The following is a 72089-nucleotide window of genomic DNA, read 5'->3' as shown; positions in this document are numbered from 1 at the left end:
TTTTCTCCTTGTGCTCTGGGACACTGTCTTTCCTCTTTTCCTTTTTCTTTGCCCGTCTGCTCTCCCATTTGTCTAAGCACCTCCACACTTGTGCACTCTGCAGCAATTCTCTAAGGTGCGTTTTCATGCCTGCTGACCTCATGTGTTCAAAGTCTGTGGTCCCGAAATCCAATCTATAGCTCCTGCTCAAGTGTTTTGTCTTGTCCATCTCAACCCCGTTTTTGTCAGCTATTTCTTGCAACCTTCTATGTACCTTGTTCACTTCTCTCGTAATCCTGGGACATAGATACCTCAGCTCTTCTTCCGAGTAGGACTCTAACCTATTCAAACCCATAGTCCCTTCCACCAATTCTTCTGCTTCCATGTTCAACCTGACCTTATTCAGATAGTCTTCTCCCTTCCCACTGGCTGAGCTTTGTGTGGAATTCAGACTGTTGAACCACTGTGTCAGCTGTTGCGCATTCAACCCCATCAGTGTAGCATTCACATCGACTGCCATTGATGGTTGCGGCAACTTTTCAGTGTTCGATGATAGCGGTATCATCAGTGGGGGACTCGACCTCACCACTGTTGACTGAGCACATATGGGACTAAACTCCATCAAGGACCCAGATCCAGTTGGCAGAGCCGCTATCGGAGTTGTCTCTGGAGTGTTTTCTATGCACCTCCTTTCCGTCCCACTCTGCACCATTGATCCTTGACCGCTCATACCTGAGTTAGGCTGAATGTACAAAGGTACCGGTGAACCTACAGTAATGGGTAGGGATATCGCATCTGGGTTCTGTCCATTCCCCAGGTTCTGAGGCATGTTCATTCCCACACTATGGGTCATCATTGCCGGCATGCCCGTCTGACTCCCCGTCATCTGAGCATGTGCGGTTCCCCCCTGCATCTGCTTTTGAGGCATCAAAAACTGGGTTGATTCAGCTTGTGCCAATGTTGGGTTGCGACCATTCTGTACTCCCATTACGGTTGGATCTAGAATCATTCCCGTACTGTTGTCACTGCTGTAGTACCTTGGGACCTGCGGCTGATAATTTTCTGCTGTTTTCAATATAGGCACATCTGGATATATTCTCCTAACCTGCGGTATCTGCGGGGTGAACAGTAAACTCGGGTCCTTAGATCCCGATGGCGTTTCTGAATTCGGAGTTTCATTATTCTGTACCAGTGCCGGAGGGGCAGAACTGGTACTTGGACCTTGTTCACTCTCTGCATAAGGTGGTGGACGGTCGTTCAGCAATTGCATGATGAACTCCTCATCCTCTGACTCGTCTTCTCTATCTTTGGAACACCTCCTGTTTGTCTTACAGGTAGCTTTCTTGCCTGTCGCCTCTTTTTCCTTAGCAATTGCGGGAAACAATTTTATCCCCTGCAATATATCTGACCTCCACACCTTCTGTGCATTATCCCACCTAGCGTCCGCTAGTGTCTTTTCTACCTTTCTTATCCTGTTCTCGAACTTCTTTTGCTGTTGCTGTCTAGTCATTAGTTCCCAAATCGCTAGAGCCTCAAACTGTGCTGGCCTTGGAGGTACCTTCATGTCGTACATCGCGAATCTCAAATTCTCTAGGATCCTTATATTGAATGTCCCATGGATCGGGAACGCTACGCTCCCATGTCTCTCTGTCAGCTTGTGCCATTGCTTTAGCCAAAGGCATGGAGCTACCCCCCTTTCCTCCATTACAATGTAAGCTGGTGTACCTTCGGGTGGCGTCTCCTCTCCTACGCTCGCTTTAATGTAAGACTCCCCCTTCATCGCACTCTTTAATGCTTTCAAAAATGTCATTTTCTCGTCTTTTATTTCACAAAGTTTGTAATCAATAAGTGACTTTAATTCCCGGAATACTCTTCGCTTGCCTTTCCCCTTCCAATCGAGCCCCACGGACTGCGTCCAATCCGTGCGTGACCCTTCTCTGCAACCAACCTATCCCAGCGCGGCTCCTAGCGACGTCACACTCACACACACTGCGGCTGACAAAGCCTCGCGGCTTGTCCTCCTTCACTCAGCTCCTCTCGTAACAACTTCTGGCATGTATCGCGAGCAACCAAATAATAATAAAACAGATCTGTCGGTTTACTACAGGAAGGGTAACACAATCGCTTCAGGACCTTAGGGATTTTTCACTAGCCTCTGCAGTTATTCCATCTTTCTCGGTCCCCACTTTCGCAAGCAAATCTGACCCGCAGACTCTGCTCTCAACTTGTCAATGATCTATTCTAGTGCACTTAGAATTTGTCAAAGCCCGAAGTCGAAGTTTTCTTTCACTCCCTTAACACACGTACCGACTCGTTGACCACGCCCGGTCAACCTATTAAACCGACCAGACCACAACATAAAACAAGTGTCTCATACACTTTTCAACATACTCCGGAGTCTCTTGACCTCGCAGGGCCCGTCTCAACAACAACAACCACGTGGACCTTTTTCTGCACAAAGCGCCACATGCACATGAAGTTCGACGACTTCCCTACTCTCACACTCGGAGTCGCACCTCCGCTATTCTCTAAAATCCTCGCAACCTTTTCAAACAATCTGCGGCAATAAGCTGTGCAAGCGCAAAACCCTGACTTCACTTATACCGTCACTAGTACCGCCAACGCCGATTTCACACCTCCATTCTCTCCATTCGCAAGCTCCGAGATCCCGGGAAAGTCGCGGGGGACTTAGGGCATCATCATTCTCTCAATCTGTTTTACCCAAGAAAAATCTAATTCAACACCATATACTTCTCGAGTGGGGTCTCAAAGGGCGAAACCGTTACCTCTCGAGCGGGGTCCCAAAGGGCGAAACCGTTACCTCTCGAGTGAGGTCCCAAAGGGCGAAACCGTTACCTCTCGAGTGGGGTCCCAAAGGGCGAAACCGTTACCTCTCGAGTGGGGTCCCAAAGGGCGAAACCGTCCTCTGCTACCATCTACTGATAGAGCGTTCCGTCCTAATAAATTACCTGTATCTGGACGCTCTTGGGTCGATGAATCTTTTGACCAAGTGGGGCTCTCTTCACCCGAGATTAGTCAATTTAATCAAATCAATAACGAACATAAGCAATGCCCTGATCAACATAACACTTCACAATTAATCCAGAAAACATTTCGGCAAACCATGACTTTTCGGCCATGAATAACCACACCAGTTTATTCAAAGTTAATGAATTTATTTCCCTATATTAACAAAGCTAGCACGATATAAATGTGTCTCAACACCAAATGATATATGTAAATGAACATTAATAGCTGTCCATAACGGCGAAAAAGATGCAATCTATGCAGCATTTGAATAACAATGCATTCGATAATAGCAATGCAAACCACTAAAACTATAATCTGTAAATGGCTAATTGCATACATTAGTCAGCATAACAAGGTCTCAAATTGCATCGTGCAACAAATGAATCCTCATCTAACCTCGAATTAGCATCTGCATGTGGGATTTCATGCAAAAACAATTTAGCAACATTGATTTGGAAAACTCCTAACTAGGGCTCTTATCAAAAATCAGCAGTTGGTTACCTAAAAAGAAACACAATGCAATTGTACATTTTCCTTTCATATTTACCAAATTCAATCAGCATTCAAGGAAGTCTTCGTCTCACAGGTACCGGTTTCGATCAGCATGGGACGGGGGCAAAGGGGCAGGGTGGACGGGGCAATTGCCTCACAGCGGCAAGATAAAAGGACAAAACTACTACTTCATGCAAAGGGGCAAATCAAAGTTAAAGTCTCTAGGGCGAGAATTACTTAAAGTCTCTTTCTCTCGATTAGAGAAAGCATCAATGTCTCATTCAAAATGGCGTCGAACATCAATTGGCATCGTAGAAGATGGCAAAATGACGAGGTCGGCAAGATGGGCCATATAAGTCTGCAATGTCTGCAAATGGCTAATGTCCTCAATGGGTGCAATGGGTAATGGCTAATGTCCGATGGGTAATGTCCGCTTTCTTCTTGTGCACCAGGTTTAAATAAACAACAGTTCAAATCCAGTAGGGTCTTCCATTGGAGGGTTCATAGGTTGGCTTCAAATTGTCCAATCAAAAACAACAATTCACAAGCTTCTACCTAGGCATACATTATCCTTGGAGTCGGGAACGTAAGTTGCAACATATTTGACCAATTAACTCACTTTCAGAGCTTCCATTGTCTGCACCTGCAGATTGACCTTGGAGCAAAGAAGAAGATGCCAGGCTGGCACGAAACCTTAAAGATAAGCATGTGAACTGATCTCACTGGAAAAGTACAGCTTCAAGCAAGAATACACGTTTTATTAGCACATCAGAAAAACACGAGCATCTAAACCGTGAGACAAGGCAGCTAGGCCGAAGCCTCCACTAAAGTTATGCTAAGTTAAAACATCTCAAACAAGCAAATCATGGCACACGTTTACGGTTATGTCAGATTAGTACAATTCTAATACATCACGTTATATAAAGCACGCTTATAGATGTTGGCGAACTACTCTGAGGGCACATTTGTCCCCGTACAATCTTTATTAGTTCGGTTAAAGTCACACTTGATTATTGCGGCACTACGTTTATGCGCTAATAAATGTAAAACCTTCGTTTCTGCGTCATCACTTCTTAAGATTCCAGCTTCCTCTCATGGACCTGCAAGTAGTTCATCTCCACTGCACTAGTCTTTGGTCGTCTGGATTTTCCTCCTCTGTTTCTATTACTAAAATCGACATTTATGAACTTCTTGTAAAGATGTGTTTGCATTTTCAGTAGCCATTTCCATTGTTTTAACTCTTTTTAATGTTTATTTCTGATCTCTGGCACAAGAAAAGAGGACTGTTCACAGCCAAGTTAGGTATTATACATATGCTCGACATGTTATTGGTCAATACTATTGTTATGTTTTTTTCTCCCCATTGGCTACTTTCTGCAAAAAATAGCTTTCACCTTAGAAGTCTCTGCAGAGTGGTGGGGAGAAAAACATGCTTCTCGACACCGGGCAGTTAGCTGGCTACCATATTCCACATCTGACTTGTGTTTTATTGACGTCCACACGTCAGACACCTTTCAAAGAGTCTTTCAAAGAAAGATTAACTGGTGCTTTACCTAAGAATCCATTGTAACACTCACTCCCATGTCTGTCCTCCATAAAGCTTTACAAATTACATAGAAAACCGTTGATGCATTGTTTAGAAAACTTACACACACAGCCTTATTCAATAGCCCTAAAAGCAGGTGACACAGAGCACACATGTATTTTACTTTTGGGTTACCAAGCTGCGTTTGAAGAACTAGGCCATGAAATCCTATTCTACTTCTCCTCACCATAAGAAAGCATCTCAAATTGTGCATGGTTTGCATCGTTTCTGTCAATCACCGCAACCAGTTCTCCTTTCGTACACCAAGGACACCCAACTGTACACCTGCATCATGAGCAAGATAAATCAGTATCAGACCCCGACAACCTATATGATTGCTTTTAACTTTGGATGCCTTAAGGTTTTGTGAAGGCAATATTCAGCCTCAGTTTCTCAGTACTAATCGCACCATAAAATCAAACTAGGCTTGTCCACAGATCCAAGTAAAAAGTAGGTCTGGTTGAAATTTTAATTACGCTGGCATAATTTCGCGTGATTTCTGCTATTTTGCATTATGCTTGTAGTAAGAATTCCCTGAAATTCTGCCGTTGTGTCACGTCCCATAATTTTAACACCTATTGCTGGAGCCTGAGAATAACTGCACGAGCAGAATGTGTGTAACTATTGTTCATTGTTTGTGCCACTTGTGTTTTTTGTGTGTTTTTTAGTGCAAAATGCGTCCTTAAGTCTACGCGAGGATGCATTGTGTAATGTTTGTTATTACGGTTTCCCATTGTATTATGCTGCCATTGTCAATTTAATATTTGTAACTTTCTTGAAGATGGTTCCAGATTCTGCCAATTTTTGTAGGAGTCCGCAGTGGTCACCAGGGAATGCCATGTGCTGGCCATTTGATGTTCCTGGAGTGAATCTTCACTCCTTATCAATATCGTTTGACTGGATTATTTACTGGATTTATTATAACTTGGGGAGTGTACATTTTTGAGGTAGCCTGTCACTCATTCAATCATTGATTTTCTAATGACTTTATTTTGGAAGGAAGGAATTCCCAAAGTCTTAGGACCTGATTTAGATTTCTGTGGATGGGTTACTCTCTCACAATGGTGAAGGATATCCCGTTCGCTGAAATGTAAATCCTATAGGAAACAATGGGATTTATATTTCGGCAGATGGGATATTTGTCACCGTTATGATGGAGTAACCCGTCTGCTGAGTTCTAAATCAGGCCCTTAGTCACAGACAACGGAGTACAATTTAAATCGAAGGTAATGGAGATGTTTACATTTGTTTGGTATCAAACAATTAACTGCAGCATTGTATAGGCCCCAAAGTAATGAAATGGCAGAGAAGGTGAACACAGTGCTAAGGAAACTATTGAGGTGGCTGTATCTACTGCTGCTGTTGGTATAAAGGCAGTCCAAGACAGATTGCGGAGTCATTGCAGCACTCCCAGCTCGTCTACGGGACTGCCTCATTTTGTGTTGTTGAGGGGAAGGTATTCCTCCTGCAAATTAACTCCTAGATGGGCTTTGGATAAAACGTGCTTGTGACAAAAAGACTCATTTACAAGATCTGTGTCGCAATATAAATGATGTTCAGAATCAAAGCAAGGAGACGGATCAGCATTTGAACAAGGTGAAGGATGTGCAATTCCAGGTAGGGGATTTGGTAAAAATGAAAACACCTTCTGGTTTTAGGAATGGGAATTCTAAGGCCCATATTTATACTTTTCTAGCGCCGTGTTTGCGTCATTTTGTGACACAAAAGCCTCGCTAAAAAGTATGAATATGGGCCTAAGTTTTTCCCAAAACAGGTGTGGTGAAAGCATTTAAACATGCTATCTTGGTGGAGAATAGGAAGTGATGATCCCAGAGGAGTGGTTTCATTGTAGTGAAAGAGAAGGTGGGTGGGTTAAATGGTGCAACTGCGAGTTGGATCAAGGGAAAATTGGGTGGCGATGGTGGTGCTACAGTGGCTGCAGTTGGAAGTATGAGTAAACTGGGTGGTGATGAGGGTGCAACAGGGTTGTATATTGGTGATTTGTGGATGAAAGTGGTTTCGGATGTCCCATTTTAAAGGAAGCTCAAGATTCTGTTATATCAAGCTCTGGGAAAGGAGATGGTGTGGGTTATCAGGGTGTTGATTGTGGGGTTTGGGGAGGTATGCACGTGTTCCCAGATACTTGCAGAATTATGTTTTGTTCTAGTTTGTTTGTTATTTTGGTTGTTTATCTACTTAACTCGATACTGAATATTTTATGTTTTGTATTTGAAATTTTATGTCATTCATATTTTTTCAACATACGTTTAACTGGTTTATAGTTGGGCAAAACTGAAATATGTTTTCTCTTATTAGGTATGTTGTTGTGAGGGTGAAGATGTGCTATGTTTGTTATTAGTCTTTTACATTGTTTTATTTTGCCATTGCCACTTTAGCATTTGGATTTTTTGCGCGGGCTTTAATTGATGAAGGTTCCAGATTCTGTCAGTTGCTCTTGGAGTTTGGAGCAGTCACCAGGTACTGTTGTGTGCAGTCCGTTTGATGTTCCTGGAATAAATCATCACTCCGTATTAAGATCGTTTCGCTGGATTCCTTTGGGGCACAACAATATAACTTAAAACAACAGAGTTAAATGACAGATTTCTATTTTAATATGTAAATTGTGCACATTCCTAGTAAAAGCCCCCAATTCATCTTTGACTTCACAGTGAATTTGTGATTTTAATAGCTTACAAAAAAAACTACACTTTCACAGCCACGTTTTCATTTTCATCTCCCTTAAGGACCAATGTGTAGTAGTGAAAGCTGCAATCAATTCAAGACTCAAGTAAGCTAAATCATTCTACTGTATTGTTACGCATTCAAAGACTTTGCATGGTACAATGCTATAATTTCTCATCTTCTGCACAGCAGTGACTCATTTAGTGTGGAGGCTCCAGGATTGTGAGGAATAACTTCAGTCTTTCTATTAACCGCCCAATCAAACCTTTTTTTTATCCTCTGTGTCTTTCACCATATTACCTTCGCCTTAATCTCCTCATCTCATCATTATGATCTAGTCCTAGTAAAACAATTCTGAGCTCCTGGCTGATGTGAAATTGGAATAAGCCATTAAGCAGCAGAAATATTTAGCCTCCTCCCACACACTATAAGGAGTGAATTCTACTGCTGACATTTTGGACAGCTCTTATATGATAGAGACAGAGGTGTGACAGCTGTGGCCCCTTTGTTAAAACAGGCACTTAACACTATGCTTGTTACAAATAATTCTTAATTACTGGAACAGCACTCCTGTTATAACCTTAAAAAAGTTTAGAGCATTGAAGAAATGCAAAATTGATATTTCTCAATGCTAATTTGGAAAGAAAGTATCCTTGTTGGCAGAAGGAAGGTACAATAGAAAGAAAACCACAACTAAACACGGACACTAGGCCCAGATTTACAAACATTTTGTGTCAGGTGGCATTACTTTTATTGTGATTTGTGCTGGGTTGTAACAAAAAGTAATGCAAAGCTGAGTAATGTGCTGCTTTGCATAACTTTGGTCAAGAGGGCTGAAAGTTGAAAACTTTTATTATTAGCAAAGTTTGAAATCCAGGCCCGTATTTATACTCCGTTTGTGCCGAATTTGCGTCGTTTTTTTCGACGCAAATTCGACGCTAAACTAACGCCAACTAACGCCATATTTATACTATGGCGTTAGACGCTTCGGGCGCCAAAGTGCCCGGAGAGTGCGTCATTTTTTAGCGTGAACCCCTTCCTTGCGTTAATGATATGCAAGGGAGGCGTTCCCGTCTTAAAAAATGACTCCCAGGCCTTTACGTGGTATTTATACTCCCGGGCAAAAATGACGCCCGGGAGTGGGCGTGGCCAAAAACGGCGCTTTTGCGCCGCTTTTTAACGCCTGGGTCAGGCATGGCGTTAATGGACAAGTGGGCTCAAAATGAGCCCAGAGTGCCCTCCCCTGCCCCCAGGGACCCCCCTGCCACCCTTGCCCACCCCAGGAGGACACCCAAGGACGGAGGGACCCATCCCATGGACATTAAGGTAAGTTCAGGTAAGTATTTTTTTTTTTTTTTTTGTGGCATAGGGGGGCCTGATTTGTGCCCCCCTACATGCCACTATGCCCAATGACCATGCCCAGGGGACAGAAGTCCCCTGGGCATGGCCATTGGGCAAGGGGGCATGACTCCTATCTTTACAATGATAGGAGTCATGTTGATGGGGGATGGGCGTCGAAAAAACATGGCGCAAGTCGGGTTACGACGATTTTTTCGACGTAACCTGACTTGCCCCATTTTAAGACGCCCATACGCCATTTTCCCCCTACGCCGGCGCTGCCTGGTCTACGTGGTTTTTTTCCATAAATATGGCGCCCGCATGGCGCTTCAGAATGGCGTTAGACGGCGCAAAATCTTTTGACGCTAAACTGCGTTAGCGCAGTTTAGCGTCAAAAAGTATAAATATGGGCCCCAATCTCCTATATTCTGACAATGCCGAGCACACACAAAAAACATGTACTAGTGTCTGTTGTCTGTACCCACAAAGTCGGCAAGAATGTGTCTGTGCTTGCTGTCTCCATGAACGGACCCTGGGCCAGATGTAGCAACTTCCCAAATTGCGTCTTGCAATTTGCGAGTCCCAGCGACTCGCAAATTGCAAGTCGCAATTTGGGATGCAGAAAGGTGTCTCAGACACCTTCTGCGAGTCGCTATGGGGTCGCAAAGACCCACCTCATTAATGTTAATGAGGTGGGTCGCAATTTGCGACCCCATAGCGATTCAGGGCACTCACGGGGATGGAGGCCTGCTGGGAACCGAGCTGCACTTTGAAAAATAAACCGAAACCTTTTGTTTCGGTATTTTTCAGGGCAGGTAGTGGTCCATTGGACCACTGCCTGCTCTGAAAATTTATTTTTTGGTCCAGTCACAAAGGGGATGGGGTCCCATGGGGACCCCTTCTCGTTTGCGACTGGGTTACCATCCACTTCAAGTGGATAGTAACTGCAAGTCATCGCAAATGGAAGTGCATACCATAGCGACTCGCAAATAGGAGGGGAACCGCCCTTCCTATTTGCGACTCAGAAATGCATTTTGCGAGTCGGTTCCGACTCGCAAAATGCATTTCTACATACCAGATGGGCTTTAACGACTCCCAAACGGCGTTTTTCGCCGTTTGCGAGTCACTAAAGCTTTGCTACATCTGGCCCCATATCTTTAGTTTCCACCATACCAAATCACAAAAGCATAAATTGATGTTTCAATGACTGGGTGAAGGGTGCTGCTAGGTAATCCTGAGCCCGTAGGGATTTGTATGATGTTTATATGGTCCAGGCATGTCATCTTCTTGTGAGCGTATGTTTGTCAAAAGTTAAGGACCTCAACCCAGTAACAATGTTTGCCTTCAATTAAATCTCTGCTTTACCCACGTTCGTATCCCAGGCTTCTTGCAAGCCTAGTTCTTTAACAGAGTTGTGTAAATGATGACCCCATATGCCTTTATCATTATGACGCTGTTGCTCCTCAATTTCAGTCCAGCATAGGTTGTTGATGGTACCAGTCTCTGCTGCTCACATTCTCCAGCAAAATTTGATATAGGCACATTTACTCTGATGTTCGTACTTTTTCAAGCCAAAATGTAAGCGAACCTGAACAGGGGATACTGAACGTGGGATCCAAAATACCTTTGTTTGAACTTGATTATAAAAAGCTGCTTCCTTCTCCAACATTATTTCGGCCCCATAAGCAACAGTGGGCATTAGCTGTGCTGCCATAACAGAAAGCAGATGATTGTATGACGGGCAACTCAGTTTTTGTTTTAATACTTTGAAACCATAGGTCAAGGAGTGGGCTTTTGCTTGAGCAACGGCAAGCTGTGGTTTGAAGGTCAAGAGATAATCCATGGTGAATCCCAAGTATTTGTATGAAGAGACAACCTTCACCCGTTTTCTAATAATGAGCCATGAACATTTTTAAAACTTTGTATCAACCAAGCGGACAACCTTAGTTTTACTCAAGTTCAGCTCCAGGCCTTGATTAGTTATGTATGTAGTCAGTGCATCAGTGCTGTGCTGTAATCCAACTGGTGTTAACTAAGTAGAACTATGTCGTCTGCATACTGTAGACAGCTGACCACCTTCCTGGAAAACAACAACCTGCTCGACCCTTCACAAACCGGATTCCGAACCAACCACAGCACGGAAACCCCCCTCATCTCAGTCACTGACGACATCAGAACCCTGATGGACAACGGTGAAACAGTCGCCCTCATTCTCCTCAACCTCTCGGCTTCCTTCGACACCGTCTGTCACCGCACCCTAATCACCCGCCTCCGCTCCACCGGGATCCAAGGCCAGGCCCTGGACTGGATCGCCTCCTTCCTCTCAAACCGTTCCCAAAGAGTTTACCTCCCTCAGTTTCGCTCAGAACCCACCGAGATCATCTGCGGCGTACCTCAAGGCTCATCGCTCAGCCCGACACTCTTCAATGTCTACATGAGCCCCCTCGCCCACATCGTTCGCAAGCACGACATCATCATCACCTCCTACGCCGACGACACCCAACTTATACTCTCCCTCACCAAGGACCCCGCCAGCGCCAAGACCAACCTACAAGAGGGTATGAAGGACGTCGCAGATTGGATGAGGCTCAGCCTCCTAAAGCTGAACTCTGAAAAAATGGAAGTCCTCATCGTCGGCAACACCCCGTCTGCCTGGGACGACTCCTGGTGGCCCATGGCCCTCGGCACCGCACCGACCCCCACAGACCACGCCCGCAACCTCGGCTTCATTTTGGACCCTCTTCTCACCATGACCAAGCAAGTCAACGCCGTGTCCTCCGCCTGCTTCCTCACCCTCCGCATACTGCGCAAGATCTTCCGCTGGATCCCCGCCGACACTAGAAAAACCGTGACCCACGCCCTCGTCACAAGCCGCCTGGACTACGGCAACACCCTCTACGCCGGGACCACAGCCAAACTCCAAAATCGCCTGCAACGCTTTTAAAACGCATCGGCACGCCTCATCCTCGACGTACCCCGCAACAGCCACATCTCCGCACACCTGAGGCACCTGCATTGGCTCCCAGTCAGCAAAAGGATCACCTTTCGACTTCTCACCCACGCACACAAAGCCCTCCACAACAAGGGACCGGAATACCTCAACCGACGCCTCAGCTTCTACGTCCCCACCCGCCTCCTCCGTTCCTCTGGTCTCGCACTCGCTGCCGTCCCTCGCATCCGCCGCTCCACGGCGGGTGGGAGATCTTTTTCCTTCCTGGCGGCCAAGACCTGGAACTCCCTCCCCACCAGCCTCAGGACCACCCAGGACCACCCCGCTTTCCGGAGACTCCTAAAAACCTGGCTATTCGAGCAGCAGTAACCCCCCCTTTCCCCTAGCGCCTTGAGACCCGCACAGGTGAGTAGCGCGCTTTATAAATGTTAATGATTTGATTTGATTTGATTCAGTAGCCAGAATTGGCGGATGACTATTTACGGGTGCAAGGGCATCGGCTAGGTCTGCAAGATATAAATTAAACAGAATTGGAGCTAGTACATACCCTTGTTTTAAGCCTTTTGCTGTTTGAATTCTATTGGTGACATAGCCACCCTCCCCAATTTTTACTTGCGCCCAGGTACCCGAATACAGGTCCATCATTGCATTCATTAGACTGCAGGGAAGCCCCCAACCTTTCAATTTTTCCCATAAGCGGGTTCTTGGCACGCAATCAAAGAGAGCCTTCAGATCAATAAAACAAGCAAATAAGTGTCTATTCTTGAGCCTGGCTTTAGTACCCAACTGAGCCAGGGCTGCCAGGTTGGTTGAGGCTCCCATACCAGCTCCAAAGCCTGTCTGGCTTTGTGGCATTAGTTGTCTTTCATATGTCCATTCCGATAGTTGTTTTAATAGACAGGCTGCATACAGTTTGGCTTCCACATTAATCAAGGCTATTAGCCTAAAATTAGAGAGGGCTGCAGGAGTTCCTGTCTTGCATATCAGGTGGAAGATGCTGCCTTTTCATGCGTACGGTAGCCGCATAGTACCCTGGAGGTCATTAAAAGCAGCGCCAGATAATAAGCCCAGAATGTAGTATCTCCTCTGAAAAGGGCATTCGGGATTCCATTCTGACCTACTGCCCCTTCCAATTTTAGTTTCTTAATGAGGCCTGTCAGCTTTTCAAAATGTCTATGTTCATTAGAGTGTGCATTTGTTCATTATCAGATGGAGAAGAGTCTGTTTTCAACTTCACTCTAAAGTCAAAGTTTATCTTACTTGGATCTTTTGCAGCCCCAGAGGCTTCCTCCTTCCCGTGATGCTCTGGGAGTGAGTACATTGTTAATACATGGGTGTCCCATGTGGCTGCGTCTATACCTGCATTCACTTGTTGATTATTACCTTGGCTTAGCCCGTTCACCAATTGCCAGAACTTTTTGTTATTCTTCTGTTTGTTAGACATAAGGAGCTTGGTCCACAAATCTTCAGAATAACTCTGTTTTGCCATCTAGCAATTTTTCTTATATTTAGCTCTCAGTTCAAGAAGCCTTGTTTTATTGGTGTTCTTTCCCAAGCGAATATCCTTTGCGACTTTGTTTGTTTCGCTAGAGACTTGGTTTTTTAATTTGTGCAGAGTTTTGTTGTACCATGGGTGCTCCACTGGACCACTTTTTACTTTATTATTTACCTCAACTGCAGTAATTGGAGGACGCTTTTTAATGGGGAATTTGTTCAACAAAGAATCACTTAAGTGCTTCCAAGCCGTCATCTGTTCTCCTGGATTCACTTCTGCTTGTTCATGTATTCTTAGTTTTTCTTTAGGCTGTTCCATGGTCCCTACACAGTGATACAGTTCTTCCATCACTTTCTCAGGCCCGGCCCCCTCAATTTCAGTTTTTTGTGTGTCTTAAGTCACTGGGGCAGAGATTTTGATAATTGCAGATGGTAGCCGATTGCTTTTGTGTTGTATCTTAATAAGTTGTGGAAAGTGGTTGCTCTCTGAGCGTACTTGAATATTATATGAGGAGATTAATGGCAGTGCAGTTTCACTTATTAATGTGAAGTCAATTTTTTATTTTTTTTGTGCCACTTAAAAAAGTTACTGGTGCAGAGAGCACGTCCCCTGGAAAGGACGTCAAGTGACACAAACCCAGATTTTCAAGCCTTTTATTCAGCTGTGTTCCGTAGTAGGGTTTTGTACTGCCTTTACTCAAATCTGTGTTAAAATCATCTGACACAATAAGGGTAGCATTCTTATATTGCCTCTGGAGCATTTTTTAAATACTGATCCATATTTCCATATTTTCCCTATTTTTAGCTTTATTCCGAAGGATATATACATTGATCAACAGTAATGTTCTGTCAGAACCAGATGAAACCTGGGGTTCCAAAGCAAAAACAACAAGTGATGGACGGAATGCTGAACCTGGGGTTCCAACTTTATTGGTAGCCACCAGTCAATTCCCAGATCAAATACTTTGATGACTCAGTTGATTTTCGTAGAGCTACATGTTGTGAGGCCACCCCTGGGATGTGATAGCGCGTCCAGTCTTTATAAATTACTTATACTTGGACACGCCGGAGGTCGGTGAACCATTTAACCGAGTTGGGTTCTCCTCAGCGAAGAATAGTCGGATCACTTGAATCAATAATCAATAACCATTATACTCAATACCCAATACTAAATTAATAATCAAACAACAATCAAGAATCAATAGTGATCAGTATTTGACACACCATGACCTTTCAGTCATGAATAACCACACCAGTTTATTAAAAGTTAATGAATTTATTTCCCTATATTAACAAAGCTAGCACAATATAAGTAAGTCTCAAAATCAAATGATATACATATATGAACATTACTAGCTGTCCATAGCGACGGAAGAAACGCAATCTACGCAAAATCTGGATTATAATGCACTCGGTTATAGCAATGCAAATCACTAATATAAGCAACTGAATTTGACTAATTGCATACAACGGTCAGCATAACAAGATTTCAATGTAGCATGGTGTATCAAATGAATACCTCAACTAGCCTCTAATTAGCATTGGCATGTGGGGCTTCATGCAAAACAAATTTAGTCAACATGAATTTTGAAAACTTCTAGCTTGGGCCCTGTCAAAATAAGCAGTTGGTACCTAAGAAGGAAAACACAATGCATAATACAATTATCCTTTTATAATTACCAAATTCAATCAGCGTTCAAGGAAAAGTCTTCGTCCTTCAGGTACTGGTTCGATCAGCATGGGGCAGATTTCAAAGGGGCAAAGTTAAAGCAAGTTTCCTTGCGGCAGCAAGGAGAATGGGGCAAATCTTACTGCATGGACAAGACGGGGCAAAATTAAAATTAAAGTCTCTAGGGTGAGAATTCTTAAAGTCTCTTTCTCTGCGACAGAGAAAAGGCATCAAAGTGTCATTTAAAATGGCGTCTTGAACCAGGCTTCAAAATGGCATCAAGGAAAATGGCTGACTTCTCTTTGTCCGGTGGGTTTAAGTAAGAAACGTTCCAAATTCTTCAGGGTCTTCCATTGGAGGGTTCATAGGGTGGCTTCCTTTTGACCAATGAATAGTGTCTTTCTCTTAGTACTCATTAATGCATAAGGTGTCCTTTGAGCCTTGGAACACAAGTTACAACAAAGTTTGCCAATTATTTCTGTATCCGAGTCTTTATTGTCTGCACCTGCAGAAACTGACCTTGCTTCAAAGGGGATGAAACTAGCCTAGCACGAAACCTTGAGATAAGTGTATTAGTCATTTCTACTGGAAAAATACAACCTTAAAGTAAAAATAAGTTTTTGTTAATACAAGTGAAAACCACGCAGTTAAATTTGAGACCAGGTAACTAGGCCAAAGCCTCTGCTAAGTTTAAGCTAAACATATAACAGTTTCAACCAGAAAATCATAGAATACATTTGCAATTATGACAGATTACTACATTGTCAATTCTTCATGATTAATTAAGCTCGTTTATAATATTGGCGAACTACCTCGTGGGCACATTTTCCCACATACATTATTTTTCTGTGCTAAAATCTTACTACCTTATACAATTTTGATATATAATATATGAATATTTGTTAGTCCTTCTTTTTCAGCTTCATCAATTCCTCCTCTGATGACTAATTATGTCATCACATCAAATCTTCCACCACAAATGTTATTTCATTAAAATTCTGTTTTAGTAATTTGGCACTTCAGTCAATTCCCTCTTCCTTTTTGTTCCCTTTGATTTTTCTCTGTACATTTATGCTATTTTATTTTGTTCTTTCTCTTCTCTTCTCCTCTTGCTTCTTGATTTCAGTATTTTAATAGCTTTCCATATTCCCCAAATACCTAATAAGCAAATTAATATTATTAATATTCCTTTTACTATTTTCAGTAATATTCCGTTCCAAATGTTGCTGAGCCAATTTCCCACCGAAGCAAATCCTTTTCCAACCTTTTCCCATACTCCTGGTTCTTTCAATTCTTTCAAATCTGCACTCTCGTTAGTTAAATTTGAAAGCATTTTCCTAATTTGCCCACTGTTGTCCGGAATATAAGAACAACCGTGACGTGCACTAAGCATTTTGCAAACGTCGCCATTCTTTGCTAAAAGAATGTCTAAAGCAAGCCGGTTTTGAAGTCATAGCTCTTTCTGCAGCAAGTTCAGCATCAATCAGGATCATGGCTCCTGAGAATTTTGTCAGCATGTTATCCACAATAGTAGACAACTTTCGTATTTTAATTGAACTCAATATGACTCCAACTGAAGGAATCATTGTTCCAAATATATCTCCTAACACACCAGAAGCTGTTGGGATGCGATGTGATTCAGACAGCTTTGGAAACTTCTTTAAGTCATCCAGTTGATAAATCTTTGGAAATACTATTCCCAAATAACACATCCCATACCATCCTTTAGGAAGACGATAATAGGCGTTAAGTCCACAAATATAATATACCCCTGGAATAGCTGGGTCTTGTCCATTTAGCATGAACGTCCACTTAGCCTGAAACGAAAACGTATGTTTACACTCACTCGTTCCCACAAAGATTGTGTCATAATATGATTTAGCTGTATATATGCAAAGTTTCCCTATATGTGATGCATCTAAAGCTAATTTCCCTTGTGTTTTTATTGCGGCAAAAGCATAGTTATCTACAGACGTTCTTTTGTGTAATTCCCTTTCTAATTTTTCCTTTACCATTTTCCTTCTATCTTCAGTGTGATCTAAAAAACTCTTTTCTACGGGTGAAAGTAAGCATGTAAGGTTGTCTCTATGAGCGTGGACTACAGAAAAAGGCAATAGTGGTTCAAAGGAACCTCTAACTAATTTTATATAATAATCTCTTGCTGTTTTACTCAAATTTTCAAGTATGGGGATAAATGAAAATACGACGTCCTGATTGGAATAAAAGTATTGAATATACTCCTGGTTATAAAATCTGGTTAGTAACAAACTACATGAAATTCCATACGTGAGAGGCATGCTATGATATGTCACTCCTTCCATTACTGAGGTAGGTATTTGGGTGCACACATAACAATCTTTCGCATCCATTGTCTCAACATACTCATTCAGCAAGCGATAAGACGTTGGAAGAAAGTTATTTCTTGTTGTGTAAATATTTCTCCTCTTGTTCGAGTTTCTGCAAAGGAGTTAATTCAGTAGGAGTTTTAGAAGTAGAAGCTTCATTCGCGTCCCTCTCATTCTCTCCATGCATTCCTAAAACTATTGCTATAATTATTAGTACACATGCAATTATTAGACCTATTCACATATATTTACAACATTTCATTTTATGTCCCTTTGTAGTACTGCCTGGCATGATCTATATAGAATCAGAAAGTTGAAGACACTTTATCAAATCAAATTTGCAGATATATATATATATATATAAAAAGCTGAACGAGTTCAATGTTCACATGTTTTTCTTTAGCAGCTTAGTCTCTTATCGGTTTAGCAGCTTTTGTCTCAAAATTGGTTTCAAAGTCAATCAAGTTATCAATGTCTTATCTGGTTCAAAAGTCAATCAGGTTGTCAATGTCTTATTCGGTAATGTTCATGAAATTTCACTTTTCAAGTACCAAATTGACGTTCTGCTTCTTCGTTTTCAAGACTGAGAGATAGAAATTCGTCTGACCAATCGTTAGTGGCTGTGTATGCCCACTCTGGACCAGAATATATTCTGCTCGGTATTCTTTTCCTTTTCAATTTTGCATCTCCTTTCGATTCTCTCTCGCTTATGTCTTGTTATTTGGCTGTGTCTTTTTCTTCACTCGGTGTTATTATTACGATAGACACTTCTTTTCTTTTCTCCTTAAATTTTGGCCCTTCATTTTCTTTTAATATTTCTTTAGTCTTTGATTTCACTGGCGATATGCTTTGTCTTCGTTTCGCGCTGCTTTCACCCTATTGACCTGCAACCGGTTCTGGAAGAATTTGGATGATTTCACTCTGTTCTGTGTTGTCTCCTTCCCCTAGGAGGTCAATCAGGTTTTCTCTTTCTTTTCCTGTACCATCTGCTTCTGGGAAAGCCCTCCTCTTTGTCACCTTCAGGATCTTTGTCGCTTCCTGAGGCTTCTTCTCTGTTGTCCTCAAAATGATCGACTGCGTCTTCCTCAGAAAATATTTCTTCTGTCTCAATTTCTGCTTGTTCGCTTTCAGGCTCTCTTTGTTCTGTCTCAGTGCCTGGTACTTTCCTGTCGGTTGCTGGTAATTTTAGCGCTTCAATTTCCTCTTCTGTGGGACACGTCACCCTTTTCGTGTGACTGGTGTGAATCCAGTTGGGAACTCCCGCACACTTCACAGCGGTGGTAGTTGTTAGAATCACTTGAAAAGGTCCTTTCCAATGGGGTTCCAGACACGACTTCCTCATGTGTTTCTTTATCACGACCCAGTCACCTGCTTTCAGGGCGTGTCCTGGACCTTGGATCGGTGGCAAGGTGGTTGCCTCCATCTGGTGAGAAAAAGAGCGGACCACATCAGCCAGACCTTTGCAGTAGTCCAATACCATATCATCGGTAACATTTACAAGTGCATTTGCAGGAACTGCTGGAAGTCTCATGGCTCTGCCCATGAGGATTTCATGCGGCGATAGTCCAGTTTTTCTATCAGGTGTGTTTCTCATTGACATTAACACCAAGGGCAACGCGTCAGGCCATTTCAAGTTTGTGGATGCGCATATTTTCGCCATCCTCGATTTCAATGTGCCATTCATTTGCTCCACTAGTCCTGATGCTTCAGGGCGGTAGCTACAATGCAATTTTTGCTCAATGTTCAGTGCTGCACACAGTAATTTGATTACTTCGTTATTTAAGTGACTTCCCCTATCTGATTCGAAAGAGATCGGGAATCCGAACCGTGGTATTAGTTCATTCAAGAGTAATTTTGCAACTGTAAGGCTGTCATTTCTGCATGTAGGGTATGCTTCAATCCAGTGACTAAAAATGCACACAATCACCAACACATACTTCAAGCCTGCATGCATAGGCATCTCAATGAAATCCATTTGCATCCTGCTGAATGGCCCACCTGCTCTTCCAATGTGGCTCAAATTTACTCCTGTTCCCTTCCCTGCGTTCATTTGTTGGCAAATGACGCAACGATGGCAAACTGCTTCAGCAACTTGGCGGAATTTGGGATTAAACCAATCAATTTTGAATAGTCTAATCATGGCATCCCTTCCAAGGTGGGCTTGTCCATGATACAACCTGGCTAATTGCGTCAAAAGACTGTCTGGTAGAACCAATCTCCCTTCACTTGAAACCCACAAATCATCTGGTTTCTTTATGCATTGTAGTTTGCTCCATGAGAGTTTCTCATCCTTACTGACATTATTTTGTTGGAATTTCAATTCTTCAATTGTATCTACAACTTTTAAAGAAAATGCTTCACTTGGTTCAAGTTCTGGCTCATTTATCAAGTTCCATTCGTCTCTGAGCAATATACAGTTCAATGCGCAAAACCTTGCAACTTGATCTGCATATCCGTTTCCCAAAGAAACAAAGTCTTGTGATTTCGAGTGTGCACTGCTTTTTACCACTGCTACTTCTCCTGGCAACTGGATGGCATGTAACAATTCTCTTATTCTTTCACCGTTTTTCACTGGTGACCCTGAAGAGGTCATGAAGCCTCTTTGTGACCACAATTGTCCAAAATCATGCACTATTCCAAATCCGTACTGACTGTCAGTGTAAATGATGACTTTCATTAGTGCGGAAAGTTGGCAAGCTCTAGTAAGGGCTACTAGTTCCGCTACCTGTGCAGAGTAAACTCCCTGAAGCCAAGATGCTCCCAGAACACCTGTTATTGTACATACAGCATATCTTGCTTTTAATATTCCTAGTGCATCTCTTAAACATGAACCATCAACAAAAATAATTTGATCATTTTCTTCCAATCGGGTGTCTTTGATATCAGGTCTTGGCTTAGTACAAAATTCAGTCACCTGAAGACCGTTGTGCTCAATGTCTTCGGCGTTCTCAATTTCAACATTTTCACTGGGAAACAAAGTTGCTGGATTCAATGTAGTGCACCTTTTCAGCTGCACATTGGGTGAGCCCAAAATTATTGTCTTGTACCTTGTAAGCCTAGCACCGGTCATGTGCTGTGTTCGGGAACGTGTCAAAAGTATTTTGACTGAGTGAGGGACCTTAACTGTTAAAGGATGTCCCATCACTATTCCTTCACTCTGATTTAAGCTTATACCAACTGCTGCTACAGCACGCAAGCACCCTGGTAAGGCTGCTGCGACTGGATCCAAAGTAGCTGAAAAATATGCTACTGGTCTGTTTACGCCACCATGGGCTTGAGTCAAGACAGACAAGGAACATGTATCACGTTCATGACAAAACAATGTGAACGGCTTTGTGTAATCAGGCATACCTAAAGCTGGAGCTCTGCACATGCATTCCTTTAATTCAATAAAAGCATCCATTTCATCTCTTTTCAACACTATTTCATCCAGCGCATCTTTCTGGGTCAGTTTCAGTAAAGGTTTGGCTAGAGTTGAGAAATTGGGAATCCATTGGCGACAGTAGCTTACCATTCCCAAAAACTTTCTCACCTCTTTTCTCGTCTTGGGTGGACTCCTTTGAAGTACACTTGTTATTCTTTCTTTCAAGATTCTTCTCGACCCTTTCTCTATTTGGTGACCCAAATATTTCACTTTCTTCTGGCAGAACTGTAATTTTGAAGGAGACACTTTGGGGGTCATTCTGACCATGGCGGTAATTACCGCCATGGCGGAGGTCGGCGGTAGCACCGCCAACAGGCTGGCGGTGCACCGCTGGGCATTCTGACCGCGGCGGTTCAGCCGCGGCCAGAAACGGAAAGTCGGCGGTGTACCGCCGACTTTCCGCTGTCCGTCTGAATCCTCCATGGCGGCGGAGCGCGCTTCGCCGCCATGGGGATTCTGACACCCCCTACCGCCATCCTGTTCATGGCGGCTCTCCTGCCATGAACAGGATGGCGGTAGGGGGTGCCGCGGGGCCCCTGGGGGCCCCTGCCGTGCCCATGCCAATGGCATGGGCACGGCAGGGGCCCCCGTAAGAGGGCCCCAAAAAGTATTTCAGTGTCTGCCCAGCAGTCACTGAAATACGCGACGGGTGCAACTGCACCCGTCGCACCTTCCCACTCCGCCGGCTCAATTCTGAGCCGGCATCCTAGTGGGAAGGTTGATTGGCCCTGGGCTGGCGGGCAGTCTTTTGGCGGCCGCCCGCCAGCCCAGGGCAAATGTCAGAATCACCGCCGCGGTCTTTCGACAGCGGTGCGGTGTTCTGACGGCGGTACCTTGGCGGACGGCCTCTGCCGTCCGCCAAGGTCAGAATGACCCCCTTTGTGTCCATTCCTTCCCAAATGGTTCAATAGGGCAATAGTGTCAACCGTACAGTAATTTTCTGTTTTGGATGCGATCAACAAATCGTCAATATACTGTACTAAGGTTGATTCAAATGGTAATTCCAATGATTCCAAATCTTTCTTTAGAATCTGATTGAAAATTGATGGTAACTCTGAAAACCCTTGAGGAATTCGACACCAACTGTAGACTCTGTCCAAGAATTTGAAGCAAAAGAGAAATTGGTTGTCCTCATGAAGAGGCACAGAAAAGAATGCTTGTGACAAGTCGATGACTGAGAACCACTCTGCATCACAGGGAATTTGAAACATTATCACAGCTGGATTTGGTACTACGGGACAACATTTGACCATTATGTCATTTATTTTTCTCAAATCTTGAACAATTCTGACTTTTCCACTCGGTTTTATTAGTTCCATGATTGGTGAATTACATGGACTACTTAGTACTTCTTTCAGTACTCCCTGTTTCACAAACTCATCAATGAGTTGAGCGACTTTCATGAGAGTGTCTTGTGACATATGGTATTGTGGTGTCTGAGGAAAATTTACATTAGGTTTTACAGTCACTTTCACTGGTTCTGCTCCTTTAACCAATCCTACTTCTTTCCCTGTCATATCCCACACTTCTTTTTCAACTCTTTCCTGTAACTAGGCAGGAATATCTGCTTCAGTGAGCATTGGATAAAGAGTAATCAGGGGATACTCTTCATCGACAGTTTCCACTTCGTCCCCTCCTAAACTGTCCTCTTCTTCCTCATCACTGTTTGTCTGAATTTTAATTCCATCATTTGAGCACATAATCGAGTATCCCAATTTGCACAATAAATCTCTCACTAATAGGGATATCGGACTTGAGTCACACACCACAAATTTATGTGACCCTTGAAAGTTACCAATTCTAACTTGCACTGGATCTGTGATTGGGTTTGTCAGATACCTATTTGCTACTCCCACTACTTGAACTGTTCTCCCTGAAAGTGGCAAATTTGGTACTTCGATACTTCTGACTGTAGAGCGTGTAGCTCCTGTGTCAACCAAGAATGAAACGCTGTGACCCATAACTCTTCCTTCCACATACGGTCCCTTTTGATCAACTTCCAAAGATGCTGCAAGCATACAATTTCCCACCTCATCTGAACTTTCACTCTCCCATACGTCGTTTATTCCATTCTCACTGTGTAACGGGAATTGGTGTACTGTGTCATTTTGATTCATTCCTTGACCCGTGACCTGTTGAGGAAGCATTACTTGTTGCTGATTCATTGGTGCTAATGGTATTTGCATTTGCTGATTAGGTACCATAGGAAACTGCTGTTGCATTGGCTGTGCTTGTGCCATTTGTCCACGGGGCATTTGCACCTGCTGTTGTTGTATAGGTTGTAAACCCTGCATCTGATTCACATTATTTTGGAAATTTGGATTTGGACCTCTTGATTTCGGTCCTTTCATATTCTGAAATGTATTGACATCATTGTTTTGCTGACCTACACCTTCCTGCACCAACATTGGTCACTCCCGTTTCCAATGCCCGACGATTCCGCACGTGTGACATGGCATCACCTTCTTCATTGCCTGTATACCATTTGGAATCATCACAGTATTTAAATCAGGACCATTATTCACAAAACCTCCTCGGCCTCTGCCTCTCATCTGTGGCTGAAACATAGCATTTCCCTGTTGTTGCTGCTGCGGCAACTGTTGTTGGAAACCTTGCAAACCTTGCAAACCTTGCAAACCTGTCTGAGCTGCTCTAATCTGCATCACCATCACTTTTTCTTTCAACCTTTTCTGTTTTGTCTCACTCTCATCACTGCAATATTTTGCATAGTTCAACACTTCATCAATCGATTTTGACTGCCAACAAATCAAATGCATTTTAATCATCTGACTGATTTCGGGTCTCAATCCTTCCACAAATCGGAACACAAAATGGAGCATGTCCTTTGCCTCAATCGTTTCCGTACCACTGTAATTTTTAAACACTTTCAACAATCTCTCATAGTATGCATGTATTGACTCTTTAACTTCTTGTGCTGTTCTGTCAATTCTCTGCCAATCCACATTTTTTGACCCAACTTTTGTTTATAAAATGCTCAATCACCTTATGGTATAAACTCATTACCGTAGACGATGGTGCACCTGTGTCCCTATCTCTTTCTGGTTCACTTGTTGGCCAACCTACAGCCCTTTCACAATCTTCCCACAAATCTGCCGGAACTACAATTTCGAATAAGGTATTCAGGTCTTCCCAAAGACATTTTGCGAGTTTCACAACTCTGTTTGTTGATACCATTCAATCGGTTTCTCTCTTAACTTAGGGAAGTCATCCATAAAGGATTGAATATCGCACCTGTGCGACGGTACTTGGACAAGTTTTCCCCCTGCCGTTTCTCTCATTGGTAACATGGTTATCAGATCATCATTCTGTAGTACTTTATCATTCCGGTCTGGGGTACTTTCTTTCTTCTTGTCCTTTTTCTTAACCCACCTGCTCTCCCATTTATCTAAACATCTCCAAACCTGCGCGCTTTGCAGTATCTCTTTAAGGTGTGTTTTCATTCCTGCAGATCTCATGTGTTCAAAATCTTTTGTCTCAAAGTCTAACCTGTAACTTCTGCTCAAGTGTTTGGTTTTACCTATGTCGACTTTGTTTCTGTCTGCAATTTCTTGTAACTTCTTATATATGCTGCTTACTTCTCTTGTAATTCTAGGGCACATGTATCTCAGCTCTTCTTCTGTGTATGATTCTAACCTGTTCAAACCCATCGTTCCCTCTACTAGTTCGTCTGCTTCCATGCCCAATCTTATTCTATTCAAATATTCTTCTCCTTTCCCGCTAGGTGTACTCTGTGGAAAGTTCAGGCTGTTCAACCATTGTGTTAACTGTTGCGCGTTCAGTCCCATTAATGTGGCACTTACGTCTACTGCTACTGATAATTTCTGTAACATTTCTGTTTTTGAAGTTAGCGGTACTATTAGTGGTGGACCTGACCTTACCACAGTTGACATAGCACAAGCTGGAATTGGACTAAATTCCAACAAAGACCCAGATCTATTTGGCAGTGTTCCTACCGGAGTTGTTTCTTGAGTATTTTCTATGCATCTCCTTCCTGTCTCATTTTGTTTCATTACCCCTTGGTCGCATACATTCGGCTTTGCCTGTATATACAATGGTACAGGTGGACCTACAGTGATAGGCAAAGATATTGCATCTGGATTCTGCCTGTTCCCTGAATTCTGTGGCATGTTAATTCCCACATTATGGTTCATCATTGCTGGCATGTCTAACTGGTTTTCTGCTATTTGAATGTATTTCGGCACTTCTTGCATCTGCTTTTGAGGCATAAAAATTTGTGTTGATTCGGTTTGAATCAATGTAGGTCTTTGGTAATTCTGTCCTCCCTGCGCCATTAAACTAGAAGTCATTTCCAGATTATGCTCATCACAATAGCGCCTCTGAACCTGTGTCTGATAGTCATTGACAGGTTTCAATTTAGGCACGTCAGGATATATTCTCTGAACTTGTGGTATTTCTGGTGTAAAAGGCATGTCGGGACTACTTTGCCCCTGCGATATTCTCAAATTCAGTGTTCCAGTACCCTGTATTGGTTCTGGAGGGGCAGTACTAGTGCTTGGGCCATTTTCGCTTTCTACATATGGTTGCGGGCGGTCATTTAGCAATTGCAGAATGAACTCCTCATCGTCTGATTCGTCCGACCTTTTCGAATTTCTATTGTTTTCTCTATCTCTGGACTGACTCCTGTTTGTTTTATAGGTAGCTTTCTTTCCTTCCGTCTCTGCTTCATCAGTAATTGCTGGAAACAATTTAATTCCCTGCAATATGTCTGATCTCCAAACCTTTTGAGTACTATCCCATCTAGCATTCGCTAGTGTCTTTTCTACTTTTCTCACTCTTGTCTCAAATTTCTTTTGTAGCTGTCTCCTAGCCATTTGCTCCCAAATTGCTAATGCTTCAAACTGTGCTGGTCTTGAAGGTACTTTCATGTTGTATAGCGCGAATCTTAGATTCTCCAAAACTCTTAGATTAAACGACCCATGGATAGGGAACGCTACACTTCCATGCTTTTCTCTTAATTTACACCATTGCTTTAACCAAAGAAATGGTGCAACACCCTTTTCTTCAATTACGATATAAGCTGGTGTACCCTCAGGGGGTGTTTCTTCTCCTACATTTGCTTTAATATATACATCTCCCCTCAAGGCACTCTTAAGTGCTTTGAAAAATTGAATCTTTCCGTCTTTTATTTTCTTAAAATGTAATCAATAAGTGACTTTAATTCCTGGAATACTCTTCGCTTGCCTTTCCCCCTCCAATTGCGCTTCACGGACTGTGTCCAATCCGTGCGCGACCCTTCTCACCAACCAACCTATCCCAGCGCGGCTCCTAGTGACGTCACACCCACACACTGCGGTTGACAAAGTCTTGCGGCATGTCCTCCTTCATTCAGCTTTACTCAAAACTAATTTCTGCAATATATAGCGAGCACTAACCAAAAAGAAGAAAACAAATCTATCGGTTTACTATAGGAAGGGTAATACAATCACTTCAGAAACCTTAGGGATTTTTTACTAGCCTCGGCAGTTATTCCATCTTTCTCGGTTTCCCACTTTCGCAAGCAAAATTTGGCCCAGCAAACTTTACTCTCAACTAATCAATGAACTATTCTAGCGCGCCTTAGAATTCGTCAAATCTCAAAGTCGAAAATTTTCTTTCATTCCTCAATATTCATACTGACTCGTTGACCACGCCAGATCAACCTATTAAACTGAACAGATTATACCATCAATCAAGTGTCTCATACACTTTTCAACATACTCCGGAGTCTCTTGACCTCGCAGGGCCCGTCTCAACATCAACAACCACGTAGACAATTTTTCCTGCACAAAGCGCTACACACAAATGAAGTTCGACGACTTCCCTACTCTCACACTTTGGAGTATCACTCCTCTAAAATTTTTGATTGGGGTTCGTAACCCCCTAAAATCCTCACAAACTTCACAATTCATCTGTGGCGTAAGCTGTGCAAGCGCGAAACCCTAACTTCACTCATACTGTCACTAGAAATGCTGAAAACATTCTCACACCTCCATTTCCTCCATTCGTAAGCTCCGATTTCTGGGAAAGTCATTGGGGATTTAGGGCATCATCGTCTCTCCAACTTGTTTTATCAAAGAAAATTCTAACTTGAATCCGTCTATTGTTCGGATGGGGCCCCAAAGGGCGAAACCATCAATCTCTGCTACCATCTACTGATAGCGCATCCAGTCTTTATAAATTACTTATACTTGGACACGCCGGAGGTCGGTGAACCTTTTAACCGAGTTGGGTTCTCCTCATCCAAGAATAGTCGGATCACTTGAATCAATAATCAATAACCATTATAATCAATACCCAATACTAAATTAATAATAAAACAACAATCAAGAATCAACCATGACCTTTCAGTCATGAATAACCACACCAGTTTATTAAAAGTTAATGAATTTATTTCCCTATATCAACAAAGCTAGCACAATATAAGTAAGCCTCAAAATCAAATGATATACATATACGAACATTACTAGCTGTCCATAGCGACGGAAGAAACACAATCTACGCAAAATCCGGATTACAATGTACTCGGTTATAGCAATGCAAATCACTAATATAAGCAACTGAATTTGACTAATTGCATACATTGGTCAGCATAACAAGATTTCAATTTAGCATGGTGCATCAAATGAATACCTCAACTAGCCTCTAATTAGCATTGGCACGTGGGGCTTCATGCAAAACAAATTTAGTCAACATGAATTTAGAAAACTTCTAGCTTGGGCCCTGTCAAAATAAGCAGTTGGTACCTAAGAAGGAAAGCACAATGCATAATACAATTATCCTTTTATAATTACCAAATTCAATCAGCATTCAAGGAAAAGTCTTCGTCCTTCAGGTACCGGTTCGATCAGCATGGGGCAGATTTCAAAGGGGCAAAGTTAATGCAAGTTTCCTTGAGGCAGCAAGGAGAATGGGGCAAATCTTACTGCATGGACAAGACGGGGCAAAATTAAAATTAAAGTCTCTAGGGTGAGAATTCTTAAAGTCTCTTTCTCTGCGACAGAGAAAGGGCATCAAAGTGTCATTTAAAATGGCGTCTTGAATCAGGCTTGAAAATGGCATCAAGGAAAATGGCTGACTTCTCTTTGTCCGGTGGGTTTAAGTAAGAAACGTTCCAAATTCTTCAGGGTCTTCCATTGGAGGGCTCATAGGGTGGCTTCCTTTTGACCAATGAATAGTGTCTTTCTCTTCCGACTCATTTATGCATAAGGTGTCCTTGTAGCCTTGGAACACAAGTTGCAACAAAGTTTGCCAATTATTTCTGTATCGGAGTCTTTATTGTCTGCACCTGCAGAAACTGACCTTGCTTCAAAGGGGATGAAACTAGCCTAGCACGAAACCATGTGATAAGTGTATTAGTCATTTCTACTGGAAAAACAACCTTAAAGTAAAAATACGTTTTTGTTAAAACAAGTGAAAACCACACAGTTAAATTTGAGACCAGGCAACTAGGCCAAAGCCTCTGCTAAATTTAAGCTAAGCATATAACAGTTTCAACAAGAAAATCATTGAATACATTTGCAATTATGACGGATTACTATATTGTCAGATTAATTAAGCTCGTTTATAATAATGGCGAACTACCTCGTGGGCACATTTTCCCACATGCATTATTTTTCTTTGCTAAAATCACACTACCTTATACAATTTTGATATATGATATATTAATATTTGTTAGTCCTTCTTTTTCTGCTTCATCAGATGTCTGCATCTTTGAGGTTGTTTTGCAGAAACATTTGTCCCAATATATCCAGAGATTTGAATCAGTCCATAAACCATGTTTCCTGGAACATAATAATATCAAACTGTTGTGGGAAGCTCAGTGACACCACATCAGTAACCAGATTTTTTAAACCATGGGCATTCCAGGAGGCTATGTAGATGCTGTCTTCATTTACTGGTTTTCTGTCAGGACCAGTTACGGCTACTGTCGTTTAAATTTTGCCTACTTGTTTGAAAGTCAAAGGCGTTCCAATAAAGACTTGTTGGTACATGCCATGATGATGCATACCTTGGTGCTTTACAATTGTTAGATGTTCCCGTCCACTTGGGGAGATTTCTACCCCAACCGCTTCTTTTAATATCGAGCCACCCTTCCTTTTTTCCAGGGTTGGGGTATCGAGGAGGTTCTCATTTTTGTAGTGCAATGTCCCGTACACTGAACATGTCTTGATATACTAAAATTTGATTGATAATGGCAGACATGGCCCAGGATGTTAATGTTGCCTTTTTTATCTTTGTTCGGATGGAGAGTAAACTCCACAGTCATCAATTCTGTCGTGGGAATATGAGCCAGGCACTGAATTGCATTTATTAGCTTCAATACTGTACCTGTATTCAAAATGTCAAGTGTCCCCTTCGAATAGTAGCAAGGGATTAAAAGTAATTTACTAGCTTCAGAAGCCACGTTGTGATGCGATGTCCGAAGTCCTGGCATTCTTGTTTGTGCTGCACTCTTTGTACAATTATCTGGCCAAGGGTAGTGTTCCTTATTGGAGATCTGCTTATTGTTTTCTGCAGACTGTTTTTGTGAGATCGTACAATATTCAGTACTTGCGATTTTTGGGTTGTGTTCCCTGTGTTTGTCAGCTTTCAAACTGGCATTATTGCACTGATTGCCTTGTCCTGGGAACTGACAATTAGTAGTTCCCTTTTCCTGGGATTTGCTTACAGCCACCTCATCATGCAAAGAGTTTCCACCCCGATCACCGCAGGTACTTCCCTCATCTGTCTGGATTTTATCCTGCTTACCACCTTGTTACTATTATCAATCCTTGCTGATTCCTTGCTCTGCATGCTGCTGGATTTAGAGAATGACTTCCATATGCTGTTTTGCTGGACCCCCTTTAACTTTTTATGTGCTTTCCTTTGTCGTTTCTTTTCCTTCTCAGGAGCGAGGTTTCCTGCACTGGTAAATCATTTGTAACTGATCCCGCAGACCCACCCATGGCCAAGCTTATTTCTTGTGTGCAGAGACCTAACCTACCCTCTATTTTACTCAAAATCCTTTCTTGACCGGGAGAGTGGTTAGCTGTTGGATTTTTGCTTTCATGTGGGGGATCCGCTACGTTGTGTGCACTTTCCTTATCCACAAGGTTTTTATGGGCCATCTCTCCGCTACAGCAAGAGTGGTCTTGTGTTTTAAGAGCCTGTGCTTTTACCTCTTTCAAGATGTCATTTAAAATTTCTGTGGCCCTTTGTGAATTGTCGCCTATAGTGGCGCACTGGTATGTCACCTGCTGAGTGTACGAGTGGATTTGAGTCCTCTTTATCAGATCGTTCAACGCTTGAAGCGTCTTATCTTTGCTCACTATATGGACTGCCAAGATATTGAGTAAATCTACCTGGGTGTCTTGTTTATCTGCTTGAAAGTGAATGGCTGCGGACATCGCATCCATAGTTGATAGCAAAGACTTCCATCAATCTCCTGTGTCTCTTGATATTGGCAGTTCCACGTTAAGTTTAACCCCCATAAAAGGGGGCATTTCATTTGTGCTGCATGGGCTTTCCCATGAATCCACCCCTGAATTTTCATGCAAATCCCTATCTACAAAAAATTTTAGACAAGAATTTGTGCCAAAATCCGGTGCCTACCTGAGGTAGGTGTAATGAGGAGAAACATTTTTAGTTCTCATTGTTTTTCCCTCTTTGCGTGTGTGTTACATTCTACAGTAGTTGTACATAGTAGGAAACACCTTACACAACAGTGTTTGTACTGAAGGGCCCCTTTCTCTACAAAACCTATGCTTACCACAAAACAAACACACTTTCGCTATGATGCAAGGGTGGCTGGTGCATGGCAGCCAAAGGTGAACAAGCACAGGAAGAGATCAGAACAGCACCACATCTTCGTAGATGTGATGCTGTTCTCCTCTCTTCCATTCATGCTACGCAGTACAGCAACTTTACTTGCTGCGTTGTGTTGCATGATTTCATAGTAAATGTGGGCAAAAATGTATAAATCAACAATGTTGCAAAAGGACTTTTACAAATTCAAGTCGAGTTGGCAGAAAAAAACAGAAAACTATTTTGTTTGAAAAGCAATTGGACGGCCTTCTGCATAACTCAGGGGGAATTGACTCCTTGCCTGAACAGTGAGTTAAGCTGAAAGATGTTCTCACAGGCCAGGATTCAGGCTAACATCTGAAATAACTGGGCAGCAATAAAATGTATCCTTCCTTTTTGCTTATCTGCCTCATGTGGGCTTTGTGATTATCAAGATACTGTTGGAATGGACAAGACATGCTTGTTGTGACTGATGAAAGCAACTTGATGGAACGTTCAAAGTGATCCGTGCATTTTTGTCCTTGTTGAGGAATGCCTTGATCAACTCGTAACTGTATGTTCCTACTTTCTTTCATCCTCGTAATTTCTCTTTTCGTGCCAGAGCCTCTGAACTAAACATAGGTGAGTCTGACATTAGCACAAAGCATTATTTGGCCCACTATAAAGTAGTAAATATCAAACAATTCCTAATGAGCCCTTTCATCCGAAGACCTGGAAACTACTTACAGTCCAACTATTCATGTATCTGTAATATGATAATGGGCTTTCATTACGAGTGGTCTTGTAAATGGGCTAGTTACTTCTACCCCCAGAGTTACTGATACCTGAGCTTGGGAAATCCAGCTCATTATTAGTTTGGTTATACTGATCGAATAAACAATACGGAATTAATAGGACAATTGGTAATTTTGAGTCCAATTTGCTTGGTAATTTATTTTCGGCCAGACAGTCAAACACCGATTTCGGTTGTTTTTAGTAACTGAAATCTCCGGGTGACAGTAAACAGACCTCTGGTGTTTCCTTAGATCTCATAATTCAGATGTGACAGGTTATCTTTTGCTATTGTTTTGGTGTCATTTGGAGTTAGGTCTGTCATCGATTTTTATAGCTTCAGCAGTTATTGTTAAATGTTGGGGTCTCAAGTCATCTCAAACCTATAATTTACAGGAACATTATAAATTATTGATAGCAGCTGCTCCATATTTTCCATTAACTGATTGAGTGTTATTGAAACCAGGACTTCATTTCTTGACTCTCCTAATACATTTGACCAATAATTTCAAGCTACTCCCAGGCAAAACATTGGTGATTCCATGATATCTCTTCAGTCTAAAATCTCTTGAAAACTGCTGTCAGTATTGACTCCGAGTTATTGATAGAGAACAGTATCAATGTACTGATTGCCACATACAACTGTTCTATTTAGTTGTTTAAAATTACTGATTTGTTGGCGGAAGCATTGAGTGCCACCATTGCGAAGAGCCATTTTAACTCATAAGTATATTACTGCACCCATCATCTATTCAGTACCACAAAAATAAAAAATACAGAGACTGTCTTTGCCACATGATTCAGTAACTACATGCAGTGCAAAAGCCCTCGGGAAGGAACATAATTCCCTCTCAGGAAATTAACCATCTATCAGAAACTGCCAAAGTGAAAGTTAAAAACTAGACCATCACCCACAAAACTGCTTTGGCAATCGTTTGACTTACCTTAAGTTCTACTTGAATTCTATAACTTGGTGAGAGCTTTTTTGGTACATTGAAAAACGACTAGTAGTGCTGAAGGCAGATTACCCAGAGTCTCTGCCAGGGGCTGGTGAAACTCATAGCTTGTATAGACCTATAACACACTATCGGGTACTTGTCACAATATATGCCACGATCAGAGTTAAAATAGTAAATTATTCCACTTCTAAATTATGAGGAAGTATGCTTAGTGGAATTTAGGTATGAAACACAGGTCAAAATGTTGTAGGGAGTTATTATGTAAGGTACATATGTTTGTTCCTGTATATCACATTGTCTCTATTTTTGTAAACTATATTTTGTCCCCCTGTATTATCATATAGATCTACTTTCACAAACAGAAGGAAAGTGAAAGACTGAACTCATAGGACACTTTCTGAGAGCTGAATATCCCTCGATGCTATTGAGTAAAATGTACACTTTTGTTGTGTACCTTTTTCGGTAGGTTTCAGAATCATGTTGCCTGTTTCCCCATATCATGAAGAAAAATATACATTTTGATTGCTTTGCCCTATTCCTTCCGAACAGGAATTATTCATTTTAATTAATCAACAGCGTTTGACATAGCCCAAGATGATGTCTGGAGTTCTGACATTGAAGACTCTTCTGTTTAAAGCACATTATTCATCCCTACATCTTAGAAAGCCTCTTACCAATTACTGTTTACAGTAGCACCCCCATCAGTCATCTTTGTTCGACCCTTACTTTGGCTACTGAATATATACAGAGCTCCATTGGTTCCAGATAGGGTTATGTGTACAATATGACAGGGAAATACTAATTAAATGATAACTCACAAAGGTACATATTATAATTTCAGATGAAATGCGGCTTAAATACTTTGTAAATCCAAATTGCACGTGGTAACTCGGGGAGGGGGTTATACGGGAGAAAGGGGGTGGAGAGACGTGGATTTTCTGTAATCTAAAGTTTTTTTCAATTACTATAAGAAATAATATTTTAAGCAATCCCTATAAGAATATTTGAACAGAAGTTGTGAAAGTGTGCTGCTTCACAACTCTAAAATTCTGCTACGGCACAAGGGAGCCTGGAGCAGTCGCTGTGTGTTCATCAGCGAAGCCATGTTGAAAAGCATGCAGATAGTTCATTGTCAGCAGAAAGCTATCGTTGGGCAGCAGCTCATGGCATTTCCAAAACCATTCAATTTTACCCGAAATAGCACATTCTTCATCAATGGAGGCCGGTCTATTTTTGAAGATGACAAGTTTAATGTGAATACAGCACTATTTCTGGAGTTGGCTCGTACAGCGCTGAGCTGTTCTTGCTTTAAAAACTGTTCATTATTTGTTAACAGAGACAGCCTGTTTTTCACATGATGATGTGTACCGGTTTCTTAAATTAATGTTGTGCTATATTTTCTGTTTCTGTTCGTCTTTTCCATTTTCTTGTCCAGTCACATGAGGAAAGGTGAGGGGTGCCACCTGCAATTTAAGGTGATGTGGCCCCTTCCTCTGATATGGCATTGACATTGAGGTAGGGCAGTGGTTCCCAACCCGGGGTCCGGGTAGCCATGGGGGTCAGCGAAGTCTCCTGAGGGGGTCTGCAACTGCTTAGGAAATTAAATAATACTGATAGACTAATAAAGTGTATATTCATAAAGCCAGCTGAAGATGTACAACTGAAAAATGTAAAACATACTGTAAATGTCAATGAATTTGAAATTGGAGACTAAACATTAAATTGGTAGCCTCAGATTGATTCATGGGAGCAATGCAGGTGCCTCAGAATATATAATGGATGATGTGTGGCTTCAATTGAATTTAGAAAAGTTATAACCTTCCTATTAAAATTTAATTTGTTATTTTTATATTTACATTTGTTGGAAATTAAATAAAATGTGTTATCATTTGAGTATGTGTTTGATGAATGCTTGTGTCTGTATTTTCTGTGTATTGTTTTGAGACTCAAATCATCAACAATGTTTAGGCTTTTGTCCCCGACTTCCAGTAAGGACTCAGTGGGGAGTCTCTGAATTCCAATAATGATTCACTGGGGTTCCCTAGGTTCCAATAATGAGAAATGGAGGTCCACAGAAATCAAAAGGTTGAGAAACACTGAGGTAGGGCAAACGGATATCAGCCTCTACTGAAGTGGTGGGTTAAGGGCCACTTACTCAAGACCAGATGGCCAAATGCAGGGTACCTCCATCATTCCATGGTTGACCCTAAAGTGCCCTTTCTCCTGCTAGTAATCAGATTGAGAATTGGTGATAGATACTTCAACAACAGGGGAGAGGGGGAGGGTGTACACACATGGGGCTGAGTCACAAAAGGCATTTTGGACTATGTAAAATATTACTCCAGTAGTATACTTCATGTACTAAAAACTGCAATTCACAAACCTATGTCTGGCGATCTACATCTTTTCTGTATGGAGATTTTCGTCACTGTGACAGAGAGCTCCACATAGGTAGGTATACAATTTTGTAGTAAATGTGAGAGGTACGATGGTGAGTATTGGGAAAATGGGGAAAAATAACTCCAATATGGGTGGGATTAAAAGCAAATTAAGAAGGGTTTAGGGAGGGACATGGAAATACAAAACACTCACCCACAAAAGAGTGGTACAGTTGTAATTTACAAAATATAATTCTAGATTTACTACAGCCCTGAAACTGTGTAAAGAGCTTGGATGTACTCTAGTCCAGTTGTGGACTACTTGAAACACCAGACATGGCTGACCACTGGTACTGCAACATACTTCCATAGAAAAAAGTGGAGGCTGGAAATTAAACAAACAACCCTTAGGAATGAATATTATTATATTATATAATTTAATTCTAAAATTATATTTCACATATTTATATTTTAGTGTTTACGAAATAAGTCTAATAATTAAGGTTTTTTCAATTAAGTGTAATAATACATTTAATTTAGAAAACTAATTTTAACGTTTTAAAAAATACAATATATTTAAATCAACTATAAACATCTAACCAAGTTTTACTGTGAATCAAACAAAAACATAACAAATGTTTAAAAATGAATATTTACAGATTAAAATAATATATATAGATTACACTAAAATAATAATAATACTTTAATAAAAAGATATGTTGTATTTGTATTTTATTGGTTCTAAGTAATTGATTATTTCAAACTATTTTGCACTTTTTTTTATAATATATTAAAATGTTTTATTTTTTTTATTTAAAAACAAAACGTGATTACATTTCCTTATACTTTCCTGTAAGGGGAACCCCATATTGGTGGTTGAGATTTCCACCATCAGGTGGAAAGGTATCAGTAGTAACTTTACATTAATAAATTCAGTTGTAGGAGCTCCCACTCATCATTTGAAGGGGTTGAAGACAGATGAGTCAACACACGGGTGCAAATCCTGACTCATAAATGGTGAATAGCAACAAAGTGGAGAGTTCGATCTACACCTGAGCCTGAGTAGATATACACATGCAGACGTACCTCTGAGAATGGAGTCCATGGATTTCAGGGAAAACTATGGTATACCAGTGCACAAATTCCCAGAATTGTCCTCCTATGTTGGTGCTGCACACTGCTGTATGCTGCTGGCAGTCCTTGCGCTTAAACAGGATTCAGTAGCCACCAAAAACAGTTCTATGATAGCTCTCCATGTTCTCATTAGCCTATATGTCCACATCCTTACATCCACCGCCAGCCAATTAAAGTAAGTCACATCTGCAAGCATGATTTCTGTAGGAGTTGCAAAGAGCGTTTCATAGAAAAAAGAGATGGTCATAAGGGCTCAACAAGTTCTCCAGTCACTCATAGGAGGAAACAAAAAATCTGGTTGAGTGTTACTGATTTACCTAGCTGGAGTCTATGGGCTGACAATATGTGCCTTTGGGTCTCTAACGCTATTAAGTGGAGCTCCTAAGAAAAATATTGATTAAACTGTAGGCTTGAAAGGGATGTACAGACACAACTAAAATCCTTCTGCCAAAAGATTATAAATAACAGTCTTTCATCACCATTTGCGTCCTGGTGCTCAAAAAAGGAGTGTTTTCCCTTTTTCCTAACGTAAAGTTTAGGGAATCTTTATTTGATCATTTAATACAAAAGTAATATAGCTTGTATGGAATAAATTATGGCTTAGGATCTAAGGTGCAGATTTCTAAACAATTAGACCTGTGCTAACAACCTCTCTGAACTTTTAGCAAATAGTATGATCCCAGACAAGTCCATGTATCTCCCTAGAACTTAATTTCCTTATTGGAAAAAATGTAATGTGATACACTTTGCATTGTACTTGTCAATGGAAACTGGTGAATTATCAGACATTCACATATTGGATTTGATTTTGAGAGAGCGTAGCTTATGTAATCTATATTAACATGAAATGTTTGTGAATTAAGGTGTGATGCTGTCACATAGTAACTACAATAATAGTAATTATGCTTAGACGTGCGCTTGAATTGTGACCACGATGAGTGGCCACCAATGTATACATAGACTAAAAATAATGACCAAAGTGATTATGTTATGTTTAAATAAGTTTACACTAACATTTGCGTTATTAAATCTGTACTGAAAACCTCATAGGCCTTAAGTTAGCATGAGCCAGAGCTTAGCTGCATGGCTCTCATATTAAATGCATTTTTCTATTTTCCAGAGTGCTGACTCACAAGGGGCCATGACCCTGTTTATTCTTTTTCTTCGACTTGGAAGATGAATGTAACCATGTTAGATCCGTTTCTAGTTTATATCGTCCTCAAGTTGATTATTGCTCTTCTATCTGATTCTTTACAGACATGGCTTATAATAGAGGTAGTAACAAGAAGGATAAGGTGTGTGGTTGGTTGCGTCTTATATTAGGTATTGTCTGTGCAATAATAATTGTAGGTGTGATTGTGGGAATGCCGTGGTTGGATAAGAAAGCAACTAACAATGCTTCACAACCTGAGACTACAACACTAACACCGTGGGGAAAAGTTTGAGCAGGATGCAAAACACTTGCATGAGGGAACTAACTCAAAGGGGGAACTTTCCACTAATGTCTTCTATCGCCTGTTGAATGAGTACGTTGAGACCATGGATGCGAAAAACTGTTATGTGTGCACAAAGATTACTTCATCAGTGCAAGAAGGGGTCACCTACCATAGCCTTCCACTAACATACGGGATAAGTTGTAGCTTGCTATGAACAAGATTCTATAATCAAGAGTATGTGCAATATTTTTATTCGAATTTAGATGTGGTGTTTTCCTTTGTGCCTGTGACTGAGTTTCTGAACAAGCTAGCTAAAGAGCATAGTATAAAATTAGTGAGAAGTTTCTTTGAACCGACGCTTACATTTGGGACAGCTTATGCACACCGCAACAATCTGACCTGCTTATTGACACCTGTAGAGAAAAGCTTCTTAGATCACACTGATGATAGACGCAAACTATTGAAATAAAGATTAGAAAAAGGATTAGAAAAACGCACATATGCAAATGATTATGCTTACACTGCAATGAAGACGCAAGGCACACTAGCTATAGATGCATTACATGTAGGAAGGCTTTGTATATATAGGCCAAAATCTGGGCACAACACTTTATTTGTGGGAACGAGTGAATGCAGGCGTGTTTTTGTTTCAGAGTAAATGGACTTTCATGTTAAATGGACAGGATCCAGCAATCCCTGGGATTTATTATATCTGTGGACTTAATGCTTATTACCGTCTCCCTAAGGGATGGTATGGGACATGTTATTTGGGAATAGTTTTCCCAAAGATTTATCAGATTGATGACTTAAAGCAAATACCTAAAACGTCTGAATTACAACATGCTAGACAAAAACGAGAGACAGCGGTTGCTGTAGTTGGAGACATATTTGGAGCCATAATTCCTTCGGTAGGGGTTATTGTAAGCTCCATAAAGATTCAAAAGTTGTCTACTATTGTGAATAACATGCTGACAAATTTTACAGGGGCTATACTCCTGATGGATACTGAACTTGCTGCAGAAAGAGCTATGACTCTTCAAAATCGGCTTGCTTTAGACATTCTTTTAGCAATGAGTGGCGGAGTCTGCAAAATGCTTAACGAGCGTCATTGCTGCTCATTTATACCGGATAATAGTAAAATGATTAGAGGTATGCTTACTAACCTAACTAAAGATAGTGCAGATCTGAAGGATTTGAAGGAACCTGGAGTGTGGCAGAAATTGGGAAAAGGAATTGCTAGAGTAGGGAGCTGGTTTAGCAATATTTGGAATGGGGTACTTGCAAAAATATTAGGGGGTCTATTAATCGTTCTGGGCTGTCTATTAGGATTATGGGTAGCATGCAAAATAAATGATAAAATCAAAAGAAATTGGACAAAGAGAAGCAAAAGGAATGAGGAAAGTGAAAGGGAGAAAATGTTTAATGAAATTTGGGAGAGTTCACACAAGGGACAAGATTTTGAAATGCGCATTATGCGTAAAGTGAAAAATTAAAGTGAAAGGTTAAAGGAAAGGTTTGTGATGACGAACGTCATCAGAAGAGGGACTGAGAGAGCGTAGTTTATATAATCTATATTAACATTTAGGGGGTTATTCTAACTTTGGAGGAGGTGTTAATCCGTCCCAAAAGTGACGGAAAAGTGACGGATTTACCACCAGCCGTATTACGAGTCCATTATATCCTAGGGAACTCGTAATACGGCTGGTGGTATATCCGTCACTTTACCGTCACTTTTGGGACAGATTAACACTCCTCCAAAGTTATAATAACCCCCTAAATGTTTATGAATTAAGGTGTGATGCTGTCACATAGAAACTATAATAATAGTAATTATGCTTAGACGTGCGCTTGAATTGTGACCACGATGAGTGGCCACCAATGTATACATAGACTAATAATAATGACCAAAGTGATTATGTTATGTATAAATAAGTTTACACTAACATTCACGTTATTAAATCTGTACTGAAAACCTCATAGGCCTTAAGTTAGCATGAGCCGCAGCTTAGCTGCCTGGCTCTCATATTAAATGCATTTTTCTATTTTCCAGAGTGCTGACTCACAAGGGGCCATGACCCTGTTTATTCTTTTTCTTCGACTTGGAAGATGAATGTAACCATGTTAGATCCGTTTCTCACCGCTTCTTCTCGTTTGCAAAATAAATGTTAAAAGTGAATTGAAACAATGTAGATTAATGTAATGTACAAGGTCATTCAAACCGGTGAAGACAATGGAACTGCTGACCAAAAGATGTGCAAAGAATTACAGAAGAATGAAATCACACCGGACGTACCACCTCTGAAGACGTCAATTACGAAGACCAATCAAAACTTGTAAAATAATATGGGGTGAAGAGTTAGATTACCTAATGTGTTTTATGATAGGTTAAAGATAATGGGGTATAGCAAATGTCCAATAGAATTTTGGGGGAATGTACATCGAAAAAGAGATAAAAACCCATGTCACGGGAAGTCATTTAGAATGAGGTAGGGAATGCTATTGGTTTTATCCAGAAACTCTGTCACTCAGTTTGGTGACTTGGTGGGTTACTTAAACCATCCTCGCCCTTAGATTGTCCATTTTACACTTTACCTCCTTATGAGGAAAGTGCCCTTTTGCCCCGGAGCTGAGTTTTGACTGATGGCGATTTGACCGAAGTCCTGAGGATGAAGACTGAACCTGTGCGCTGACCTAATCTTTGGAGGGTAATTATGACAATGCAATTGTAATTTGTCTGTTTGCTTTTCCTTTCTAGGTACCAACTGCTTGCTTTTGACAGAGACCTAAGCTAGATGTTTTCCAAATTGGTGTTCTAAATTGTTTTGCATGAAGCCCAACATGCGAATGCTAATCAGTGGTTAGGACAGGTGTTCATCAAACTGACGCAAATAGACAAACGACCAAGATTATGCTTTGTTGAACTGATGCGTTATTGACACTCTGCTAAATTGATCTATGTTCACTCCGTGTTATGTTCTGATGTTTGTAATTCTCGCTTTAATGAAAGCTTACCAAAGTTGCCATATCGTGACTATGCTATTATGTTTCTTGGTGTTGAGATTAACGCATTTGCTATTAGACTGTAATTAATAGGGAATAAAACTCATAAAATTCTACTAAACAAGGTGTGGTTATTCATGGCTGAAAGGTCATGGTAGTGTCTTTGAATTGATTAATGACCTTGACTAAAGTGAAATGCATTGTCGTCATCAATATTGATGATATTATTGATGTATTGATTGACCAAAGTAGAATGTGACTAGGGGAGTAGGTATAGCACTGCATAATTTGCCTGAATATCTAGCAAAGGTGCCCCACCTTCACAAAGATGTACCACGGCACACCAAAAAGGTCCGTAAGGTATGTCCTGTGTGTACTTGTACAGAAATGTATGTCACTGCAGTATGGTTCATAAAGAAGGTTTTAATTTGTTTGCTTTCGTGTATCTCCGATATACACAACACAACAGCTACTCCGTATGAGAAATAACTCCTTCAGATGAAAGCACAGCCGACACGTGTTTCGTCAATAAGACTTTCTCAAGGCTGTAACAAAAATACATACAAAGAAAAATATATAATGGTACCATTCCAGAATATTACATGGGTACAAAAATAGAAATAATCACTGTAGTAAAACCTCAAGATCCAACAAATTAGAAATAGAAAATTACAAGAAAATGCAAACACACAAAGAGGTCTCCCTCGTGGTATACTAAAAGGAAGAAACAAGAAAGAATGTGGTATTGACACCATGTGAAGAGTCAGAGATACATGCGATGTGTTACGATAAACCATGTGGCTATATATGGTACATGTGAGTGACCTGACAACCCAAATAAAACGCACATCCGCTACATTACAAAAAAGCCCATAGAACCGGGTGGAACGTTGGTGTACCAGACAGAAAGAAAATGCTATCCAAATTAATAAGGGCACTTGCGCAACCTACCCAAATTTGTCATCTTAAGCGCCCCGTCAAAATACTCCAGTAGGTTTCCTATGTCCTCCAAATAGATTATAAAGCCAGATAAACATCAAATGCAAAGCATGTAGTATGCAGTGAGAAGCCGACCTTGATAAGTCTATAAACAAAAAGGCAATATTTTTACATTAAAAAACTATGTATAGAAATGCCTAAGAATGCCAGAATACGAGACACCAAAAAAAGCAGAAAAATAGGAAAAACTGCATAGATAGAGATGACATGCATAAACGGTATTGTGGATAGGATTACCCTGTAATTCCCTAAATATATCTACTAAAGCAAGGTATGACATCCGTCAAATATCCATGCTACTATAGGTACTGGTGAACAAGAAAAAAAGGGATTGCGCGATCGTCCCAGCCTCAAAACAATTTTCCCAAACCTTAATAAGCCGAATTTGGCAATTAAGCACCCCATAGAAGTTATCTGCTGCCTCAAGAAATAGTAATTCTTGGCTGAAAAGATATAGTAACCGCGTATCTACAGAGATAAACACAAGGATCGAACGGTGAGAAAATCTCGTGCAGCAAAATATACACCGCAAGTGTTACACGATAAGAGGCGAAGTGAAATAAAGTAACGGCGTGATTTACAAAGTGAATGAAGGACTCCAAATAAAATTTAAACAAAATAACTGTAACCCACAGACCGTAGACCTGAAAAAACTCACCGTCAGCATCCGTTATAAGCACTATTTTACAAGAGATTGAAAAGTACGAAAACTCGCTTGTATCCACCATTTTTAAAGTGGATCCTGACTAAAATAGTAATGAAGACAAAAAACGGACTACACCAGCGGAGGAACATGAAAAACATTCCCTAAAACTAAGTCGCCATTTTGAAATAGTGACACTCCGTATAGACCACAACCATAACGAGAAACTATCAAATATATGTGCATGCCTAGCCGTGAGACCCAATTGTGTTTTCAACTCTTAAAGCCAAAAATGGAACATTAGAGAAACAAGAAATTATTATAAAAATAAATATATCTATATATATGTATGGATATATATATATAGATATATATATATCTTCACACCAGTTTGACAATTAAGTCAAGGATGCGGCACTCGCAGGATTCCATCAGACTTCTTTTATTACATGAAAGGACCCCAAACAAACTAACACCAACACGTTTCAACCTTCCCGGCCGTGATCAAGACCGGGAAGGTTGAAACGCGTTGGTGTTAGGTTGTTTGGGGTCCTTTCATGTAATAAAAGAAATCTGATGGAATCCTGTGAGTGCTACATCCTTGACTTAATTGTCAAACTGGTGTGAAGATTATTGATACTATTAGGTCCTTCCCAGGTGCCGGCACCGACATGAAGTGAGCGCGCCTTTGCTGGACCTGTTGGAGTTGAAATATATATATATGTTGGCGTCAAACTAAAATAACTCATAAAATGTGAGCAATACCACATAAATGTAGAAACATAATATAGTGCAACCTCCAAACATGTAATAGAATTGTAATACGATGCAGAATATCATACGCAAAGCCCAGAATCCAGAAGAATATATGAATGGGGTAACAATAGTACATCGAGTGACAAGGCAAATGTCAAATTCCAAGAACAATGTATTGTGTGTATTATATATGACAGAAAACAGTCAACAACCATATCAAAGGATATTATAAATACACTCCGGTCTGTGAATAAGATAGCAGTGGGGAGTAACCAGATAAGTGAATAGAAAACATTTTGAATAAGACCACATGTGGTCACCAGCAATAAGGTATATGAGAAGCACATTCCTACAAAACAAATGTCGATCTTTGTCTATACTTAATCCTTCTTCTACTGCTCTCAACCAAATTATCCATTTACTCTCTAGCTGCATTTGCATCAAAGTCTTGTCCCCACCCCTACGGAAGGTACCTATAGAGTCTATGCCATGCTTAGAGATATCCAGCACCTCTCTCTGCCGATGGGCTGAATTGTAGTGTTGTGCAAAGGGATAATCAGTATTATTGTGTCTTATGGCCTTAATATGTTCCTGGATCCACTCTTTATATGGCCTGATTCTGCGGTCTACATATACACCGTTGCACACACAAATCAGTCAATATACAATTAATCTAGTGTTGCAATTCATGAATTTCGAAATTGTGTCTGTTCTGTTCGTATGGTAACAAAAAGTGGCGATTTTGGCCCTCATTATGAACCTGGCGGTCCGTTCCGCTCCGCCGGCGGTGGCGGTAGAAACCGCCAAATAATGAACCAAATGAAACACATGCATCCCGCGCACCACCCACCGCCAGGAAAGGAGTCCCGCTGACGACGGCAGAGTCCGCCCACAGGCCGTCGGAAAGGCCCGACCAGCCCATCAAATTATGAACCACCATTCCGCCACCAGTTCCGGGGCAGGAACCACCGCCACACAAAGCCAGGCGGAAAAGAAACAAATAGAAGGAAAGACTCACTGGAGTTCCACAAAACGTGCAGCGGCAGCCATGGACAGAGAGCTGCTGATCATGCCAGCCTTGCTCCATGCCACATATCTACACAACCGAAATTGCCGACGAAGACGACGACGGTAAGTCCTGTAACCTACGACACAAGAGAGGAAAGGGCAAAGTTACATACCCACCCACTCCACTCACTCTGCAACGCCCCCCCAGCAGCACAAGTCAGACACCCCACACCAAGAGGGACGTACCCAACCGAAAGCCACTGAAACTTGACCATAGTACATACAATAGCCCCACACCTATAAAAAATTAAAACAAACACCAGGGCGGAACTGCGTGCAGCCCAAACATAGGCCACACAGAAACTTTAATTTGTAGCTCACTGAGCAAAACAGTGCCAACAGGGCCAATGGCCAGTCCATAAAAAGCAAATTGTCCTTGGCCACAACTGGCCACACTTGTCTCCCACAAATGCTGGGTACTCCACTGAACAGGGCACCATATGGGGATCCAGGCACCTCACGGAAGGGGAGAAAGGGGGGAGGGGTGGGACTTAGACTTGCGTGAGGAGGTTGGAGGGGGGTGGGCTTCTCCTTTGAAGGGGGTGGGGGCTGTTTGGCTCGGGTGGAGCTGGATGCCTTAGGCTCTGAGCGGGCCTTCTTCTTCACCGGAGAAGGGGCACGGGAATGGGAAGGCTGGACCGGGGTGGGCTGTGATGTGGAAGGAGCGGAGAGGGCACGGAGGTGGACACGTTTCGGGACAAGACGGGGTGGGCCAGTGGGTTGGAACAGTTCTGCACGGGAGAGGAAAAGTTTCTTGGGAGCAATTGGGGTGGGCGTGGATGAGGTCGTGGGAGTGGAGGCAGAGGGAGTTGATGTATGTGGTGTAGGTGTGCGTGTAGTAGGTGCAGGTGACTGCTCAGTATGCTGTGGTGTAGTGGATGTCTGATGGGTCGGTGTCTTGGTGCGTTTGTGTGTTTTGGGAAGTGGGGGGGTGGACACAGTGGGAGAAGACAGACAGCTAGTGTGGATGTATGTTGGGTGGGTGGTTGCAAGTCTGGTGAGTGTGCTGCATGTGTCAACTACAGTAGAGGTGGGGAGTGCAGGTGTGGTGTATGGGGTGCATGTATGACTGTCTGCTATTGTGGTGCGTGCAGGAAGAGGGGCAGTAACAGTGAGTGAAGGTGCAGTGCATGAGGGTGTGGATGTAGAGGGGACAGACAGGGAGGCGGAAGAGGTGGGCACACTGGAGGAAGTGGACGTTGTTGTGTGTGCAGGTGTCTGTTGGCTGTGTGAATGCTTGTGGTGGGAGGTATGGTGCTTGTGTTTGGAAGTGTGCTTCTTGTGTGTTGATGTGCCCGTAAGCGGGTCTGATTGTGTGCTTTGGACAGGTGAAGGGAGTGGGGTGCTGGAAGGGGTAGAGGGGGTTTAGAGGGGGGACGGAATGGCCAGGGAAACTGGCTGCCATCCAAGAGGAGGCCAGAGCCTGAAAAGATCTCTGTAGGGCAGACACTGCACTGTGAATGCCATCCAGATAGGCATTGGTCTGCTGCACCTCAGATGCCAGAGCCTGGATGGCCTTGATGATCGTTGTCTACCCTACAGAGATGGTTCTCAGGAGGTCAATAGCCTCCTCTGTGAGGGCAGCAGGGCTGACTGGGGCAGGGGAGGAGGTGCCTGGGGCGAAGGAGACACCCACCTTTCTGGGTGGGCGGGCACGGGCAACTCGGTGGTGAGCAGAAGGGAGATCGCTGATGATATGGGTGGTGGCGGAAGATTTCACGGTAGTGGTGTGTCCACTAGAATCCGCCACTGCCGAAGGACCCCCATCAGAGAAGTTCTCAGAGTCACTACCTCCTGTGGTAGTAGCCTCCCCCATGGAAGTCCCCTCATCCTCCCACCCTCTGGTCCCCATCCCCTGGGTGTCCGTTGTCTCTGCCTCAGAGGATCCGTGGGCTGCTGCCACCCCACTTGCCAGTGCCTCAGCTCCCTCGCCTGATGTTGATGCTGTGCCAAACAAACACAAGAGAACAGGGATGGGGAGACAAAACAGGAGAGACACTTGTAAATAGCTGAATGCTGATACACAATGGCCAGACATACACCTACCCAGCAGACACACCCAACAGGCAGCACCGTGCACTATGCCCATGACCATGCCCCTGACTACTAAGCAGTATACTGATCTACACCCATCCCCTGAAATAGTATTGGAGCTGAGGTAGGTGAAACCTGACAGGGACACCCCTACACCCTTTGGGGAACAGACAGTAGATGGACACCAGTCAAATTCCCTGCTCTAAGCACCATGAGCCCTATCGCACACACACTCATCCTTCCAGGCTGAAGTATGGTCTGTGAGTACTCACCCCCTTGTGACTGCTGTGCAGCCTTCAAGTGGCCATCCAGGTCTGGGTACGCCACTGCAAGGATCCTTCGCATGAGGGGGATCAGTGCCCGACAGGCACTCCTTCCACGTTGGGAGGACTTCCCCAGCTGGGCCTCAGTGATCTTTCGCGCCCAGCGCCGCAGGTCCTCCCACCTCTTTCGACAGTGGGTGCTCTGCCGGTTGTAGACCCCCAGGGTCCGTACCTCCTTGGCAATGGCATGCCAATGTGCCCTCTTCTGATGGGCGCTGACCTAGTAGGTTGACACAGAAATGGAACACAGAGGTCAGGTACCTGCACGATGGCAAGAGCTGGCAGATTGTCAAACATAGGACAGACAGCACTCCCAGACATTCAGGACAGTGGCACGCAGCAGTCCATGCACCATGGCCCATCCTGGCTCACAGGAGCACACATCTGTGCAATCCACTCCATCCATTACTCACATAGTGCCCCCCAAACCCGGACTCACCTGTACCTCTGGCCGGCCCTACAGTCTGTCGTACAGGGGCAGGACCCCTTCCACTAGTTTCTCCAGTTCTTCCTGGGTGAAGACTGGGCCCTTTCCCCTGCACCTCGTGGAACATCCATAGCCAAAGGCAGGCCACAGCAGTAAACAGAGTTGAGTACCTGTCCGCACAAGATCAGGGAGTCAAGTGATCAAACGATGACGAACGCGCATACGTTCTGCAGCGGTATGCACCGTCACCGTCGGCAGCGATCATGATACGCCAGGATTCCCCATTGGCATCCATGTTAGCCAATGAGGGTGCGAACAGCGGTCAACACCGCCGCACGCTGTGACGTCCAACGCTAGTGGTATTAGGTCACTTCCACAACGAAGAGGCAGAACTACAGTGGGCAGACATTTTGCCATCACCTAATCTTGAAATTCATAATACTCACAATGCTGGACCTATGAAGCACCTAGGCCTCTATCCATTGCATATATTATCACACATGATTTACTCTGTTCCCTCCTAGGGATGTACATGTACATCTGTCAAGTTGCAGTTATTGTACAGACATTACTATGGACAATGCACTGCATGTATTTAGCAAATATGCCACTGTATGTGTGCACATCACTCCTTTTCCTTACCCCTCATAGGTACTGACCCTTGTGGCGAGGAAGGGCACCATTGGTGTACAGACCACTTGTGGATATGGGGACCATGGTGGAGCGTCATATCATTATCACTTACAGACTCACACATGCAACTATTCAGGACCTATGTGCATTACTGGATCTTGCACTGACTCCCGGAAATCGTAATCAGCATGCCATTCCAACTGAGGTGCAGGTGCTCTCCGCACTCCATTTCCCGGCCACAGGCTCATTTCAAGTGACAGTGGGCATGGGTGCTGGTTTCTCACAGCCAATGTTCAGCCAGGTACTGACAAGGTTTCTGAATGCATTTGTACAACATCTGCAGTCCTATGTGCGATTCCCCCAAAGTGTTGACCTCCCTGCCATCAAGTCTGACTTCTATGCCTTTGTAAACATTCCCCATGTCATAGGTGCCATCAATGGCACCCACATAGTTATCATCCCCTCAAGAGTGAGTGAACAGGTGTACAGATACAGGAAGAACTTTCACTCCATGAACATCGAATTGGTATGTACTGCAGACGAGTACATTTCCCATGTGAATGCCGTGTTTCTGGGTTCAGTCCATGATTCATTTGTTTTGAGGAACAGTAGTGTGCCACAGAAGATGGAACAACTACAAGAGGACAGAGGGTGGATCATAGGTAAGTTTGCCTGTCACTAACTGACACATTGCAGAAAACCAGCCTATCTGACTAAGAGACATTACAATGATGACTCTGTATTTACCATTTCTCTAGGTGATTCTGGCTATCCAAACTTGCGTTGGCTCCTGACACCAGTGAGGAATCCCAGGACGGATGCAGAGAGGAAATACAATGAGGCCCATGGATGTACTAGGAGGGTGATAGAGCGTACTATTGGTCTGCTGAAGGCTAGATTCCGGTGTCTACAAATCTCTGGGGGGTCCCTGGCCTATGGGCCTGATAAATTGTGTAGAATAGTGGTGGCATGCTGCACAACGTGGCTGTGAGACATTCTATCCTCCTTCTGGAGGTGGAGGGTGCTATAGGTCCTGATCAGTTCCCTCAGAGAGGTGAGGAGAGTGATGGTGAGGATGAGGAAGGGGAAGATGTCAATTCCTGGAACCAACTGATACAACTCTACTTCCAATAACTGTTTGGGACTTAAGCCTGTAATTGTGGTTAGTGACTGATACTGTAAGTGTGCCATGTCATATGGGGGGATTGGTCATGATAGGCGAGACATGGACCTCTTCAGCATGGTACTGACAGACAATATATCCATTCCCTCGTTGCCAAATGTGAAACACACATTACCACCACCAAGCACAAATTGACAATAAAGTTGTTCCCTGCCAGTTGCATCCATACTCCACTTTGTTCAACATTGAAGACATGGGACAGTGTTACAGGTGAGAAATGTTGTTTATTGGTCGAATACAGTGAAATGTGCTATGTACAGTGATGGAAGTCGTAAGGGTTGGATGTCCTCAAAACCCACTTGGTGGCAGCCCTGTTGGATGTCATAGGTGGGTCCTATTTGTAGTATAGTACTTCATTTTGCCCTCAGCTAAGTGTAGTTGGTGAATGGGTGGGATGGTTGCTTTGCAGTAGTAGCAGTGTCAATTGTTAGAGTGGGGCTTGTTCTTAGCTGGGTTGCCAGTGCCATATCTTGGCCTGAGACTACGTTTGGGCAACTGCTGTGGAGCTTCTTGGGGTGGCATGTTTGGCCCTTGTGTTTCCTGGGAGGGTATTTCCTGTGCTGTTTCTGCTGCTTGGGTCATCTGTTGCTGGTTGTCCAGGGCTGTTGTGGGGGTCTCTTGTCCGGTGTGGGTGTCTGACTGTTTGTTGACCAACTGCAGCAGTGCTCCAGCAATGGTGGCCATTGTGGCATTGTGTTCTTTCCACTGCTCCATGGCCTGCTCGTGTTGTTCCAGCTGCATCCTCTGACTTTGCTCCAGGGTGGACACAATCTTTGCCAACCTGTCTTGGGTATGTTGGTAGGCCCCCAATACCTCTGCATTGACGTCCTGGGCTGATGCATCCATCGGTGCCCTACCCCCGTCCCACTGGGGCACTTGAACTTGCCCTGGCCCCATGTGCCTGTGTCCCCTGCGCAGGTCTTGACATGCCACTTGTACTGGGGCCCTCGCCTTCCTGCATGTTGGGAGTGGGAGACTGTGGCTTCTGTAGCTGTGTTACACCTGTCTGTGCCCTAGGTCCACTGGTTTGGGTACGCCTCCCCTGGTCTGCTGGTCTTGACTGGGTGTTAGGGGTGACAGTGGTTTCCTGGGTGGGGCTGCTGCATGGTGAGCATCCAGGGCTGTGTGAGGGACCTGCCTGCTCATCAGTGTCCAGAGGTCCCTCGCCAAGGTCTTGTGATGTGCCTCTGTCTCTCTGGAGTGCTGTGGCACTCCTTGTCCCCTCCATTATGGTTGCATGGGTGGGGGTGCCTGTTGGGGGACATAGACATGTCTGTTACATATGCCTGAGAGTTTGAGGTGTACAGAACGGTGCAATTTTGTGCTGGTGTGACTTTCAGTGGCCTTCCAGGGTGCCTTTGTGAGGTGGACATTGCATTTAGTGGCAGTGGTGGGGTTACATTGTGGTGGGGGTTGTTATTACATTGTGGGTAGGTGCAGGGGTGGGTGGCTGTGCACAGCGGGAGTTATGTGGGCCTGGTAGTGAGTTGTGGGTAATGCAGGGTGGTGGATGTGGTGGGTAATGGCTGGGTGGGGTGTGGGTCTAGGTGGGTGTGGGGTGGTGCATGCATTGCAGATGTGTTGTATATGGGGTAATTGTAGATGGCTTACCCAAGTCCATTTCTCCAGTGAGTCCAGTGAGTCCCTCTGGGTGCAGGATGGCGAGTACCTTCTCCTCCCAGTCGGTGTAGTCGGTGGTGTTGGTGGCGGTCCTCCCCCAGTCTTCTGCACTGCGATGTGGTGCTTGGATGCCATGGCCCTGACCTTCCCCCACAGGTCATTCCATCTCTTGCGGATGTTGTCCCTGTTGTGTGGATGGTGTCCCACTGCATTCACCCTGTTGACAATGGTCTGCCACAGCTCCAATTTCCGCGCAATGGGTGTGTGCTGCACCTCGGACCCGAATATTTGTGGCTCCACCTTCAGGATCTCGTCCACCATGGTCGTTAGCTCCCTTACAGTGAAGTGTGGATTTTTGAGGGGGATATGGTGCGGGTGGTGGATGGCGTCGGGACTGGGGACGGGGTATTGGTGCTCCTGTGTGGGTCAATATGCGTGTCCTGTCTGCTGGCGTTCTCTGTCTGGCTCTGGTGCTCTCTGTCTTCTGGTCCTGGTTTTGTTGCAAGGGATTGTGGGGTGTGTATGGGGGTATTTTATGGTGTTCTGGATGTGTGTCAGGTGTGTGGGTGATAGGCCTAGCCAATGTATGCACTTGTTGCTGTTGGGCCCACTTGCCGCCTGTGGCTGTCACAGCTGCCAATGGTCGTCCGGCCTCCACTGTCCGCCGAGGTGATTTGTGCATCATTATTTGGAGGGCGGGATGTGGGTGTGCTTGGCGGTGGTGGGGTGGGGTGGGCCGGGATTCCCGCCGACAGGGTCCTGGCGGGGAGTGGTGGTCTGGGAATTTTTGGTGGCGTTGGGTTTTTCTAGTATTATATGGCGGGTTTCCATTCGCCGTCACCAGTGGGATTCTGTTTACCGCCGACACGGCGGTCGGCGGTCTTTCCCGCCATGTTCATAATGACCGCCTTTGTCTTTAACATAGTGACAAATGCTACATCGCCCACATTTATGAAAAACATTCGCCAAATTAGGAAGCCAGATCTTATTTTCTGGAGAGGGCAGTATGACACTGTGACATACATGATTCCAGAGCATTTGTCCCCTGCTGTGTACAATACACGGTCTGTTGGTAATTCCTTTACTCAAAGTATTGACTGCTAAAAGCAGCGACCAATTTTTTTGACACATCTTATAAATCTCTGGACAAATAGTGCTGTACGGGAAAATCAAAGATAATTTCATTTGTTTCCTCCTTCTATTGTGCACTATGTACTTTCTTGTATTCATCTTACTAGTACCAATAGTACTATAACTAGTGTTAGAGAGTAGATTTAGCCTATTAACCCGATTAATCCTTATTTTTGCATCTTTAAGAAGTTTCTTTGGATATCCACGTGCTAGAAAACATTGTTCCATTTCACCTAGTTCTCGTGTGAAAATCTCATCTTGACTGCAATTGCGTCTAATCCCTGATTGCTTCACCATACGGTATGGCATTGATCTGTGATCGGGGATGGGCACTTGAGGTGTGTAGTATGGAATTACATGCAGTAGGTTTCCTATACATTTTTTAACAAATCTTATTGCCTATCACATAAAGAGTAACATCTAGAAAGTCAATCTCTGTCTCACTAAAAGTACTAGTGAATTTTATATTGTAAGAATTGAAATTTAAGTGTTGAAAAAATAGATTGAGGGACTTTACATCACCAGGCCAAAACATTAGGACATCGTCTATGTATCTCCCCCAGTATAGAATATGTTTAGTGAGTTCAGCGGGACAATCATGCCAAAGATGCTCTTTTTCAAAGAAGCCCATGTACAAGTTTGCAAAAGATGGAGAAAATGTTGCTCCCATGGCCAGCCCTTGTATTTGGCGGTACCATGAGCCATTATGTAAAAACACAATATTATCCAAAACTGTTGCTTTAAGATCTATCAACATATTCGAATGCTCAAGTAAAGTAACATCTCTTTGTTTAAGAAAATGTGATATGGCCATAATACCTTTGTCCCTCGGGATACTGGTATATAGTGTGGCTACATTCAAGGTAACTAAGAAATGTCCACAGGTCCATTCAAAATCACTAACCTTGGATAATAGGTCTTTAGTATCCCTAATATACGATGTTAAGTTGTATACAAAAGGTTGCAGGAATACATCAATGAATTCAGATAATTTCTTCATGGGGGGCGAGGTAGGAGAAGGACCTGCCTCCTGTGGTGGTGCGGGGGACTGTGGCTAGGGCGAGGTCGGCTGATCGGAGGTTGCGTGTGGGGTTGTGGAAGTTCACTCTTTCATTAAGGTAGTTTGGGCTGGTGTTGTGGAGGGATTTGTGTGCATGGATGAGGATCTTGAATGTGATTCTCTTGTCTATGGGGAGCCAGTGAAGGGATTTGAGGTGTGGTGAGATTCGTTTGTGGCAGAGGAGGCCAAAGACGAGGCGTGCGGCTGTGTTCTGGATTCTCTGGAGTTTGCGTTTGAGTTTGAGTGTGGTGCCGGCGTAGAGGGCGTTACTGTAGTCCAGTCTGCTGCTGATGAGTGCGTGGGTGACTGTCTTCCTGGTTTCTGGCAGAATCCATTTGAAGGATTTTTTTAGAGTGCAGAGTGTGTGGAAGCAGGAGGAGGTTAGAGCATTGATTTGCGGTGTCATGGAGAGGGAGGGGTCTAGGATGATGCCGAGGTTGCGTGCGTGGTTTGCGGGGGTGGGTGCGGGGCCTGGGGCAGTGAGCCACAAGGAGTCTTCCCACGTGGTTTTCTTGGGGCTGAAAATGATGATCTCGGTTTTGTTTGAGTTGAGCTTGAGGTGGTTAGTGGTCATCCAGTTGGCGGTGTCGAGGAGAGCAGCGTGTAGGTTGGTGTTGGCGGTGGTGGGGTTGCGGGAGAGGGAGAGGATGAGTTGGGTGTCGTCTGCATAGGATAGGATAGTGATTCCGTGTGCTTGGAGGAAGTTGGCTAGGGGGATCATGTAGCGGTCTTGCTGCCATTCTGTCGCCGCGGCGGTCCCAAGTACTCCGTGGAGTTGGTGGTCTTTTGCCTGCCCTATTACGATGCATGCAGCCTAAACCGCTGACCACGTCAATGGACTGTGTCCCACCTGTGACTTGGTGGACTGCAATGCTGGTGATTCATACTCCTTCACTGTCAAGGTCGTGGATCCTGCTGAGCAGATTAAGAAAACACACAATTGCACTAGCGGTCCCCTTGCAGCATGCGCTCAGCAAAGCATCATAACACTACAGGACCTAGCATGTGAGAAATTGGAGGATGTTACAGAGATTATTTGCTGTAATGTTAGTGAGGAGCTGCTCCTGTGTTACAATATTGTAAACACACATCACTATAGTTGTGAACACATTTTGAATTTAGAAGAGTGTGCCTTTGCAATGTCAGTGACCTGGCCAAAGAGGGCATCAAGAAGCTTCATTTGGATCATACAGTCAAAGCTGTTCCAAGCAGGCACCCACAAAATAGGTTTGGCCAACGAGGGCATCAAGAAGCTTCATTTGGGTCATACATTCAAAGATGTTCCAAGCAGGCACCCACAAAATAGGTTTGGCCAAAGGCCCCATACACCTTAATATGTACCTGCTTGTGCATCTGTTAATGAAGAAGTCAATGGAAATGGGTAAGATTGTGGCTTACTGTCAGTTGTGTCTGCGACAGTGTGGATTTTAGACGTCATAAAGCAGCCGCAGCAGTGGCGGAATGTGTACCATCGGCTCCATGTTGGCACAGGACATGTGCAGCTGAGTATGTTTTAGTTTCTGCCTTATATCCGTCCCTTTCCGCCAGCTCAGGTGTAGAGGTTTTGCCAGCACAGTCATGCCGGTGGGAAGGGATATCGTGATTGGGCTGTCGGGGAAACTGGTGGTCGGCCCTCCGACAGACACATTGGCCTTTCCCACCACTGTTGCAGTCAAGATTTTCCAGTGGCAACAGGAGTGCTGCAGCGGTAGTTATTCTATTTGCCCGATTACTTCGTAATTCAGCCTGTAGACTGCAAAGTTGGCGGGCTTGGAATCCGATGCCGTTTCAATAGTCGGCCCCTTTCCGGCAAACTCATAGTCTGGACCTATGTCTGTTGAACAGTATTACCACATTAACATTTTAAATTAGTATACAAAATGTAAAATTCTGGTTTATCTAGTTTTTCCAAGGACAGTCGTGTAGCTGTTAGCTGAAATAACTGTTTTTAGTTTGCCTTCTAAAAAACAAGAAAAAAAAGAAATCTGCAGATCCACAGATCACAAATGTGACTTCTAAAAAGGTCACCTTAATTATCCATCCTTCCCAGATAGGTTAAATTAATACTGTAATAGTAAACCAGTAAACCCTGTTATTTGCAGGGTTTAGAAATAGCAGGCATCTAGTGTTAATTACAACCCAACAGTGTTCATTGTCTCTACCTCTGAGCAATGAAACTTGTAACCGGCCCTGCAAGGATTCAAGTGCATACCTGCAAGTTGCACAGCAATCTCTTAAAAATTCTGAAGCCAACGGCATCATCTGAAGTGAAGTCAAAACATAACCTACTGGTTAAATGTAGATATTTCAAAGGTTACATAATCGACTGAAAAACTAACCAGTATTCGAACTTGTGACATGCAGGTTGCACAAGTATATGTTCAAGAAAAACTGAAACATGTGTACTTAGTTGTTCAATACACAGGTCCCTGCTGCAGGAGTTTTAATCACCTACACCATCTTAACCCCTACAGTGCGGGCATCCGTCACTGGCCGACGCCCACACTAACTCCCTGGTGCAGGTCACGACCAGTGGCGTACACCAGGAGGGGTCGCACCTGAGGATTCTTTTTATTTAAAAATACCCCGGGAGACACAGCGGATCTTCTGTGCCGCCCCCTGCCCCCCCCCCCACCAGCCCGCTGACATCACTTTGCAGCCGATTCCTGCTCCAGTGGGGAAAACAACCCCAAACAGCCTTCCCGACGTTCGGGAAGGCCTCGTTTGAAAGGGGAGACACTCCCCTTTCAAACGAGGCCTTCCCGAATGGGTTTCCTGGCCCTCGATCACAGTGCAGCTGCGATCAAGGGCCAGGAAACCCCTACTAGACATTTATATTTTTTAAAGTTAGGTTTACCTCTAGGGGGGGTGATCGCGCCCCCCACAGGGATGTAAAAAAAATTAAAAACCAAAATGAAATGGATAGGGGGATGCCCGTTAGCAGCAATAATTATTTTTATCAGCTGTATGGTTTCTCTGGGGGCCACTATGGCTATAGATCTCTATCTAGATATATCTATCTATGTAGATAGATATATCTAGATATAGATATGTATATATAGATATGTCTAGTACTCTTGCAGTTGCAGATTGCGTCTTCAAAGCAATGCACATACTTCAACTGACGCGTTTCAACTGTAGCTTTTAGGCAGCAATAAAAAAGTCAAGTAATTCTTGGGATTATGTTTGAGAAGGATCTGTCTTTTGTCTAGTGGCAGTTTTGATGCCATAAAGTAGCACAGAAGGTTTATATGCCTACTGAAAGGATCAAAACTGTATTATATGTGAATAGCTGAGTGGATTAGTAAAGCCAGCCATTACTTGCGCTTTAATACAAATGAAATGTATGTGTGAGGGGGGCTATGGAGAAGTGAAATGCACTTTTGCTGGGTGGTAGTCAGGGAATCGGAGGAGGAGGTAATGAGAGTTGGAGAACCACTAACAATTGTTGGACCGGGCGCTAGAGGCGCTAAAGACTATGACGATTGGTGTGTGACAAGGTGACGTAATAGTGTGTCTTTTTTGTTTTTTTGAGTGTCTTGAGAGAACATACTGATTGAGGGAAAAAGTGAAGGTAAGGTGACATCTACTGTTGCAGGTACCACACACACACATCCACCAGCAATTTTGTGACTGTCTACATAGGCTAGTGTTTAAGAGCGACAGTTTTGCGAGTAGCAGAGATGGCATCTCTTTGGATGACTGCTGCTCAAGCCCTAACTCGGTTTAGAGGACAGCTCTGAAGTAGGATCAGAGACTGAGACAGCAAACACTGAGACAGCATCTGAGGGATAGGCCAATGGCGCAGACTCTGGGAGTGATTTTTCAGTCGGAGGAGTCCCATTCGATAACTCCCCTTCCAGTGATTATGAGGGAGGTGATGAGGACAGTCCTGCTGTACCTTTGCAAGCACAGTCTGTGTAGCGGGACAATATCAGGTTAGCCCAACTCAGAGGGCAGGTGCATGCTGCGGTAAGCACAGAGAGAGTGCTCTCTTGGGAGCTCCCCAATTTAGTTCAGCCCCAAATTCTACCGCGCAAATCGTATTGTGGAGATATAAAAATTATCTATCACAAACAAACTTGTTTTGTAAAGCAGACACCTGCGTTTTTGGTCCTGGACTCGGCGGCCATATAGGGAAACATACCAAACTTGGACATTTCTGGAAACTAGACAACCGGGGAAGTGCACAGAGGTCTGACTTGTGTGGATTCCGTAAAGTTATCTTCCCCAGAATACCCTGCAAAGCTGAAATGTTGAATATATTTCTCGCATTTCTGTCACACAAACTACAGGAAAATGCTGGGATCCACCAAATTCCTACCACCTACTGTTTGCCCACCTGTCCTCAAAAAAACGCTACCCCATTTGAGTGCCTGTACCTAGCGCCTGCGTCAGGAATGGATTACCCCAGGGTCAGCAGTTGCTCTCATGTAAGGACCAACATTGATCATTGTGTGATCTATTCCTGTCGCGGGCACTAAGCCTACCCACACAAGTGAAGTACCATTTGTATCGGGAGACTTGGGGGAATGCTGGGTGGAAAGAAATTTGTGGCTCCTCATTTTTTTTCCAAATAGTGAGGTTTGCAAAGGATTCTGGGTAACAGAACCTGGTGAGAGTGCCACAAATTACCCCATCCTGGGTTCCCCTAGGTGTCTAGTTTAAAAAAATGCACAGGTTTGGTAGGTTTCCCTGGGTGCCGGCTGAGCTAGAGGCCAAAATCCACAGCTAGACACTTTGCAAAAAACAGCTCTGTTTTCTTTGGGAAAATGTGATGTGTCCACGTTGTGTTTTTTGGGCATTTCCTGTCACGAGGACTGGGCCTACCCACACACGTGAGGTACCATTTTTATTGGGAGACTTGGGGGAACGCTGGATAAGAGGAAATTTGCGGCTCCTCTCAGAGTGCAGAACTTTCTGTCACTGAAATATGAGGAAAAAGTGTTCTTTTGGCCACATTTTGAGGATTGTGAAGGATTCTGGGTAACAGAATCTAGTGACAGCCCCACAAGTCACCCCCATCTTGGATTCCCCTAGGTGTCTAGTTTTAAAAAATGCACAGGTTTGGGAGATTTCCTTAGGTACCGGCTGAGCTAGAGGCCAAAATCCACAGCTAGGCACTTTGCAAAAAACAGCTCTGTTTTCTTTGGGAAAATGTGATGAGTCCACATTGTGTTTTGGAGCATTTCCTGTCGCGGGCACTAGGCCTACCCACACAAGTGAGATACCATTTTCATCGGGAGACTTAGGGGAACGCTGGGTGGGAGGAAATTTAAGGCTCCTCTCAGATTCCAGAACTTTCTGTCACCGAAATGTGAGGAAAAAGTGTTTATTTGGCCAAATATCGAGGTTTGTAAAGGATTCTGGGTAACATAACCTGGTGAGAGCGCCACAAGTCACCCATATTGGATTCGCCTAGGTGTCTAGTTTTGAAAAATGCACAGGTTTGGTAGGTTCCTTGGGTGCCGGCTGAGCAAGAGGCCAAAATCCACAGCTAGGCACTTTCCAAAAAATAAGACAGTTTTCAATTTAAAAATGTTATGTGTCCATGTTACGTTTTTTGTCGCGGGCATTAGGCCTACCCACGCAAGAGAGCAACTATTTTTATTGGGAGACTTGGGGGAACACAGAATAGCAGAACAAGTGTTATAGCCCCCTGTCTTTCTCTATGTTTTTTCCTTCCAAATGTAAGACTGTGTAAAAAAGATGTCTATTTGAGAAATGCCCTGCAATTCACATGCTAGCATGGGCACCCCGGAATTCAGAGATGTGTAAATAACCACTGCTTCTCAACACCTTATCTTGTGCCCATTTTGGAAATACAAAGGATTTTTTTATACCTATTTTTCACTCTTTATATTTCAGCAAATGAATTTCTGTATACCCGTAATAGAATGAAAACCCATTGCAAGGTGCAGCTCTTTTATTGGCCCTGGGTACCTAGGGTTCTTGATCAACCTACAAGTCCTATACATCACCACAGCCAGAAGAGTCCAGTAGACGTAACGGTATATTGCTTTAAAAAAACTGACATTGCAGGAAAAGGTTGCAGAGTAAAACATGGAGAGAAATAGCTATTTTTTTCACCTCAATTTCAATATTTTTTTATTTCAGCTGTTATTTTCTGTAGGAAAATCTTGTAGGATGTACACAAAGACCCCTTGCTGTATTCAGAATGTTGTCTACTTTTCAGAAATGTTTAGCTTTCCGGGATCCAGCAGTGGTTTCACATGCATTTCTGTCTCTAGCTGTAAAATAGTAAAAACGGGGTATGTCCCAGTAAAATGCCAAAATTGTGTTGAAAAATGTGGTTTTGTGATTCAAGTCTGCCTGTTCCTGGAAGGTGGGAAGATTGTGATTTTAGCACCACAAACCCTTTGCTGATGCCATTTTCAGGTACAAAACCACAAGCCTTCATGTGCAGCACTTTTTTCCCTATTTAAAAAAAAAAAAAAAAAAGCGAAATGTTCACTGTATTTTGGCTAATTTCTTAGTCTCCTCCTGGGGAACCCACAAACTCTGGGTACCTTCAGAAACCCTAGAATGTTGGAACAAAAAGAAAAAGAACGCAAATGTAGCGTGGATAGCTTATGTGGACAAAAAGTTATGAAGGCCTAAGTGCGAACTACCCAAATAGCCTAAATAGGGCTCAGCAGTGGTGGTGGTGGGGGGAGGGAAGGCCCAGCAGCTAAGGGGTTAAAAGTAGATAGAAGTGTTCAGCGGGAGTAGCAGGTAATGTGAAAACACAAGATAAAGTCTGTGAGTGTACAGGCCTACTGCTGAAGGAAAAAAGATGCTGCAAAGGAGCATGTCACTTTCATGTGGAAATGGCATAAACACCGGATTTTACTTGTAGCAAAAGTGGCAACTCAATTTTTGTTTCAGTGAATATTGCTAAAAAAAAAAAGTGAAATAGGTATAATGGTTGTAACGCAAACCTATCATTTTGAAAAGTGGAAGACTGAGCCACTTTCAGTGAATTTTATGACAGTGTGATTCTGAGAATCAAGCACACCTTGTGAAGCCGGAGGTCAGATGCCGTGTGTAGTTTAAATCATGCCACAGATGTGACTTATTAATTTGCATAGCAGAAAATAAACTCCATGAAAGTTGGAGGACTGCGTTCTGCCTGCCGCTCTGATGTAGTTTTCTTAAAATATTTACTGCTCAGAAGTAGGATTGATGACCTGAAGATTTGCGTCTGCGGGTGGTGGTTACATTCAAAAACATTTGAACAAAAATATAATATACATAATTAACTATGAAAGAAAGAAATGTAATATAATTATGTTATCACTTATATTATTGCGCATCAAAATGGGAGCCGGCTTCCACCCGGTCACTTGGTTCTACATAGCTGTCAATGAACTGACTTTTTAGAGGCTTTATGCACTCAGGACTGTTGGGAGGCAACACTAGAGAGGGAAAAAACAGGCCCTGAGTGGAAAAGCGTGCTGGCCTACCCACACAAGGTCTCCTGCAATTCATACCGTAAATACATACAATCCAACTACGCCCACAGAATTTATTTGACCTTCACATACTCAGGACCATAAATGGAGGTGAGTCCAGGGGGTACCTTGGCTGTGGTGCACTGGACCTGGAATTCGACCACATGACATGGGGATGTCCTGGACTCAAGGGGCTCTGGGGGAAGTCATGGGGAGACTTGGCGACACCTTGGAGCTGCCACTTAATGACACCCAATCCCAGTGTCTCCTGGGCCTGTTCCCAAGGCCGGCACCTAAGAAGGTGAGGAATAGATTCCTCGACTTGGCTATGGCACAGATCAAATGGAGAGTGGCTATGCCCTGGAGGTCTCCCAGGGTGCCGAGTCTGGAGGTCTGGGCAAGCAATGTGAAGTGATGGGATATGAGCGGAGGAATGGGTCCTGCAAAGGGAGGTGGCGCGAGGTGTGCGGATTCGCCCCATTGCTCCCCTATAGACTGTGGTGGTAGCCAATTGGGAATCCATTGGACTGACCAACTACCAAACGGAGAACAGGGCAGAAGGGATGCCAGAGGGATCAGATGCTAATCCTGATCCGGAGGGAAGTCCAATATGAGGGAGCCACACACTAAAGCTTCCCGGAGAGCACACTCACATTAAACGTTAGCATGAGACCTGTAGGCAGTCACCACCTTATGCTACCCGCTGCTGCCTTGGAGCTCTAGCAGCGGATCGCCACCCTGCCCAGGTCCCGGCTCAAAACAACTGAGAACATGAGGAGAATACACTGCAGCATGACCCCCCTCCACACCGACAAATTACCATCTATGCCAATATAAACACCAACAAGCAGACAGGACACACAGGTACTTTGTTACAAGTTTAACAAGTTGAGATGTGATTTAATGTAAACATGTTACGACTCTGTCGTCCCATTTCTAGGGGGAGCTGTAAGGGGACTCTCGGTAGCCTGGGAATCACCTTGAACACTTTTCTAGAGTCCCTTGATTATTCCTGTTTGTTTCTCTTTTCGCCATGGTATACTTGTGTAGTACTACATTTGCTTCCTGGGACTGCAAATCCCATAATGCACAGCCTGGTAGTCTGGATTCTGTTTCCCATTGTTTTCTATGGGAGAAGTCCAGTTGCTCCTTTTCACCGGATCCTCTGCTCCAGGACTTGTGAGTGTCTGAAACTACACACACACACCTGAGACCTCTCCTGTGCAGCCCAGCTTGGAACTGCTTATAAGCAGCCATTTCCTCAAGATCCCTGTTTTGCATTGGAGTTGAATTCCTTTGTGTTACAGACCCCTTATCAGATGGTGTTCCAGTTTTGTTCCTGTTCTGTTCCAGCTTGATCCTGTTTCCTGTTTCTCTGCCCTGCTCCTGATTGTTCCAGCCAGAGTCTGCTCCCTATCTCTTAGCCTTGTGCCTGTTTGTTTCTTCCAGAGCCTGCTCCCTGTTTCTCTGTTCTGCTCCTGCCTTGTTTCAGCCTGAATCTGCTCTCCGTTTCCCAGTCCTGTTTACTGCTTATTCCTACTCCCTGTATTCGAGCCCTGTCCTTGCCTGTTCCAGCCAGAGCCTGCTCTCTGTTTCCCAGTCCTGTCTCTGTTTGTTCCAGCCAGAAGTTTGTGCCCTTTTTTCCAGTCCTAGTCCTGCCTTTGCTTCAGCCTGAGCCTGTTCCCAGTTCTTGCCTCTGCCTCTGCCTCTTAGTTTGTTCCCTTCTGTTTCCGTTTCTTCTTGGTTATTTTTGTCTGGTAAGTGTTCTATCAGTCTTCACCAGTGTATGAGTGTCTTCCTTTGTACTGGGGTTGGCTCCTGGTTTCCAGGAGGCAATTCCAGCCTCCATCCTTGTCTAGTGTTATACGTTGTCTTTCGTGCCTAACAGTGACAGTGTGTTATTGCTGTTTTCTCAGGAATCGCCACTGTGTTTCCAGCTGGACCCACAAGAGCATGTCTTGTGTATGTAAGTACTATCCTTGTTTGTGCTCTAGGGTCCAGAGACAGAATCACTTCTGCTGCCTCCTTTCTATGGGGCTGGCAGGGTGACTATCTGTAAGAGCAAACTGCACAGAGGCATTGACATTCCCTGTCACTGTGGGAGGTTCTGCTCCTTACTCTGTGTACAACCCCAGCTTGCTTGTCCATTTAGTAATCTGTTTCCTGTTTGTTCACACAAGGGTTGCTCTACTTTTTCCTTCCTGTTTCCTGTGCCTGTCCATAGCTGTCCTTTCTGTGTATGCCTTTAGCTGCTCTTCTGCCCCAGTACACTACCTCTTTAGGATATTCGGTGACCTCAAGGGGTGTCCCAACCAGAGTCCTGATCAGACCCGCCCGAAACCGTGACAAAATAATGTTTTTGCAAGCACTTCTATTTAGGCTAACACTTGCCGGCTCCACCCTGGGCAGACAACCCACTGATAAACTGATACTGCTTCCACTACGATGAGGCAAACACCCATCACTGGAACAAACCTAATGCAGAATTACTGTATAAGTCCATAATGGCTACCGTACTAACAGAAAAGTGATGTAACCTGCATTATTTTTTGAAATGCCAATAAGTAAAGTTTAAAAAAAATTATTGCACATCAACAATAGCCCACCATGAGACCTCAGATTAGACCCAGCCACATCCAACAGCACTGGTACTGCTCCAATGGGAGCAGTGTGGACCGGACTGCCACTCCGAAACACAACACAAGCAACACAACCTTTTTTATCCTAGTTAGGAGCTCTTCAATTTGGGTGCAGGTTGGTTCTAGTGACACAGTGAGCACTGTGCCCACGTCTGGACTTACCTGTTACACTTGGGGTGTCCCTATGAAGTAAACAAAAAAGTAATTGGTGGAATGCTTGAATTAATTTCAGTCACTGGTTGTTCCTCGGGACACATCCCAGTCCATCATTTTTCTGCCCGCCATGCCACCTCAGATTAGAACCACCACTATGCAAATCAGTCTTGATCCTCCTCCAATACGAATAATCCTACCCAAACTGCTCCCAAAACTGATATGTGCTATCCTAACAATATCTAAAAAAAGTACAAAGTGCCTTACTGCTTTCTAAATACTTTTAACAAAATATTCTGGAGTAAATGAAAATTGTAATTGTCCACGTATCAATGTTGGTGTGCGCCCTTGATCATTTCATTAATACTCTTTTGTCTACCTTTAACTCCTATTTTCTTCATGGCTCTCTGTGTAGTAGTTTAAATATGCCAACAGCTTTCTTTCATGCTATCATTAAAAACCTCCTCAACAGTACAACAAGGCCGACATACAGCAATTTTATGTCCACTCTCACAATCAATGTCTTAGGGTCTGTGCCGGCTTTGTTTGATCCTTTTCATTCTCTAAAGCTCACTCACCTACTCCTTCTATAAGTCTGATTTCCACCCTATTCTAACACCACTTCTAAAGGGAACTCTTGAATTCTGTCTGACATGGTCATCCTAGCCATTCTAATTTCCGATACCTTGCTTGTGACCCCCATTTTTTCTGCCATCTACTCTGCTAGGGTTTTCTTTTCCAGGAGCCACTGCATCCTTCCCCATCAAACCTTGCTTTCTTCAACTACACGTATCCCTGTTTTCCTCCTGTGTTTTGTTCCGTCCTCATAGAGTCCACTAGCCAACACCAAACTCATGCTCTAGATCACCCTCTCATGCACTAGTTGTTCCAACCTATCTTCTTCCCTTCTCATCAGCTCCTTCCTCTCCAGCACCAGTCCTTGTGACTCTCTCACTCAGTTGAGCCGTTTCACTCAATAGTGGACTTTGTACTATGCTCTCTTCATCTGACAGTCCCTCTTTCCAAGCGTTGTGTCTTTTTTTGCCTCTTTGCCTCGTTCTCTCTGGATAAACCATTTTGGATGCATTTATCTGTCTACCCCCTTTGAACCTTTCTCTACTGCAGGTGTGCCCACCTCACCTTATTCCAGGCCATCATCCTCCAAAGGTGCCTACTTTTGTCCTTTCTTACTCTGCACAGGCACCACACCATGCCATCCACCCCTTCCTGTCACCTTGCATGGGAGCACCCTTGTAGACCTATTCCTCATTATTTACATCCTGGACAGGAACTAACTCCACTCAGTTAATGCCTGACCTCCCATAATTATCCTTCACTATCATTGGGTCAGCAATCACCTGGGAACTTTGCTCTAAGTCTAGTAGTCCCACCATCAGTACTTCTCCTCTCCACATTCTCTCTGTGTGTCACTGGTTATTCCTGACTCCTCAACACCACCTTCATGTTTTACTTGTAACTTCTTGCCTCAAGCATTTTCAATTTCCCTTTCTCTATTGCAGCTTGGAGCCAGTACTTATGACCCTTCTGTGTTGCTATGGGCTTGTTTCCTCCTTACCGTTTGTTGACTCCAACATCTATTGCCTGGTATCCTGTGGGCTCTGCCTGCCATATGGCATGCATGTTTGAGAATTTTCTTTTGCCACCCAGGCCCTAAATGCTACAACTTGGGAAGTTCACAACCCCTTCGCTTGGATGTCAGACGTGCTTGCCTCTGATTAACCTGGGGGGGGGGCTCCTCTACTGAGGTTGCCTCACTGTTCCCTTCCTGTGCAGGAACACAAAACACCATCATTACAGCAGGTAATCACCTGTGCAATAGCCTCCTAGGCCCATGTGTGTTCCTATATGTTGTGTGGGTCTCTTCTCAGTTCGGCAGGCAATGTCATGCTACCCTCAACATCTTCATGATGGCCTTCACATGCGGGGCAGATGGACCACTGTTCATTATAGCCTTTATTTTAGACCCATAAGGATAGTGATTATGGAATTAATGCATTCAGTTGGCAGTCATTCAAGTATCTCTGTGAAGGGTATGACTTGGTTATTTGAAGAAAACCACACATCATCAACTGTCAAAATGCCATCAAATTTGATTTGTTGTGCACTGCAGTCCTCTGGGAAAAGGCACTTAAAAGTCTTTCAATATTTATCTTAGAATGCAGAATACCACTGCAAAGTACTTCAGGTGCCTATCAGTTAAGTATCTCCGCTGGGACATCCCACAAGGATCTTATTTGTAGCTGAAAAATTAACTATCTTTAAAATATCCTAATAAGCTTTTCAGTTTTCACTTCCTTTCTAGAAAGCCTACTTTTCCTGATCTTTTAGGAAGAATATACCACTTGGTGGCTAGGTGGATAAAGGAGGGAGGGGCTAGCCCTGTTCTTCTAACAAAGAATCTACAGTGAATTTGTATTAGGCACACCTGTGCTTTAGTAAAAGAGCTAAAGCAGGGATTGTGTCACCAGTCAACATAAGGAAAATAACCACCACACCACATTGATCTGGAGCCTTAGACCTGGCAAAGCATCTGGAAGAAGAGAATAGTCTCTGCTTAAAACCTCAGTTTAACAGACAGAGATACATTTTGTATCTGGCAGTACTTACAGTAGCTCATGTTATACCCCTAATAGCCTAAGCAGGGTACCCTTGCGGGTGATAGCGCGCTTTACAACTACACGTAACTTAACGCATTGCCACGCCTACATCTACAGTTACCTTCTGAAGTCAAATGCTCTGTTGAAGGCAAGTCAATCTGCAGAACTCTTGATGGTCCTCGTCTTTAGGATGCTATATTGGCCATGTCATTTTTAGAATCGCTTTAGCGATCTGTTGCTATATATCTGGATCTTGCTGGAGCACAATTGTAGTATGAGGTTTACTTATTTATTAGGCACAGCCAACAAATGTAATTGCGCCTAGTCAAAGTTAGTTACATTGTACTATTGTGTGGTACCACAACAGAAAATATGCATTTGAGGAATTGTAACTAATCAGTCTCTAAAAGGAAACTTTTCTACATCTTATTTTTTTAATGTATGGCAATGTTTGCTTTAGTTTCTGTATGCGAACGAAGACCATGCACAGCAATTTAAAAGGAAAAAATAATTCACTTCTTCACAGTTCATATTTGGGAGGTCATGAAGAGAAACATGGGCCTCAAGTTGACAAAGAAGAGTTTTTGTGTGCCTCTTAATGCAGAGGAGCTGGAAGACAGAGTGTACTTAAGATATTCCGAGTAACATGGATGCCTGAAATAGGTCAGTTATAGAACAGAGCTAAAACAGTTGTATACTTTAGAGACGTTTATTTTGGGAAGATGTGTTACAAAAGTACAATCAAAGCATGGCACGTTCTTTTAGTGTTCCAGTTTCATTTGGACGCCTGCACATAAAGTTCTTTACATGGAGCAAGTTGGAAGTAAGCAATGGTAGAAGTAAATCAGGTTTTTGAGTTTGTAGATTGTCAGGAGTTTTGCAGGAGGTATGGCCTTGTGTGAAATGGCATATTGATGCACGTCCTCTAGACGCTCCCTGGTCAGGGCGGCACAATAGATCGTGTGGGTGGATTGCAAGCAAATAAGGTGTCTCATTCTGCTATTTACCAGACCAGAGGGCTTAGGAACAGAAGTTCCTCTGTACACAACCCAGTTGAACAATGAGCCAGGAAAAGGTGCGTGTTATAGGGGTGGTGTCTTTCTGCTGTTAAGTCCCTGATCGCAAATCTATGATATATATAATTCAATCACTGATCTGTGATCAGTGGCCATGTATTAGCCCTTATTAAAGTAAGGTAAGACCAAGCATTACAGCAGGTGAGGCGTACAGGATATGCAGTCCACTAAAGAATTCCTCACAGAAACACGGTAAATATTTGTGGAGGAGCTGTACAAACTAATGGACAGTCAGGTACGAGCTCATGAGTACAACTTAAAGACAGTAAATGCAGGTTTTATCAATAATGGTTTAGTAGCATTTGGTTAATGGGGAGACAAGCTTTTTTTCCCCTGTCACAAATGTCAATTTATAAACATAGAGGTGCACTTTGCTCCGGGTGTGGCTGTGAAGCAAAACTACGAAGCAAGTTTGACTGCTGCTTTGTTGCTCTGTACAGTTTTTAAAACATGCTAGCAATTTTCCATATATTGATTAATGCACCAGCACTAAATATTTTACATAGTAGCTTAGCCAGTGTCTCATGGGCCCTAGTGGAAGGATGTGGGTTTCCTGGCTGAGGTTAAAATAGTGAAATTCATCATAATCTGAGTTCCTTTGGGCACTTAGGCCTCTGAGTCCCTCTACCACTGCACTTGCTGCAACAATGAAAGCCATGCCCATATTATCACAGGTGCCTCCGACTGGCGTCCTCTTGCGCTGTCGTAGCTAACCTTCACTAGAGTACCACATTTTTTAGAACGGGGCCAAATCTGAAGGTGGAGCACCGTTTTGAAAGGTTGTCATGAGTCTCTGGGTGATGCCCCATCTCAAGGAGCTATAATTTTGCTGGTGAGATTATCACTACTGTAGCTTTTTCCATGGCTGGGGTACCTGCCAATAACTACACCACACCTGGAGATGGGTATTACACATCTTTATTCATCTGCGTGTAACCACAAACTCAACATTCTAAGCCTGCACGCACTTTACTATGTTCTAACACTTATGTCACAGTTCTATGCAGTCTTTCAGGAGCCAAAAGGATTCTGTCATTCATATCTCACACAACACTATAACCCCCCCTCCATTAAATACAAAATTACAATTGTTCAAAAATTATTCAGAATCATAGCTTTTTGATTAGGGTTTGTGGCTTTCTAATTACTCATCTGATCGTGTCTTTGGAACTGGGAACTGGCAATGGGAGTGTCCATATTCTGCATTGGTGATGAAGGAGCAACAGTAGTCTGATGTTTGTCAATTGTCCTTTCCAAACAAGTCTTTACATTGAAATCAGTATCTGATGAGTGGTGAGTCACAAGTCTGAAATAAGAGGAATCTTGCGTAATAGATTTCCCAGGACATTGGGCAGGCACAATGTGTCCTTTGCTGGTTACGACGTGGAATGGTTCAGCATCAAATAGAATATTAAACGTAAATTTTTTTGAATGATGGACAAGCACTCGATATTCCCTTGTGAAAACAATGTCTTTTGCATGTCATCGCTTATGTGCATAGGCCTTAATTTTCTTTTACCGATCCGAGGGGCACATTTACAAGCCTCTTGTGCCACCTTGGATTGTCCTAGCATCATTTATTTTTTACGCTAATGTGGTGCTAAGGTGGCCTTTCCCCAGCGCAAGCTTTACAAAGTGGAGCAATGCTTGCATTGCAACACTTTGCGACCCCTTGCTCAACATTATGCCTGCCTCAGGCATAACGTATGCAAGGGGGTTGTTTTGATGCAGGGAGGCCCAACAAAATGGCACAGTGAAATTTACAAGATTTCATTGCGACATTTTTTCCGTCTCCTAAATTTTTTCCACCTCCCTGTGCTGTGCTTCACTAGCGTCAACATTTTTCAGGCTAGTGCAGCAAAGTGCCACAATAGCGTCAAAAATGTTGACGCTATTGTGCTAATGACCGCCATGGTGGCAGTCGGGGGATGCAAGAAAAGTGGCATATCAGGACCGAAGCATCACTTTCATGTAAATTTGCCCCCTAGTCTTTAGTACAGGTTTGTTCCTCACTACATGATCTTGGGTCGGTCCATTGAGGTAACTTGGTCATCATTACTCTCCCGAACATTTAAGCTGCAGGGCTCTCACCTGTGGTCGAGTGAGGAGTTGAATGGTAAGCTCGTAGGGTAGAATTCAGGACAGTTTTAAGGTCGAGCTTTTCCAATACGGCAAGATGAAATGTTTTCTTTAATATACTCATGAAACACTGGACAAAGCCATTAGCCTGTGGCCTAAGAGATGTGATCTTCTGATGCTTCACTTTAAGATGACTGAAAAAGTCTCTCTGAAAAGTGGCCCATTGTCACATTTTAAGATCAAAGGAATACCCTATGTCGTAAAGATGCCTTCTAATCTCTCAATAACTCTCTTCTGAGTGATAGATAAGAGATCTTCAGATCTTCTACTAAAGGAAAACAGGAGTGTTCATCAACGATCACCATCAGGTGATGCCCATTGCCAAGAGGACCAAAAAAGGTCAACAGCAATTCTTTCCCAGTCCTTCTTTTGCAACTCTGACATGCTTAAGCCATGATGAGTGTTTTTTGATGACAGGCAGTTGCATAGATGACAGGCCTTCAACTCTCTTTCAACTCTTTCATTCAAGATGAGGAAACCAAACTCGATCTTGGGGAGCTCTCTTTGTAGAAAAGATTCCACGATGTCCTTCATGGGACACTCCAATTCTCTTTTGTTGCAGATTCTCCATAATTACAGGTCTTGGACCTCTCAGTATACTGCCTTCTTGAGTTACAGATAGTGCATCTTTGACATTCTTGAACTTCGAGTATTCGCTGTTACTAGCAAGAGGTTGAGCGTACTGGTTCTAAGACTGAGGTGTAATAATGTCTTTCAGTTTTAACATGTCACTATCTTGACTCATGGCAGTGATAATTTGCTCCAAAGATGGGGCAGCTGATGTGTTTGATTTCACAATGATGTTTATGTAGGTTTCAATTGTCCTGACACTGTGTAGGAAATCTGGAGAAGTAGTCAGCAGGTGTAGGAGGCTGGCCTGGCTTGTAGTGGGTACCAGAGGTACATACACCTTGTGCCAGGTCCAGTTATCCTTATTAGTGTAGAAGAGGTGTTTCTAGCAGCTTAGGCTGATAGAAGGTAGCTATGGCAAAGCAGCTTAGGCTGAACTAGGAGACATGTAAAGCTCCTACTATACCACTGGTGTCATATGCACAATATCATAAGAAAACACAATACACAGAAGTACAAAAAATAAAGGTACTTTATTTTTATGACAATATGCCAAAAGTATCTCAGTGAGTACCCTCAGTATGAGGATAAGATATATACACAAGATATATGTACACAAACCAAAATTATGCAGGTTATAGCAAGAAAAGTAATGCAAGCAGTGTAAAGTTACAATAGATTGCAGTAGGAGCACATAGGTATAGGGGCAACACAAACCATATACTCCAAAAGTGGAATGCGAACCACGAATGGACCCCAAACCTATGTGAGCTTGTAGAGGGTCGCTGGGACTGTAAGAAAACAGTGAAGGTTAGAAAAATAGCCAACCGCAAGACCCTGAAAGGTAGGTGTAAAGTGCACCTACTACCCCCTGAGAGCACAGAAGTCGTGATAGGGGGATTCTGCAGGAAGAACAAACACCAGCAATGCAACAACAGTGGATTTCTGGACCTGAGTACATGTAAGACAAGGGGACCAAGTCCAATAGTCGCAACAGTGTCGAGAGTGGGCAGGAGCCCAGGAAATGCCAGCTGAGGGTGCAAGGAAGCTGCCACCTTTTGGAAGAAGCTTGGAGTTCTGCAAGAAAGAAGAGAGCTAGGAACTTCTCCTTTGGAGAATGAATGTCCCACGTTGCGATGAAGCTTGCAGAGGTGTTCCCACACAGAAAGACTGCAAACAAGCCTTGCTAGCTGCAAGGGTCACAGTAGGGGTTTTTGGGTGCTGCTGTGGCCCAGGAGGGACCAGGATGTCACCACTTGGAGGAGGAGACAGAGGGGGTGCCCAGCAAGTCAGGGAGCCCTCACAGAAGCAGGCAGCTCTCGCAGAAGTACCTGAACAGGCACTTGGAAGAAGAGTGAACCAGAGTCCATGCGAAGTCACAAAAGGGAGTCCCATGACGCCGGAGGACCACTCAGAAGGTTGTGCACTGCAGGTTAGAGTGTCGGGGACCCAGGCTTGGCTGTGCATGAAGGAAATCCTGGAAGAGTGCACAGGAGCTGGAGCAGCTGCAGATCATGTGGTACCCAGCAATGCAGTCTAGCATGGGGAGGCAAGGACTTACCTCCACCAAACTTGGACTGAAGAGTCACTGGACTGTGGGAGTCACTTGGACAGAGTTGCTGAGTTCCAGGGACCACGCTCATTGTGCTGAGAGGGGACCCAGAAGACCAGTGATGCAGTCTTTTGGTGCCTGCGGTTGCAGGGGGAAGATTCTGTCGACCCACGGGAGATTTCTTCAGAGCTCCTGGTGCAGAGAGGAGGCAGGCTACCCCCAGAGCATGCACCACCTGGAAACAGTCGAGAAAGCCAGCAGGATGAAGCGATACAAGGTTGCTAGTAGTCGTCTTGCAACTTTGTTGCGGTTTTGCAGGCGTCCTGAGCAGTCAGTGGTCGATCCTTTGGCAGAAGGTAAAGAGGGAGATGCAGAGGAACTCTGATGAGCTCTTGCATTCATTATCTGGTGAGATGCCCAAATCAGAGACCTTAAATAGCCAGAAAATGAGGTTTGGCTACCTAGGGAGGAGGATTGGCTACCAAGAGAGGTAAGAGCCTATCAGAAGGAGCCTCTGACATCACCTGCTGGCACTGGCCACTCAGAGCAGTCCAGTGTGCGACAAACACCTCTGTTTCCAAGATGGCAGAGGTCTGGGACACACTGGAGCAGCTCTGGGCACCTCCCCTGGGAGGTGCAGGTCAGGGGAGTGGTCACTCCCCTTTCCTTTGTCCAGTTTCGCGCCAGAGCAGGGCTGGGGGATCCCTAAACCGGTGTAGACTGGCTTATGCAGAGATGGGCACCATCTGTGCCCATCAAAGCATTTCCAGATGTGGGGGAGGCTACTCCTCCCCAGCCCTCACACCTATTTCCAAAGGGAGAGGGAGTTACACCCTCTCTCAGAGGAAATCCTTTGTTCTGCCTTCCTGGGGTAGGGCTGCCTGGACCCCAGGGGGGCAGAAACCGGTCTGAGGGGTTGGTAGCAGCAGCAGCTGCAGTGCAAACCCTGAAAAGGCAGTTTGGCAGTACCCGGGTTCTGTGCTAGAGACCAGGTGGATCATGGAATTGTCACCCCAATGCCAGAATGGCATTGGGGTGACAATTCCATGATCTTAGACATGTTACATGGCCATGTTCGGCGTTACCATTGTGACGCTGCACATAGGTACTGACCTATGTTCAGTGCACGCGTGTAATGGTGTCCCCGCAGTCACGAAGTCCGGGGAACGATGTGGGAGCACCTTGGCTAGTGCTAGGGTGCCCACACACTAAGTAACTTTGCACCCAACCTTCACCAGGTGAAGGTTAGACACATAGGTGACTTATAAGTTACTTAAGTGCAGTGGTAAATGGCTGTGAAATAACGTGGACGTTATTTCACTCAGGCTGCACTGGCAGGCCTGTGTAAGAATTGTCAGAGCTCCCTATGGGTGGCAAAAGAAATGCTGCAGCCCATAGGGATCTCCTGGAACCCCAATACCCTGGGTACCTCAGAACCATATACTAGGGAATTATATGGGTGTACCAGTATGCCAATGTGAATTGGTAAATTTAGTCACTAGCCTGTTAGTGACAAATTTGGAAAGCATAGAGAGCATAAC

Source organism: Pleurodeles waltl, chromosome 2_1, assembly GCF_031143425.1.
Source record: "Pleurodeles waltl isolate 20211129_DDA chromosome 2_1, aPleWal1.hap1.20221129, whole genome shotgun sequence".
NCBI lineage: Eukaryota > Metazoa > Chordata > Amphibia > Caudata > Salamandridae > Pleurodeles > Pleurodeles waltl.
The sequence above is the reverse complement of the archived record's forward strand: the minus strand, read 5'-3'. Positions refer to the sequence as shown.